We start from the raw sequence: 72,089 nt of genomic DNA, 5'->3' as shown, positions 1-72,089 counted from the left end.
CAGTCATTTGATGGATCTTCCGCACAAAAAGGAGCGATCATCGTCTTTCTGCTTCCGTCAGACTGTTTAAATGAGAAGTGATGATGAATATATTTAAAGTTTTTACGGTACATACCAACACTGCTGCTGCAAATACGGCAAGAGAAGAATGTGCAGTATGCAGGGCTTCGTTCTGTGGCTTTACATGTGTTCCACGTACATGTAACCTCAGCTGAGGATCTACATAACCGACGGAGAACATCGACAGGAAACGATTAATGTTAGGACGGTTGAAAGGACTCTACAGCAGATTGAACCTGTGTTTAAAGAGAAAAAAACGTTTTGACTAAAAGTAATTCTGAAAATGTAAAGCCTTGTTTTTCCACTAAAACTGGACTAAAATGTTTTTGTCGACCAAACTAGACTAAAACTTAAAAGACTAAAATGTGACTAAAACTAATAAGCAAAGCTGCCAAAATTAACACTGCATGGGGATCAACATTTCTTCTTCTAAGTAACTTTTATCTTATGCCGTGCTTCTTATGTTATCAGGAGTAGGATTGTGATATACATTTTGACATGAGCAGTCACCAGGGATAATTCAACTATTGATGTCAGTAAATACCTCTGAAACAAACGCCGACTGCTCATTTAATCAGAAAATCCCCTTCTCTATTTTCTCTTGGGTTAAATACAAAGGCTGCTGCATGTGGAGATGCTGAAAAGCACCTTTGACAAAGCTGTGCTGAGTATCAAAAATAATGTTAATGAAAACTGAAACTAATTACCCTTCCTGTTGAGTGCACTGTAATGTAATCAGTTTTTAATGGTTAATATACAATGAGTAATTGTTTAAATATGTATACAAACAGACACTTTTACTGAATATGCTGATGCAGTTTGTGCTGCTGCAGCACATCTTGTATTAAAAAAAATAACAAGCATTAATTTTACAACATGGATGCCTGTGCAAGTGTTTGAATGTGCAGGCCTGCGTGTACACAACCCTGTCTGTGCAAATTAATGTCTCAGTGTGTATACATGTGTGTGTTTGTGGGTACGCTGCTACTTTGCATGGTGACTCAATTCCAAGGCTGTGGCTGAGCGCAAAGCTGTCCTTGGCTGTCACTTCTCATCATTTGGTGGTCAGTGAGACAGCTGAGCAGAGGGCAGCGTATGAGCAGTGAGGAGACGGAGGGACTCCTGGTGCTCAGTGACAGACTCTGTCACTGAGTGACTGCGCCCTGTTAGGACCCCTGTTGTCTTCATGGGGAGCCTGGCCCTCAAGTGGTATAATGGGATGAAAAATAATGCTGCACATGTTCGGCACACACTCACACTTCCCTACATACATGCAGACAGCAGAAGCAGAGGTATTAGAATACATACATATAAATGGGTTTGTATGGATGCAGAGACTTACATGGCCACGCATGTAGAGCCAAATACAGAAATGAATGCATTCTCTATGCAACCTACACGGAGAGATACCTACACCTACTCACACTGCAACAAACAATCACAGTGTTGTCTCGTAGCAAAGCTACTGATATTCCTCACAGCTGTGGCCTTCATGCACTTACAAGTCATCATAGGCTGCCTTCAGCCACCACGTATAATAGAACCCTGTAGCACTTTATATCTGTCTCATTTTCCTCTGAGGAATTCATGTGAATGCATGCAAACATGTGTATATATATGCACAAGCCTGCTGTTGATGCAGTGATACAGCAAAAAGCAGCTACTTTTGAATATGCAGACCAACTGAGAAATACAAACATGAATACCCACCCAGAAACTTGTGCATTTAGAGGCTCAGCAACCAATCTTTAAACTGAGAGGACCTTCAGCCAGAGAGGTCCGTGATTAATGCAGGGCATATATAAAATTCACAGAGCACTATAATAAATGGTTCCTCCTCGGGATTATTAGACGGAAGAAAAACTGGTTTCACCCTGTGTATCAGTGAGATTCCCTTATAGCGCAATCTCTCTCCACAGAAACACCATCAGCATCATCAGTGAGCGAGCTGAAATACACAGAGGACTGAGAGGAGGGAACGCAGCCGTGCTTGTCAGAGATTCAGCCGTAGTTTAGAAGACTGACAACAAAGTGAAAGCAAGAACATTCGGGCTCTTACATTCACCGCATGATCCAGTTTTTGGATAACCCTGTAGCGCCGCTTTTAAAACTTTAATGATCTCTGATTGGAAGGCGGTTATATGTAGGAGAATGAGGATGAGACAACATGATGGATATTTCAGATTAGAAAAAAGGAGTGAAAATAGTTACACAAAAATGATATCCTCTTCTATGTTTTCCTCAGTGAAAAGTTCAGTACATCCCTGAGAAAATGAACACATCCTTTGCGATGACAGCGGTAGGTGAAATACAGATGTTTGCCATGCACAGTGTTGCAAGATGAATCTGTTTTCTCTCCTTTAATTAAATAGAAAAACACACCTCGATCCCATACCCCAATTGGAAGCTCTGACAGTGTTTTGTGAGCTCTGCAAAAACATCTTAATAAGTAATTTGATTTTATATTCTGCCTTGAGAATGATTTATGAGTAAGTACACAGCCAGCAGGATGAGGTAATGTCACCTTTTCCAATGCTATCTCAGTTGCCTCGAGACTTTCAAAGAAAATATGCCTGCAAAAATAAATCAAGGCCACAAGATTAATTTTAAGCAGAACGGTGATAAGGGTTTAGTGAGTGTTTTATACTGCTGTCATCGTGCGAGCAGTGTTAATATTTTTCTGGTTGAAAAAACAAAATATCCTTTCTTCATTTCTCTAACCCCCCCATCCTTATGTCATCACTGATGATATCTGCTGTAGGCACAGATGAATCAAATTGTTAGATATTTCAAACTAGAAAAACAACTTAAGTTACTACCTTTGAAGAAAGACAAGGCCTTGGAAATGGTATGATTACAGGGTAACTAACTTTTACCACCTTAAAGCAAAACCAATTTGTAAATGAATCTAGTCTACATCCAGAGATTCGCTGCTTTGGCATGGTAACTGCAAATGCTCTTATAACAGACAAGAGTTTGGTGATGGTTAAACATCATCAACGAAGTTACACTTTTGGATAAGTTTTGGGAGCTGAAGCCTAGATTGGCTGCTTTTCAGATTCAAAAGCCAGCCAAACTCATTACCTACTGTATGTGTATTAAATAAAAAAAGGTTAATCCAAGCTTCTTTAAAGGTGGGGTGTTATCCTAGTTTCAAGCTTCATTTCTCACTCTGTGATACCTGTGGAGCATCATTTACATTTTAAAAAACTCCCAATTTTTCTCACAGGCCCTCATTCAGCCTCTGCCTGAAACGACTCAGTCAGCTCTGTCCCTTTAAGAAACCCCGCCCCTACAAGCCTGCTTTCTTCTGATTGGCCAGCTATCGGAAGTCTGCCGAGGGGCAAACCTTGAGGGGCAGTACTCGAGGCTCGCCTCCTATCCTGTGGCTGTGTTAGAGTTGAACTTCACTTTTTCAATCTGAAATGAATGTCTGCTCTCGTCCTTTGGAAAAGGAAACACTGATGTCTTTCCTTCACAGCCAAAGAAACACTTTCTCCGAGACATTCTTAACCAACTTGACGAGCAGAGCCGTTGAGTGAAAAAAAATTCCAAGGCAGACGGAGCTGCTGGGTGGCCATGTCCCTGAACTGTGCCAGGGGCAGGAAGTTCTGCTGTGTCTTGGGCAGATGCCCAAATATAGAGTTCCTCCACTTTGTGACATCACAAAGTAAATCATCTGGAGAAGTCTGTCTGAAAGCAAGCGTTCACAGCAGCCTGCAAATGTTTTTAGGGGATTACTCCAACATACTTTTACCTACAGATTTGAAACTTCACCCAAGTTTAGTATGGACATCCAACATTGCAACATTATATGTCTTAAAATGAGAAACACCATTAGACTCCCTCTTTAAAAAATGATGTACCTATACTACAGCCACATGCTGCCATGTCCTTTGCTCCTTATCATTGCCCATGTTATTCACGCTCTCATTAGCAGCGTGGATTGAAGCATAAATGTCCGCTCAATGCATTCAGATATTTTACATCCGAAATCCCAAAAGACAGCACACAGTGGGTACTAATCTTTTCGTTGTTTTTTTTCGCTCTTGTTACCTGCAGAGATGCTTCGTGTGAGCTTTGTGTGTGTGTGACAGCATGAGAGACGATCAGAGGTAGTTTGTAGCGCATGGCGTGAGAGCTGTTTGTTTCCAAAGCTGCAAGCTGTGAGCGGTTGTTTTAAGACTTGAAGAAAGGTACTTCTAAGTACAATTTTGCTAATGCTGAGTTACTTGAATTTCCAAATGTGGCTTTTGCCTTAAATAACCTTATTAAAAAACTACTTAACACACTTGCTAGACATACAAGTGTCGCTAGAGTGGATACAAACACAGATGCTACACATATAGAAGCACACTGTATTTTTTTATCTGTGTGGGCATGTGTTCTTCTTGAAGCTTGTGTGCATTTGTTTTTCTATATTAAAGAAGCCCAACATCATGTCAGCACATGGCTCAGGATGACAAATCTCCTCTCACTATCTACAGCAAAGCAGCCCTCCACTGTGTAGTCGGGGCCATGTTTTCCAGCCTCTGTGACACACAGGCAAGCGGCCTGCCTGCTAAACTATCCCTGCTCCCCAAATGGAGTTCTCATTTTCAAGGGGAACGGCTGCATGGCATAACGCACTTTGTCTTGGGAATTACTTTTTCTCTGCCTGTGTGGCTCTCTGGAATGGACATGGCTGGCTGGCTCCAGGGGAGACAGATGGAGGCCGCTGGCTGGCCTGACACATGTTGAGAGGCTGTGATGAGTCAGTGACGAGGGGTGGGCGGGATGTGGGGCCACGGCACTCTGTCTATGTGATGTGTTGATGAGAGCCGGGAAGATCGGAGGGCGGAGGCCTTGCACAGCCTGATATCTGCTGAACAGAGACTCTCCAGTGCAGCTGCACTAACCTAAATAGTGAACAGGATTTGGAAAGGAATAAGGACACATTTCATCACGTTTGGGAAATCAACTGGCACCTGAAAAATAACATAAACTCTTTTAATGAAGTGCTGAACATTGTTATAAAACAGCAGTCTTTTTGATTTGTATTTCTTTTCTGTCCAAAGCTGCCTTTCATCATACACACCACAATGTGTTTGTCTTTTTATAGGAGAATAATCTTGACTAATAGTCTACAGACATGCAAGTGGCTCTTTGAGGCTCTAGTTAAGCATAGTGATGGTTTGGGCTACATGCTAACAGGAAGTGACAGCCTAGCATGATTAAAACATGTGCTCTGACTCCACAGTAGGTAATATATTTGGTACAAAATAAATATACATTTCTTTATTAAATCAACATTAGCCATATATATTGTGGTGTGTTCTCATTGGAGCTACATTAATAGATATTACATCCATCCGTTATTTATACTGTTTATCCTTCAGGGTTGCGGGGCTGGAGCTTATCCCGGCCGTCATTGGGCGAGGGGCGGGGTTACACCCTGGACTGATCACCAGTCAATCACAGGGCTGACACATAGAAACAGACAACCATTCAAACACCTAAAGGGAATTTAGAGTCACCAATGACTCTAACCAGCATGTCTTTGGACTGTGGGAGGAAGCCAGAGTACCTTGACATACATGCAAACTCCACACAGAAAGGCGCACTTCGTTCAAACCAGGATTCGAACTAGGAACCTTCTGGCTGTGAGGCGACTGCGCTAACCAGTGCACAGCCATGCAGCCATAGAATATTACATACTACTTGTAAATCAATCAAACTGATTCTGTTGTATTGGAGTGTTAACTAGGAGGTCACATGGGCTACAACAGAAGATGGCAGAATTCTCTTGAAAAGAAAAGCTTACATATGAGGGTGAACTGCAATGCTAATAGCTCATTGAATGACCAAACAGTAGTCATCGCAACATTAAAGCTTTGACAGCACAGAATGTCACCTTTTCCTTTATAATTTTACCTACACCCCGTTCATACTTACATCTCTGTCATTTCTGATGAGTCATTCGTTTCTTTTAGGGCTGTTGTTGTTGTTGTCTTAATTCTGATTCTGATTAAACCAAATCATTCGCCATATTTGAGCTGAAATGAATGTGAAGACATGCAAGACTTCATTTGCAAAAATAAATAAATTTACACGGCATTGGACTGGGTTATGTTTGTATTGCAGACCAAATATTAATTAATCAGAAGTGGTTGCTTTGCAGCTAAATCAAATACAACCCCTCAATTTGAATATTATTCAACTTTGATCACAAATGAGATCTTTCCATCTGAAACCAGTGAGGCAGAGCGTTTACTTTGATGAAGTGAGTTTGAGACCATAATAAATTGATTCATTGATTCATGTCAGTTGTAGTTCCTCACAACCGATCTTGACTGCTACTCTACAAATGCTAACCAGAGTTTAGCAGCCTTCCTCTGGTGTGTTCTGGTAGATTCCGGACCGTGGCATTGAGAGAGGAGCTCGGGCTGCCTTCGGCGATGAAACAAGAGTGGCAGTAGGCATCAGGGTCGAGCTGAATTATTCAGCCCCTGGATCACAGTACATTTTCATATTCATATTTTCACTGGCACATTTATGTGAGCGATCCTCCCCTTCGCTGCCTGAATGCATCTTCCTCTTCAAACCCCATAAATATCTGAATCAACTAATGACTCCTCTTGAGGAATTAAAAAGGCATCATTAGCCGGCACCTGAAGGCTGGGTCTGATGTTCTGTGAGGACTTTGTCAATGCTGATTAAGAAAACAGTCTCAAGGGTTGATCTGTTTCATGGCAGACTCATATGTAATGAGTAAACCAGGCGTACATTTAATGTACAGCAATTCCCATTACGGTTCTGACAATGCAAGGATTAAAGATGAGTTATGGTTCTTCTTGCTGAATTCGAAGCGTTGGCATTCTCTTTCAAACTCTTCACATCGCACATTGGTGTCCAAATCAACCAATAGATGGCAGAGCACACAGTAAACAGTATATATATTTTAATTATTTTAAAGGGTCTGTCAGCTGTCCTGTGATAGATTACAAATTCACATTACGGACAATGCATGGTGACTTCATAAACATATACACAGTTAGTCCATTTAGTCAAACACATGAAATATAGAAGAGGTACATGTCATCATGTCACTCAGCCTGATGCTGTCACCATGGAAATAACAGGTTTGTCACAACAGCCCCGTGTTGCGATTCCAGAGGTTATTTCCAATCCTCAGAGGGCACACAACATCTAGTATGTTGCACAACAAATCAAACAAGGTTGACAACAGAAAAATGGCAGCAATTCTCTGAAGATTTCTTTTCAATATTTTCCCAAATTTCCCAAAACAAGACGCTATCTAAATAAGCTCTTCCTTGTATATGTCACAAACATGTCTCAGGAGACTAGCAGGAGAATGAATTTCATTTCCTCACGTCTCTAGCATAGCTCGGACAGAATAATGTGTGTCAAATAGGCAACAGGTGTGCAACAAAATGTGTAGGGTAAAAGGAGGGGAAATGAGGAACAAGTAGCGGGAGCAGAGATGACCCACATTGGTGCGACTGGATATGAATTTGCAATGATGCTCTCGGGCTTGTTAGCACACGGCCCGGGAGCCAGTGGTGATGGGAGATGCACAGTCGGCTATCTCGACTAACCCCTCTGCAATTCTATTACACTTGTTTATAGCTCTTGGCAAGCAGCACACCAAAGATACTGTAGCTTCTGAGAGAAGGGCAGGGTTAAAGGGGGACGACTACTTAGCATTTCACAAGGAGACAGAGAGGGCACCCTGAGCAAAGTGAGCACACAGGGGAAGTGAGGAAAGAACAGATAAGATACAGATAAAACTGGGGCTGACTGTTAAAAGTACTGATGCATGGTAATGGGAGCGAACATCACAAAAACACTGAGGGATTAAATGTTATTATGGATTATGTTTTTCCTTCTAATCTTTCTGTGAATGTGAACCTTTATGTCCTTCCCCGCGCACAATTTGAGAGGATTTGTAAAAATCTCCCTGGTCTGCTTTAATACTGAAGCTATTTTTGAGTGACATCCCATCATCCACTTTCAAGTGCTGTGCTAGTTTGAGACATGCGAGCGGTCCCAGCAAATGTAAATGCAGAGTGGGCAACACTATGCTTTTTGTTCAGAGGAGTGGGGATGATAGTTGCACCTGCAAATTAACAACTCTTGTCACACACACACACAGAAGCGTGTTTATCCATGTGTGTGTGTGTGTGTGTGTGTGTGTGTGTGTGTGTGTGAGCGAGAAAAATGATGTAACCTGAGCCGCTCACAGCCGTTTAACACGATTGGATTTGGTGTCCTTAAATGACAAGAGCTATTCAAATGTGTTATCACATAACACTGACCTACAGGTGTTAACAGGTTTCCTTAAAATGCAAATGAAGTCATTTTTGTTAATTTTTCAAAGGTAAATGGAAGATAATGAAAAAAAAATGAATCGAGCGATCATTTAACCAAAGTACTCAAAATGTGCTTAGCATGAACAAACAATGAAACCTGCACAATGTGATTTCAAAATCAACTGCTGAATAATTTATACGCATAAAGGTTGCATAACCTCATATTGAAGATTTTTTTTTCATATGACCTGCAGCTTTGAATTTCTCTGCGATCCCTTCTCCTTTATCTTCCTGATCAAAGGCTGGATTTTGCTTTGACATGACGTACATCTGATGAAGTACATTTTCCTACCACCTTCCACAGCGCAAGATAAAGGCATTTTCTGCTGTTTCTAAGAATCCAACATTTGCCATGCGGCATCATAATCAGGGCAATTTAGTCCATGAATGCAGCACAAATGGTCTATTATTTCAGATTTATTAAAACCAGTCTGAAAGCATCCAAGCATGATCGAGTCCAACAGACCTGAGGTTTCCTGCACATTTGTTAAAGGAGCAATTCACCCCTGGAAAAAGCCGCTGTCAGTCAAAGCTGGTGTTCTCTGTAATCGATAGAAACAATTATATTTGAAATTGGCGCCCTAGCTGTGGAGAAAGTTGTACAAACAGCTTGTGGTTTCACCCATTCTAGATTCCTACAACACCCAGCGTGCATTGCGCCGCTCCCTCTGAAAGGAACGGCCCAGTGAGAGACGCTGGAGTGAAATACAACTGGTTTCGCTGCAGGCAATGGCTCAGAGCGGTTCAGAATCCGAGTTACGATGGTAATATACCGGTGGATCGTCTAGAAAATCGTCGGGTCTGCAGAGTACATTTCAAACTTGACGATTTTGAATGAGAGATGACATCGGAGGCGGGGATCCTAGATTGAGGAAGTGTAGTTCAGCAAGCTCTCCAGACTACGTAAAACGCATCATCTGGCGGAGGTATTCCAGGGCCCATTGGAGAAGCGGACAGCATCCTCCAAAGGCACAGAGCGAACTTGCATTTTTTTCCTACCATAATAGGATTAGCTCCCCATAATAGCATGATAGGACTGAGGTTGAAAATCGGCGAACTGGCCCTTCAATAACAGTTAAAGATTTAACTTAATGCTCTGCTGTGTAAGAAGCTACTCCCGACCCATGTCGTTTTTACTTCATTAACAGAATCCAGCAAGGAATAACAGAGCACAGATAAACATCATGGATTGAGTAAATGTAACAGCAACATAGATTACATGAAATATATAAATAAATTATAAAGTGAAACATCAACCAGTGGCAGATATTGATGGAAGGATGTGGATGCATTCAGGATTCTCCCTGCATACGGCTTTCTGTCCGTAGGGCAGTGGAAGCATATATAACGGCAGCATGTCTTTGGCATGCTGGGCTCATTTCTATTTCCACTGCATCCTCGCAGCAGAAGATAACCACACTGGCCCACAATGAGAAGGGACGAACCGTGACAGCGGCCAACCTCGGTCGTGGGGTGTTGATGTCACAGCAAACTGGCTGTCTCACCATGTTTGTGTTTATGGTGTTAATGGGTGCTGAGAACTTCTTCCTGCAGTTTCAGAAGGGTGTAAAGCAGCTACAGGAAGTGTCAACTTAGTATGTTATCTCTCAGCTACACTTAGTTTGGGATATTGTGACTCAGCAATGTTACAATAATGAATGAAGAAATGGTAAAGATGCAGACAAAATAGGAAGATGTAGATAGATGGAAGTCAAAGGAACTGGAATCAAAGCCTTTTTTAGCTCCAGAGGAAGCAGCACCAAGCTTAACAAGCTGCTGTCACTTGAGTGTGCATCGTTAGGAGCTAAAGACTAGACATTTGAGAATGAAAAAAAGTTAAGTTTAAAAGAAGTTAGCTTACCAGACCTCTGTAGCCCATTCCTCCTCTCGGCATACTACAACCAAATCGCCAACAGTAACAGGAGGGGAAATGAGGCAGAAGTAGCAGGAGTATTCAGTATTCAAGTTTGCTTGTGGGTATAGATAGGAAATAAAAGGAGAAATAGTTCTGGCTCTGCTGCATCGCTTGTGATACTTTTTTAAACTGCAGTGACGCAGTGAAAACGTTTTAGGAGAGAGTTGCTAAATTGATGGAGCACTCTCTTTTTTTTGTGCCACCCCTATTTTCTAGGAAAAACAACAAGACAGAGGGCTAGCCAGAGCTGTAACCTTGGTGGTGCATATCCTAAACAGAAATGGAAATTTTATCAAGTAAGAGTGGCTTCTCTGTACGATTTCTCTGTAAATCTGTCCACACCTGAAATGAATATTACAATTTACGACCTTCTTATGCTGCTAAAGTTTTTGGATTAGCTTAAATCTGAAAGGATCACTGCTGTTGTAGCTGTTTGACAACTTGCTTCAGACTAAAGTCCGGATCTTTCTGCATTAGATTAGATTAGATTAGATATGCTTTATAGTCCCAGAGGGGAAATTTGCCTTGCAAAAGTGCAAAAAATACAGCTCAGTGCAACTTGTACGAACATAAAACAAATACAACAACCTAAGACTAGCATCCACACAAACAAAATTACATTTACAGATACAAAGACGTTTTGCAAGGCTAACTACACTCACGCATGTCTAAAGCCCCGTTTACATCTGGTACTAACATCCGTCCAAGTGAAAAGCTCGAAGTACAGTTAATCACCCAAGACCCGTTAAGATCTGATTGCTCGGACCACAGTCAGAGCTGGTCTGGGCCGAATATGGCCACATTATTTAGGCAGTTTGCACATAAATGTGTCCTGATCCACATAAAAATGGTCACAAAGTCTGTGATACCAGGAAAACGATCACGGTGACTGACAGACCATTCATGTGTAATTTAACACTCCACTGCTGTGTCTCATAAAACTCTTTTATTATTTCGTATGCCATTCCGAGCATGTGAAAGGTGGTTTATGCATTTTGTCGCTGTTGGGCAGAAACCTCATATCTCCATTTTTCATCTTTTATTTTTTTTATCATAAATCAGTTCTATTGGTCACCCTTTATGTCTGTACATATAATGACACCTACAGGTAACTGACTATATAGACAGGCATAGTGCCAACTGTTACAATGCAGTGTTCAATCATTTAAAAAACAGGGTTTTTTTTACTTGTCTGTGAAGGCTCTCAGCCATCCAGGTCATGGTCATTTGAAGCTTTAGCCAAAAGGCAACTGGACTTGTTGAAGACGTTTCACCTCTCATCCGAAAGGTGACTGAGAGTTATTTTCCCTTCCTGAAAAGTAGTAGTTTTGGAGATATGAGGTTTCTACCCGACAGTAACGATTTGAGGGACACATTATACTCTATTGATTCAGTAAGGAACAGTACATCTGGTTTTGTCCCAACAGGACACATGGGGATACCTGGTGTGAACAGAGCTTGACTGAGTCCGTACTTTCTCCCTCCCTCAAATGTCTTTAGCTTCTTTTACTTAATGTGGAAAAATGGGCTCAGATACTTTTGCTGGCTGCAGCTCATATTCTAATCTGTTTTGATTTTCCTTTTATGTGAACAAAAAAGAAGCAGACACAAGCTGTTTTCACACAGCATAAAAAGATGCAGGAGACCCCTTCATGTCAAACACGGAATTTAAGATGCCCACATTGATGAAAAATAAGGACACCGAGGACTGTTAAGTAATTTCAGCTCAAAGGCTTGACTATGACATAGGACCACTCTTACCCCAGGGCCCCCCAGTGTACTGACTATATTTCCACCAATGGTGAGGAAAGTAAATGAGAAATCAATCCAACACTTAAGTTTCATTTCATTGTGTAAGAGCGCTGATCCATCACAGGGTGTTATGGTCTGAGACAGCCTCCGCTCCTTTGCATGCTGCTTAAAAAACACACACACACACGAGCAGGACGCAGACTGAAATATCAAAAGGTCAGTAGACAGGCAAGAGGGGAGACTGGTGTTGTTGTAAGACAGGCTGGCCCTCTGAGATCTCTGTCCCTTAGTGTTTGTCTGTGGAATATCAAGGACATAGCTGGAAATCGTAAACAGGGCCTGATGTCTGTGTTTGGTCATGCATATTGTAGATGCCAGATGTGCCTACCGATTCCTTTGGTCCATAAATCATCATTCAGTCTCAGTCGTCATAAAGCCAAAAATTCTACCGCGGATTTATGATGGCAGAGATTATATGGAAAAATACTTAATCCTCTTAGTGAGAGAGCATTTTTATCAGTAGGAATCATTTGACTATACATACTTTTAAATAAATGATGCCAGACATGAACTCACTGCCAATGATCTGTTAATTTATTCATGAATATGTAGTGAATGTGCATTAAAAACTGCAATTAAGCCCCCTTTGATTCTGCACCATATAATCCTGTGATTTCTTCTCACACTAGTCATGTCATGTCGTAATTAATATTTCAGCAGTCATATACCGAGGACACGCAACTTTTCTCTGTCTGTCCACCATTTTAGTCCCCAGTCAGAGAAGAGCAAAAAAGCAACACGTCACAACTACACCACAGTGCCACACGATGGCCAGGAGAGGGAAGACATAATGGGTGCAGATTAATTAAAGGGATCTGTCCAACATTAGGAGCTTATCTAAATACTACAAACACATTTGGCTCTAATCACTGGAAAGTCAATCCTGGGGCCAAAATCTGCTTTGATTTTGATGATGATCATGATGCAGGATTTACACCAGTGCATCATACAAGTGCCACATTTGGGTGCTAACAATACAGCAATATGTTTGTTTGAGAATCCCAACAAAAAAAGTAACAATAAACAAACATTAAATGTTATGGAGGCTGCATATTTGACCTTTGTGCCCAAGTGACTCCTGGTTGCTAAACCTGCATCTTCTGCATTATATCATTGTCTGTAATGTGTCCCTCTAAGTCACCATCTAATCCAGAATGCTGGGACAGTTATGCGTCTGTAAACATTATAAAGATACCGCATATAAACTACACACATGGTGAACATGTGATTCACACATTTCTGCACATGACTTCTACCTTTGAGTACAAAACACATGTGGAAGAGAATGACTAAAAATAAGGATGAACTTATGGACACGGTTTTGTTTAGAGCAACTAAGAGCAACATCCCTTCTGTTAGACAAGAGAAAGTGTGTGTTTGCAGCTTTTTGAGTGATGAAGGGAATCAGGAGTATTGAGGACTGAATGAGAGCTAATTAGTGAAGAGGAAAGAGTGATGTATTGCTGGAGGAGGGGTGGTTTGTACTGTTGGGGCGGAGGGAATAGTCCTACACAGATCCTGAAATGAAATGAAATACAAACTCATTTTTCTTACATATCAGTGTCTCTCAGCTCGTGTGTTTACTGTACAGGTCTTGTGTTTACTGTACAGTCATGAGAGTGGTATCAATCTTCTGGGTAAGAAATCATACTCCCCTAAATGTCAGCTGTTAGCATAATATTCCACTTTAAACATTAACCTTCAAAATGCAAATGAAATGCGATTAAGATGATTTACTTATTTTTACCTTCTTTAACCAATTCTCTCAGATCATAACTTCCAGTCAAAGGCTGAGGCCTCTTGCTTGATATCAGTGTCAAGTTTTGAAAAACCAATTCATTTAAGTGATTTGAAGGTTATTAAAAAAAAGGGGTGGCACAGTATCAAATGTCCTTTCAAGTTTACATGGTATCGTCGCTACAGCAGTTGTAATGTTTTCCTGTTCTTTATACGAAACTGTATATTGTACACTGGGAGCTTCTTCACCTACCTCTTGTCAGTGTTCACAGTCCTTTTGGGTGGGGTCTGTTGACATTATTCACTCTCTGCTGGAAGGCCAATGGAAGAAGCGTGTGCATTCACTTCTTCCTCATTGTCTCTTGGGTAAGACATAATGTATTTTATTAACTTTCCTACAGCAGAGTCTTCTATAACATATCAATGCGACTCGAGTTGCCCATTTATGAAGAACTGAAAATGCTCCAGAGTTTATCTTACCTGTCTGTGTGATCATACATGTGGCTGCTGTGTGGACACAGGGAGGATACGGAGTATCAATATTGATCGCCGGTATCTGCCTCGCTCCACTTCACAATAAAAATAAATCCTGTGCACATCTTGTATCGGTGGCTGTGAACCCAGACGCTGAGGAAGGTAGCCAAAAAAAGAACAATAATAAAAAGGACTGTTGATCCCCGCTGTATCAAATAAGTAGGAGTATGATAGCTTATTGGAAGGTAAACAATGCAAGCCGTATAAAATCTCTCCAGGGCTTTACCAAATTACCAATATAGTTTCCTCTGGATAGGAATGCCCAGCCTGGTTTATGTGAGTGTATTTGATGTGTGTGTTTGCGTGTGCCTGTGTGTACTAGAGTGTTTATGCATCTTTGTGCTTGTTCGTGAGCCTGTGCCCGACTAGAAAAAAAATTACGTTCTATAAAACGTCTCCATAAACAGCATGGCACAATAAATCCAAGGCAGAAATATTAAGTGGAACCAATATTTTGCTGGACCCACTCCAGATTCCTAGTAAAAACCCAGCAGTCAGAATGACCTTAGCATTAAAAAAATATATTTTACAGGGGGAAATAATCCAATTCCCTTCCAATGAAGGCATCATTGACATGGAGCTATCTTTGCTGAGCACCTGGGCCTTTCCACTGAGAGGTCATTTAGTATACAACACATTCTCTCTTTTAGGGAGAGCTCTTGTAAATACGCCATAAAAAAATCCAAGGAAAAAAAAAGGTATTTTGCAATGTCAAGAAAAAAGGAAACGATAGAAATAATAAAATGATAGCAAGAAAAAAGTACCTCAAACTGTTGCTTTGTTCTAAAGAAGGAGCCTCCCATATGTGCAGAGAGACTAAGCAGAGCGGCTACAAAGGAAACATGCTCAAGGACACCTGTTTCTTGGAGGAAGCAGTTCGTGAGAAGCATCTTGTCTGTGAAGAGCTGCAGCAGCCATGTGTGAATGCAAGGAGAGGCCTAAGATCCCTTTGCAACTCCGCATCGAGCCACTACGGGCTTCAGAATTTGACAACATATTCAAAGTTTGATGAAGCTGACACAATGTGACTGTGTACTTAGACAAGGGTAACACTGAATATGTAGCATTTCTTTTATTATATTTTTTTAAAGGCGCACTCGTTCCTTTATTAATCAAAGAAAACATTCAAAAGAGAATTTATTACACTGCAGAATATTCCCCCCAATTAGCTTTACAGCATCAGCATAACGTCTGTGATCCAAGCAGAAGAAACCACAGAGGACTCCAGAACAAATTCATCTGCATGGACGATCCAGCGAACCTGAATCCACTCTGCATTTCTCTATTTCTCTTTACAATTATGCAAACCAATGCACAGAGCCTATGGCTGTTCAGCACAGTTATCTGCCAAAGGCCTCTGGAAACTCCAGTGCATAGCTCAAGAAGTTACCATTATGCATTTGCTTTACTGTTACATTATCTCCTTTGGAAAACTAATTTCATACTGGTGTTATTGCCTCTGGCGGGGTTTGCAGGGCTGTTGTGTTTAAAGAAATGCTGATAAAGAGGACAGGGGGAAAAGTCATGCTGGCCCTCCCTTCCTATTTCTGTCTCTCACTCAGATGAGGTCATCAAACGCCAACCTTCTTTTGTCTATTAATGATGTCACAGCCAAGGATTTTTTTTTTTTTTGGACACCCCATCCCGAGAGACCGTTTGGCTTGAGGCAAAGGAAGACTTCATCTTGATTTAAGAGAGCGATAACACCCTCGATAGCACTGTGACAAAGGCTAGATAGGCAGTGTGAGAGGAGATAGTGAGGGGAGTGTATATGCCAGCAGAGAGGAGAAGACAGGAGAGGAGCAAGTCAGAGGAGGGACCGTGAGATGCACTGTGCCTTTAAAGCACCAAGCCCCGCCTCCACAGAGCCGAGCAGCACAGCCGAGTGGTGCTGGCAGGAGCCTGAGCCCCCACGATAAACTCTGGCATCAGCTTCCCTTCATCCGACAGTCAGCGAGGACACAGCGAGGGCGCAGGGGCAGAGAGACGGGGACGGAGAAAGGGAGAGAGTCAGAGTGACAGAAAGAGGGGAGGGAGAGAGACGATAAACAGGCAGATAGACAGAGAGGGAGAGGCTGTCATAGGAATCACACAGCTCCCTTTTTCACAGCAGCAGCAGCCCAGCAGTTGTGTCTGCTGCCTCCCGATGTGGGCGAAGGCTGACGTGGATGACGGGTGGCATGTATTCGGCAGAACAGTTTTCTGAGTGATGGTAGCAGCGGCCGCGGCGGCGTCACAATCCGAAGCAGGAGCTCTCCTGGCTGTTAGTCATCCTCAGCCTCCTCTCTCCCCTCTCAGAGTGCTATCAGGGCCATTCATCGTTCCCATCTCATGCCTCCTGCCTCCTCCTCCTCCTCTTCCTCCTCCTCCACGGCTTCATCCTCCACTTCTACTCCTCCTCTGATGAGCCACAGCCTCAGAGTGAAATAACCCTGCTGATAGAAGCTTCTCTCTCTGTCAAGACAGTAAGTAGGGGAGGGAGGGAGAGAAACTGTGAGTGTGTGTGTTTGTGTGTGAGTGCGAGTGTGTGTGAGGGTGACAGAGAGATAGTGACAGAGTGAAAGAGAGAGTGTATGTGTGTGAGACAGAGAGAGGAAGAGAGTACAGCAAGGCGGCGAGTAGAGAAGATGTTAGTGCGTGCGACAGAGGGACTGATAAAGAACCAGCAGGTTGTGTGTAGCTTGAATGATCCTGCTGTGCGTGGACAGTGAGCTCTGGGCATAGCAACAGCAAAGTGATGCACAGGAAAGGTGAGTAGGTGTGTGTTCCTGCGTGTGTGTGTGTGTGTGTGTGTGTGTGTGTGGAGGTGAAGTGCTGCAAGCAAGAGATTTGCCTTTCAAGAGGAGCTAAAATATTGTCAACGCAGTTAATTTGTGTCCGCTTTTGTGACTCTTTCACCCCATTTGTGTTCCTTTTTGTGTCGCTGTGACTTAGAGAAAGAAGGAGGAATGTAACGGAAGGGAGGATGAGACATGAGAGAATAAGTGATTGCTTTCCTTCTCTGTCTGTCCAGGTGCCATGTGTGATTGGCCAGCGCATCCTGTGGCAGTGGCATCGCCCTGGATTTGGCGAGAAGCTCTCCCCCCTGCTTGTTCTCTGGGGCTCCTCTGGGAAGCTTTCATAGGATTTATCAGGTCCTGCTGGATGGCACGGAGCTCTGTGCCTCTCTGAAAAGAGTCCACAGAGAAAACCATACACTACACGGATAAGAAGTAAAATAATTATCCAATCACAGCACAAGGAGGCAGACCGGGTTCCCTTAGCAACAACTGAAGGAGAGGAGAGAATCCTTTTCTCTTTCTGCTCTCTTGGTTTTTGGGCACACCCCTGTGGACTGCTGTGGGTCAGTGTTTTTCTGAGAGGACTTGGAGAACACCGTTGCATGAGGACAAGCTGCCACCCAAATTCCAGGGGAAGGTGCTCATTCGCCTCCCAGCACCCTTGTAACTGTGTCTCTTCGACACCATGATTTTTTGTTATCCCTCCACAAAATTCTCATCACAAGTCACGTTCCGCTGGCTTGGAAATCAATTCATTCTGATCCCACGCCACCTGGAATAAGCCCTGCTCCGGGGAAGATTGGACGCTCTGTGAAAGGACCCACACCTACCTTTCCTTGCCTTTCATGGACGACAAGTGAAGGACAACATGAGTAAGTCATCATCTGCAAAGAAAATGGATGTCAAGCAAAGTTTATTTTGATGCGAGTTTCTACTGACAGTCTTTTTATTTTTCCTGGGGGAGGAAACGCCACGCTGAACAGAGGAATATCCCCTTTTTCCAAACAGGATCTGTTCTTTCTCTCTGGAAAGACAGTAGCCCTCACTGAGATACTATATATAGAAGGCAAATCTTGTCCCCGTTGGCCAATAATGTAGAACACGATCGTTTTGAAAATTGAGCCACTGCTGGGAGTTCTATTTTTCTATCTATGCTGGATAGCTTTCTCTATTAAGGGGTTAATATGAACCCGTTTTCTGCTTTCACTTTTGTATGTTAGCCTGCCATCATGTCTCTATGTTTCTCAAGTAAAAAAGATTGTACAGGACAAGTGGGGTAGTGCAAAAGTCTCTCCCCTGTATAGTCAGGCATTTTAAATAGCACCTCCTGGGGAACAATATCAAACGTACACACTGACACATGAGATGAGTTGGCTCAACACGATTATGTAAGAGTTTCCTACCAGCTTTAGCCCATGTATTTTGCCTCTTCCTTTTCCATGGATTTACAGCGTTTGACATTTCCCATGCTCATTTTCTCTTCATTTCTGGACGCGTCTACCAGAGGGCATGGATGTCAGAGTGTGACCCTGTGCCGAGTGTGCGGGCCAGGCAAGGCGTTTTGGCTGCCCAGGTGCTTTTAAGATGTTGAGGTCTCCCTGCGTGGCCGGGGCCCCTGTTCGGATCAGTAGCACTGAGGCTCCTTGTAGCCAAAGACATGGACCCCGACTCGGCTCCCCCACGCCCTCAGCCTGTTGGCCACTGGCCCCACGTCGCCCTGTAAAGGATGTCCCTCAGCAGAGCTCCGGCCCGGGACACCTCTGAGACCCCCAGCCCGAGAGAACGCATCCGCAGCCACATGAAGATGGTGATCAACCAGCTGGAAGGTATCCTCATAGAGCTCAAGGATGTGGCCAAGGAACTCCGGGAGGTGAGGTCTAAAATCAGTTTATACATTTCAGGCTTTTACGGGGGATTAAAGAAGACACAGGGGGAGGCAGGAAGAGAATGTCGGAGCCATGTGGGTGTGCTTCTCAAGTCGACTGCTTTTAATTAAGTGTAAAATTCTTCCCGCAGCGTGGAGATTCTGATTAAGATTCGAAAGTGATGAGATCTCACTTTTTGTTGTTTTTGTAGCAGGGTGATGTTGTTGATTACAACCCGCAGAAAGGGTGTCATCTTTCCCAGTCAAACAATTGCTAAACGACAATTACAAATGTCTTTCCTGTGTTCAGCGGGGTCTCGTGGGGGGGGGGGACGGGAGACGTGAAGAGCTGTTGAACAGCAGCAAAAGCCAGGGTGAAAGGAAACACAGAGGCAGGCTTAGATAAGATACAAGACTTAGCGCCGCAATAGTTATATAACCATTTTGTTAAGGATCAGCTGGATTCCTACTGTATTTTTGCAACTGCCATGGTAACGCTAGAAGATGTGTGTGTGTGTGTTTGTATTAAAGGTGTGTGTAGTGCGTATGTACAGTACGCAGTTTGAACAACAGAAAGAGACACTCTGTGTGCATGCGTGCTTTCGTGCATCTACAAGTACAGGGGGAAAAAATTGTGTGTGTGACGGCTGATAATGCGGAGTACATCTGTTCATGGGTGTGAGAGTACAAAATGGCCCTCATCATCTCTTTGGGATCTTCCCCCTGCAGCTTCCTCAAAGCTGTGAGCTCTCCTTGCAAAGCTCCTCCAAAGAGAGAGATAAAGGCAGATAGAGAGACAGAGACAAATGAAACCTGAGCTAACAGTTGTGTCTGACCCATCCCACATCCTCCAAGAGCATCACATGATTAACCTCCCACCTGCTTCTGCTCAGGGATTTCATGTGTGTGTGTTTGTGTGTGTACGTGTGTTTCCAAATGTGTTGAAGAAGCGAAATGGTGGATGTTAGCGCATGTAATGACCTGAAGGAGGAGGATTCTGAAGCTGCCATAACTCACTCCATCTCGGCGCAGGAACCCATCCCTCCCCCCTCCCCCCTCCTCCTCCTCCTCCTCCTCCTCCTCCCTGACTCCCAGCCCTGTCCCACTCACCGCGCTCTACTTTATGTACTCGCACAGTTGGAGGTGCAAGGGCACAGCTCACGGGGCACCTTCTCTCTGGTGAGCAGGAGAAGCCGGCCTGCGCGCGGGAGTGATTGATGATTATGGGACAACTGCAAGTGGAATAATGCTGGCTGGAGCTATTTATAAACAAAAACACGGCCGGTGCCTCTGCCAGCTCCGACGCATATTACCATTCTTATCCCAGACCCCATTAGAGAGGGCTCTGCACAGTGGCTCAAATGTCATTTTTTATTGGAAGAGCAAAATCCCACATATTGAAATGGCTGTGGGAATCATATTAGCGGCAGTGGCTTCCATAACGCTGGTATCAATATGCTGCAATTAACTGACCTGTGAGATTGTGGACTGTATCAAACGGAGATGAAACACCAGAATCAGTGTAGCGCCATCAGATGCATGGGAGCCTAATGTTCCATAAAATCTCTCATTCTTGGCCACATGAAAGGAACAACGTAATAGATAACAACTGCCGCATAAATAAATGATGAATTGCCGTGTGAATGTAGTGAAATAAATAACTCAACGAAGGAGCTGTAATGACTGATTATCACCCACAAGGCCTTTGGGGAACTGGAGATGCTGCAGTGTTCTGAAGAGTTAAAGCTGACTCCAAAACACGTAGATACCCAGAAAGTTGAGAAGCTACAAGTCTGTTAATATACTTCATTCTCGGTGCTGTTTTTATACCTCAGGATCACATACATTGTCATTGTGCCAATTGGAAACAAGCGGAACCAAAAGGTGAGCAATCCACCAAATTTCAACCCTTATATAAGTCACCTTCCAACAGAATGCAGCAATAATTGTCTCACCTGTGTGTTCATTGGAGATAGCAGTCTTTATTTAAACCATTTACTACATACCTCTACATAAGCTTAAAGATATAATCTGGAAGATTTTCATTTAAATTAATGTCTGTTAAGTCTCTATCTATCGCTGAATGAGGTAACACAATGGTGATTGAGCCTATGGCCCACTGATGAAAGCCTTTGCATTTGCAGTATATAGTATTATTACACACTGGGTGTCTGTGGCGACATTCACGGAAAAAATCACAAGCGGCGCCCAGTTAGTGACGCGTTTTCCATCAGCCAGCAGTGGTTGGTCTGCCAGAGAGGGTAGGGCGGTTGCTTTTCTGGTCTACAGTAATCTACTATGGCTGAACGAACAAAGAAAAGATCGATGACTACAGATACAACTTCAAAAATAAGTAAAAAAATCCAAAGAAAAATAACCAAATTTGACGCTCAGATGAAGGCAAACAGTCTAAAAAGGACAGCGACCATCAGCGAGGAAAATCAAGAGTTACAACCGTAACAAAGGGAGCCAACCACAGACACGTGGTTATCTGGGACGTATGCAAATTGAACGAAACTGAGGACTTGGAGATTATCACTTTAATGATCCTGTGAGGAACTTTTGGTTTGTGTTGATTTTGGCGCCCCCTGTGGACAACTCTTATCTCTTTGCTGATTTTGTCCTGTACATGCTTAAGTAGTGTTTTTTGACAAAAAATGTCATCCTGCTTTCTTGTATGTATCACTCACACTAAATATTTGCCCTCTAAAATGTAAACAAAGGCAGCGTGTGGTTAATCGTTTCATCTGACACCTACCCCCCGCCAGCAGTTTCAGGCATTAAAAATAACTATACAGAAATAATCAATCTTGTCGCTGATGGTCTGGTTTGCTTTTGTAGCTCATATAGAGTAATCAGAATTATTTTCAGTCTGATTCATAACCAGCAAAAGACTCCTCACAGGAGCTTTAAGTACTTTCTAGTCATCTAAACCAACCATTCAAAATATGTTCTTGGGCCATTAGAGTGAAGGCAATAATACTTTTAAATTAGGGTGTACACAGCTTACTAGTTTTTAATTTGATAAATATTCAGGCCCTAAGGAAAAATAAAAGATAACAAGACCCCAGGGGAATCTCACATCTTCAAAAGTAGGTGACAGAGAAAACTGTCTAAATAAGTTTTAACGATGCGTTTGCCAACACTTGGCCTGCTTATAAGGGGAGGACAACAAGAGCTGCAGTACTTATGACAAATACTCTCACAGATTTAGGACTCTTTAAACATCCGTGATGTCTTGTTTTTTTCAACACAATGTGGTGTTAGATAACTGATATTACTGAAATTATTATTGAAATAAATGTGATGTTATATAATGAAGGGAAAAGAGAAATGTTGAAAATAACTGAAACTGGCCTTTAAGAAAGACCTTCACCTCCACCGATTCTACCCTTAAAGCAGCTGGCTTTGCTCATACAGGCACAGGAGCCTGAATAAAGGGTCACCTCTGGGTCTTACTTTCTTGCCTGCCAAGAATCATCACCCTCATTCTCCCTTCCCTGGAGAACTACCGCCGACCTCACAGCTTAAGCACTGGCAAAAATAGGTTCATCATTTTTACCAGAATGGTTGGATCTGCAAACAACACCCAGGCGGTCTAATTGAGCCCTGCGGTGAACCTACCATAAAACTTTAATCACTGCCACGTCAATGGGAATTTGTGGCAAGTGCGTGGCATTTAAAAATTTGGAATAAAACATTGAGGACAGCACCAAAGCTAGAAAAATAGCCTTAAATAATCTCATGTGCTGCGTGTTTATTTCCGTTGAGATTTCTAACAGACAATCAGGCCAGCCAATTTGAGCGGGAAATGAGCCATAATTATTGTTAAATCAGAAAGCAAAACTAAGGACATTTCCATTCAAGTAAGCGAGGCCTGTGCTGTGAAATCTGTTTTTATCCCCTGTAGTACTGTGTTACCAGGTACAGAAGTAACTGCAATCATCTTTATTACACTGACTTTGACATTGCAAACAACAACATAACGTAGTAGTCCATGATTGGCTCTAAAAAGACCCGTAAAGCCACTCAATCGCAATAGGACATACAGTAAATACTTCAGCTTCCTAAAGATGTGGTACAGCTGGTCCACTGTGGATTAAAATCTACAGATGTTTACTACCACATGTCACCTGGTTACCTGTACTAGATAAAAGCATATTAAATTATAGGCTTTATCTTTAACTACGCATGCAAAATATTCTACTGAAAGGAAAAATGTGTCCCTGGAAAAAGCCACCGTCAGTCAAAGCTGGTGTTCTCTGTAATCGATAGAAGCAATAATATTTTAAATTGGCGCCATAGTTGTGGAGAAAGTTGTACAAACAGCTCGTGGTTTCGCCTATTCTACATTCCTACAACACCCAGCATGCATTGTGCCCCTCCAGCTGAAAGGAACGGCCCAGCGGGAGATGCTGGAGTGAAATACTACTGTTTCGCTGCAGGCAACGGCTCAGAGCGGTCGGAAATATGACGAGAATATCCCGGTGGATCATCTAAAAAATCTTCAGGTCTGCAGTCTGCATTTCAAACCTGACGTTGTTTTGCGAGACATGACATCGGAGGCGGGCGTCCCAGATTGAGGAAGTGTAGTTTAGCCAGCTCCCTGGCCTTGGCCAGATGATGCATTTTACGTAGTCTGGCTGAGGTTTTCCAGGGCCCTTTGGAGAAGCGGATAGCGTCCTCCAAAGGCACAGAGCCAAACTGCATTTTTTTCCCCACCATAACGGCATTAGCTCCCCATAATAGCATGATAGCACTGAGGTTGAAGATCAGCGAACTGGCCCTTTAATAAATACAAAAGTACACCATTTGTATACAAAAGCTGTTTTCTAAGAGAGATCATATTAATTTCAGTATCACAGTTTCTTGTCCATGCAGCTGTGCAATCTCTGGCAGTAAATCTATTTACATGTTAACATGAATGCAAAACAAAGCATGAACAGTTTAAGATTGCTGCCTTCAAAAGCCTCTAGTCGATTCAGCCTGTCTTCCTTGTGAATCCCATTACAGGCTTCATGACAGGTAAAATGAGAAAGATCTAAAGGAAGGACATTGGAAGGTAACATACTGATAAACTACTCCATTTGTTATAATAATGCTGGCAGGAGTGGCAACTCTGGAGGAAATAATTCATTTAGGTATCATGTCAACCTTGGACTCAGAAGTCTGAGGATAAACAAGGTGGAAAAAATGGCACCAAAGAGAATGCAAAGCAACCTCTGAAAACCTGATGTTGACTTGTTCTTTGTGCTCAAACTGAATTCTGCTGAAAAAGGGCATCCAAAGAAATGTAAATGTAGTAGTTGCACTCATGTTGTTTATTATAGAGGGTAGTAAATTGAAAGAATTTAATGAAGCGCTAGGAAAAAATGAGACAGGGGATAAGAGGCAGTGGTATAGACGAGGAGAAAGGGGTTGCTGGTGAGCTTTACATCTTTATGTGGAACCAAAGAGGAATGATGGACTGTTATTATGTGGATGTAGTTATTATGCAGAATCGAACCATGAGCAGACGATGCTGCACGTCCGTGCTCGGGCTCAAGACAAATGAACACAGGAAGGCAATCAGGACTCGTAGAATTACAGCTCCAAATGAGAGCAGTGAATATAAGCTGGACAAAGAGCAATTATCAGTAGCAGAGTACAGCACGTCCAGGACACCGGCCTCTATCAGTCAGCCTTGTGGTAGTTGTCTGCACATGCTCATCATAAAGCAAGAGAATGGTTCAGTGTTTCCACTCAGCGACAGGCCTGAAGACAGAGGAGAGAGGCAGCAGGAAAACACTGGTGTCAGGTGAAAACTGCGTCCTCTTAAAAGTCAGCTTTTTAGGAGGAAGTCCTGAGTAACAGCTTTATTAATGAGACTAGCAACCATGCAGTTTTAGAACTACATAATGGATTTTTGAAAGTGTTTCATGAATGCTTTTGATCTACTAAAAATCACCCTTGAGAAGCAGCTTTTCAGGGCAGCTTGTTCCTAGAACTTTGTGATCGACAGGCATAGTCCTCCACTTCATATGCAGGAATACAGCTCATGTAATCTCTATAAACTCTGCACATGAATACAGAACCTGCAGGCAGGGGACAAGTTTTTTGCTGTCACTAGTGTTCTGGTTTCCATTTGCAGCCCGAGTAGTATTGTCTGCTCGTGTTTCAACAGGCAACGGTTGCACCCTGGAAACAAGTCTGAGGAGAGCAAAAGAGGTGGGACGCATTGGCCATAACGATATTTCTATTTACAGGGACGTGGATTTTAGGGATGGTGTGTCTGTTCAAAAATTTAACTTGAGATAAATTCCCTGACGCAGTGTTACAAAAGCCGTTTAGCATTTAGATTTCCCGATTTCCTCAAATGCATCAGAAATTATTGATCCGACCACCGTTCAACAAACAAGCTTTTTAAAAGTAGTTTTCTTCTCCTCTTGAGGACAGACCTGACAAAGTTTCATTTTTACTTTTTACTAATCTGCATCATGATGTAGAAATTTCAGCAATTAAAGTAAATCACAAGAAAAACTGGTTCTTTTTCTGTAAACAATGCAGCACGCTTGACTGGAGGTCATTTATCGCTAACCACTGGCTGAACCGGACTGGCCTGCATGTTCACCGTTGTCCCCAGAGGCTATATCGTCGCCAGATGGGATCCAAGATTGCTCATAACATAATGACGTAACCAACCACCATTTATCTTTTTATTAATCTCTATTACCAGAAATCTGCACATAACTGCATCAAACAGTTTAGTCAACTCAACTCAACTATCTGTCAACTCCAAGTCCATTCTCACGCTTCATGTTGCTGCGAACAATGACCCACTGATGAAACAGGAAGCCCTGGCTAGGAAGTTCTTCATCAGTTGTCTGAATAACTACTTGCTAGTCCCGAAGGTCCAATTTTTTTATTTCTATTCATCACCAAATACCAGAGGCATGATCCCTTTGGCCTGTCTGTCAAATCAAGGCATTTGTACGACAATGGAGTCAATGCAAATGATTTGATCAGAAAGGCTGTCATGTGGTGTTCTTTCATGTCCGAGGCACACTTAAATACTGCCTTTTTAAAGCTCGCTGTGGAGGGTGAGTTATCCAAACAGCTGGCCCCAGATCAGCCAGCCAGTGTCTCCTTATCAAGACCGAAACCAGTTATGACACGTCGAGGGGGGAACCACGGTCCCTCTCTTCTGAAGCTGCAGCGCTCAGCATTAAACCAAATCTGTTCCAAAGCCAGAGGCAACCCAAGGGAGACCAAAACCAAAATCAAAGGGCCATTTTTTTCTGCAGGGGCCATATCCTCTCTTCACTGTGTGTTTCCCCCTGCTGATGCTGCTGCTGAGCAGGGCAGGGAGCAGAAAACTGCCGAGCTCGAATCCTTTAACATTTAACCACGAGGGCCGTCCAGTAATCACTGGCACTTTCACTCAGGAAGTAGAACAATATAAAGAACGGGGATAAACACATCCTCATTCTATGAAACCGTTGATCCAATTACATGGGAGTATTTTTGGGAACATTTAAGGGCATGGAAAAATAATAGGAAATTTGATGATTTCGGCGGGGAAAATGGGTCACTGCAGAGAAATGTGATAAAATAGAATTTAATGTTCTAAAATTATTATAGTAAGGGAGTAAGAAGTTTGCAATCATTTACAAATGCCTGATTAATGTGTTACCGAGTTTAATTTTTACCCCAAATTAATTTGATCCATATTTGGGTCACTGAGTTGGAAAAACATGTGGAAAACAAGCAGCTAAATTACACAAACAAAAAACTGCTTCTACTTTGCATCTGCCAACTAGCTAAGTAATTACACTGTAAATAAAAAACAAGTTAAATCCAACGATTACTGAATACTTGATTTGGCTGCGACTCACCTCACATTGTCAGGGGATTGTGGTTCTTTCCATTTGCCCGAATGGACGCCTACAATCAAAATTAAAATCAGTCACAAAGCTGTGTCCTGGCGGATCATTTCCCACAAAGCAACCATTTTCACTTGGCCGCCAGTGTTGTGGGTTTGCTGCCCAGTTGACCACAGCCCAATGTTCTCCATTGAGAATGGCCCAGCCTGTTCTCCACCAGAGAGTCCATTTGCTTCAGATTAAGGAAAGGCTTGGCCCAATCTCCAACCTGTGAACAAGCAGACCAGCTGTCCTTGTAGGCCAACAACACTCAGTGGGCAACACAGAAAGTTTATCCACTCACAGAGGAAAAGTACCCTTCAACCTGACATACCTGGGCCAAAGGCTCTCTTCTCATTAAAAGCCATTTGGAAGAAATGACAAGTACCCGCCTGCTGTGTCTGTCAATTTGTTCCTCCTTGCCTGACCTCTTTTGTGTGTGGAAATTAAATTCTAAATTAAACTTGGTGACGTGCCTCCAGCAGAGTTCTCTTTGCTGAGGAAAACAACAAGAACAAGGTACCTCAAGCCTTATCTATTCTTTGCTCAACACAAAACACCCTGCCATCTCCACACCTGTGTGGCTGCCTTGAGCTCAGCTCCACATACATTTCTCTGTTAATCAAAGGCTCAATTGTTCTCTGGACTAATGAAATACTGCTTCCCGATTTGAAGTAAAATGTCACATCATATCTCGGTCGAATTGAGTTTAAACACATTCTGACCTGGCCACAGTCGGGCTCAAGTTTGTTGGTACAAAACCATCATGGTGACCCTACTGACTAAAGAAAATCTGAAATACGTATGTATATATGTACATTGCTACTTTAAAGCCCCGGGAAACTTAATTGCCCATTAGCCTTTCCATTATGCAAACTAGGGTTTGTGTGCAAAGCTGAAATATTGTCGTGAGTTTCTGTAAACTTTACTGATACTGTGTTTAACTTGGTTGAGGTTATGGGTATACGTTATGTTTAATTAATTCAGCAAACCAATAACAGGAAAAAGACACATACCTCTGATTGTCACATGGTTTATTGTTGTTTGGAGATGTCAATCAAAATGTTTTCGGCCTGCCCCCACACTGTCTTGAACAATGATCTAAATTAGCTATTGTTTAAACTAGATTTCCTATGAACGTTGAAATCTTGTGGATGCTTAATGAAACTCTCAACTCGCAACATTTCCAGAGCCTTAAACAAAATAAGTGGATATTAAAGACATTGTGCTTTTAGCTGATGCATCAACCAAAACTAGCAAGCGATGGTAGCAGCATCAGAATATAATCTTACACCTAAATCCTCTTATTAAAAAGTAGGCAGTATTAAGGACTGAGAGGAGCGCAGGATAAAAGACGGGAGGGAGTAGCAGAAAACAACGGGTTAAGACTTTAGCGGCGTCTAACCTTGACAGCTGTGGAGAGAATAAAACTGCACCACGGAAAGCATTCCCCTGAGCCTCTTTTACCTAGCTCTGCTGTGGAGCCCCAGCTTCTTTAGGATGCAGGCCCAGCATATTGACTAGCCCATCATGCCTGTAAGACCCACTGGATTAGCCGGCCCTTTGAGCTCTGCCTCCCTGCGCGAACCCTGCACTCAGCACGGACTGTAATGAGGGCTTTAGGTTAGACCTCTGCTGAGGTAAACACACTCCAAAAATTGCGCTCGTCTTGCTCATTGATTTTTATCAACTAACACGCCTACTGTGGGCAAGTAACAGATAAAGCAGTGGAAAATTTTACCATGCAACTTTTTACTTTGTGATTCAGCCACGGAGCCTTTTGCTCGTCCCTAGGCAAGGATAGAGCTGAATAGGATGAAAAGGGGAATGAAAGGCAGAGCAAAGACTGAGAATGTGTGAAAGAGAGAAAGGGACAGAGAGAGAGAGAGACACATGAAGGGTGGATGGAGATAATGGTTTCTCCTGCTGCACAGAATTGCGACAGACTGGGTGGAACAGCTTAGATCAATTGTTGCAATTGTGCTCGTTCGTGGGCGTGTTTAGGATTGTTTTGGCCTATCTCTGTGCTGTGAATAAAACCAGTAGGCTGTAGTTAATGGTGTGAAAAATGGCATCCATCGAAGTGCACAAGCAGCCTCCAAGAATAGCTACATCATTTCATTGTGTCAAAGCATACTGTACACAAGAGGGACAGCTTGCTCTCCATTAGGCCGTCAGACTGTGTCTTTAACCAGGTGTGGATACTAGCTTTTACCAAGAGTGGAGACGCACGCAAGCGAGATATACAAATTAATAATGCCATCGGATCGTTGGCGAGATGCTGTATTATTCTCCTTTTCCGTAGCCTGTGAATGTACTCAGGGCATCGCGGGACAACCCACTCAAAAGCGAAGCAGCTTAATCCAGCTACAATCTTTGGAACTGTGTTATACTGAGGGCTGATCAAGAGGATTTTTTTTTTGTCCTTCCTTTTATTTTTAGCCGTAGTCTGCGATGCATCATAAATCAAGCCAGTTTCAAAAGGGATTGTTCAGTTTAAACCAGCAGAAATAGTTGGACTGAGATCTCACACAACAAAGCTTCTGTATCCTCTGGCCTTAAAAACATTTCTAAGGTCTCATACATGGAGTTAAGATGCACTTAGAATGCCTATCCTGACATATCATGTCAAGCAGGCACTAGCAGATATCTTTCAAGTGGTTTCTAAATGCTATCAATATTCAACATGTATGATAATTTGCACCATGGATACATTAAATTGTATCTGGTTTGTTCTGCCAGACGAGGAGAGTTGCTGAATAACAGAACAATGTTTGGCTTCTTGGTTTTTTAGTAAATGTTAGCGAGTCAAAGGGTAGCATAAAACAGTTTGTAGCATTTTGTATAGTGCAAAGGTTATTTAAAAATGCCAGATCAGCTGTCATTGAACACTTTCGTTCAATAGCAAAATGCATTGTAAAATGTGTCAGTATATTAACATGATTAAATAGGCCTGTGCAAAAGGAAGCTATCATGGGAGGAATGGGCTTATGTAGATTAACATTTAACCTGACCACTTGTAGAATCAAGTGTTTGACACAAAAAGGTTTTAGCATTCATTATATGACTTCTTTGTGTTGAATTACCAGAGAGGAAAAATCATTGTTGATGTACTCTGATGCAGCTTTTAATGAACAGTCCAAACAACAAATGATCCAATGATTGTTAAAGTCAGAGTTAAACATTAGCTCTGGTCATGCAGTGTATTATAAAGCACATTTTTCCAGGCCTAGTTTCTTTGTGTGGCTGAAAAACAACACAAACACACAGAGGACAAAATAAGGACACTGCCATGGAAAACTGTATTTTTTTAGGTGTTTTCAATTTTGGCACAACACCTGCTCGGTTGTCCTGTCTGCACTTAGACCTGTTTTATTGATTGTGTTGGAGCGTAGACAGCAAAACCACAAATTAAAATTCCTCTTCAAGTTGCTTTTTCTTTTAATGAACTCAGCAGCGTTGTTTTTACAGTAATGCTACTTTCAGACACGTCAACACAATGAGAGGAGATTCAGGGAAAGTTGACAGTTTGAAGAATTTGGATAGTTATATTTTCATATCTGTTTTTTTACTATAGCTGAGATCACCAAAGAGCGCAGACTCTTACATAATTCAACTAAAATGTCACTTTAATATAGACAATGATTTTTTAGAAAACATGTTTAAACAAATGGTCCTGAAGTTGCTATTTTGAATTACAAATTGTTTATTTAACTGGCAAAAATCAGAGCAGCTGTGTTGTTCCGTACACAGTCATGCAGCAATAATTGCAACAGGTGCTCAGAAAAGAATTACAGTAAATAAAACAGGTTTAAAGCCTGAAGTCGATTCAGATACAAAATTTAATAGAATCTTCAAAAGCGCTCACAGACGAACGAACATATTCTTTCAGATGTTCCAAAAACGCTGTTATATATTCTCCATACCAGCAGTATGAACGGGCTTCTAACAACATTTGTAAATGTGACTTTGGCAGGCATTGGTAGAGTTTACATTGACAACTCAGACTTCAGGAGGGACGAACAGGTTAATACAGAGGTAATGCACCTTGCGATGTAAGCAACATAGTGCCAGAAAAAAAGTGATTCTTTTTCTGGGGTTTGTTTCTAATCCACCTAATTAATGCCAACTAGACAGAGATCCATTTAACATTTAAATGTCATTAATTTCTTCACTTTGTGAGGAGCCTGTCTGTCTGAATATCAAAGCAGGGCGCCAGAGCTCGGCCCCCGGGTGTCGTAATTAATCTGCGTAGAAGACCTGAGCAGGGCCCGTCTTCTTATTTCTTTGTTTTCACTTATTTTGTAGCTGAACATTGGAATTTCCCAATGGATAAGACAGCTTCATTCTACCAATCTTAAGTCCCGTACAGAAGGTATGGATATCATTACACTGCAGTAACCGGGTAACACAGGAGTACCAATGTGTGAATCAGCAAAGACGGCTGTACTCATCCCAGAAATCACAAAATTTAGACATCAACATGGAAAACGAGCCAAGTACAACAAAGTGACACACAGAGCTGCATCAAGGCGAACACCTGTTCACTCAGGAAGCCTCTTCTCTGCTTTGTTTTCTTTTACCTGCACTTTTTCTTGACATTGTTTGCCTAGGTGGTTATTGGATTGCAAATGGACTGGTGGTGTTGAATTTCGTTGGGGATTACTTACAAGAGGAAGCTTTCTTTCCAACACGGAGTGAGGTCTGTGCCAGAGCAGGTGGAGCAGGTGTTGAGGCTGCAGGTGAATAAGTTGGCCGTGATAATGAGTTAAGCTTCAAGTATGAATTCAGCTGTGGTTGTGTTTCCAAATGAAGAGCACTTTAGCTCAGCTTAAAGGTGACCTTTGTCATAATGTTTGTACATGGATCACCACAGTGACTGCGGTTGTCGTAAAGGGCAGCACCTTTACGATCTCTGAGTCGAAGATGTAAAAACACCAAGTATCCCTGTTGAGCCCTTCAAAGACAGCTCTCCATGTGTCTGCAGAGGCAGCTCACACTCTGCCAGTGGCACAGCATGGATATCTGCCACCACTGTCACTGTCAATAGCATGACAACGCACCTTCTAAAGCAGGGCAGGGCAAGATGAAAGAGGCACAGCAGAGAGGACAGGCTAATTATTCAGACACACGGCTAAGAGCAAACAGGACAGACGATGTCAACAAACTGTTGGGATGATTAATATTTTTTGTCAGCTGTGCAGTCACCTGTGCAGTTGGCAGTTTATGGCCAAGATGATGAAGACTAAGATTTCTGACTTTTATGCAAAGTAGGCGATGCAGCAAGGTCTACGAGGGTGAAAAATATAATTAGACTTTTTGCTCTGCTGTTATTCTCAAGGATATTAACTGATGATGGGACTGCAGGTCGGTGAGGGCCGCACGGACCGTGTGCTGCGGGTTCTGATTAGAGAGAAAAATCCTAATTATGATTATGCAGAAAGCAGATTGGGAAAAATGAATTTACTGATGATTTTACTGATGAACATGCATTAGCAAATTCTCAAGGTTAATAGCCTTATGGAGTGTCGTCTTTGTGTCCAACATTGTGACAAAGGTTTCCATTTATTCTGAGGTCATTTCATGGTTTGATCCTTTGCTATAAACACTGCTCAGTGGTTTATCAATTACTCTTCATGGATTCCTATTTTCTTTTCAGGTCCTCGTGATGGTCATTCTTTATTTCTGTTGTTTGTAGTGCATCATTGTCGCTGTTCTCACATTGCAAACGGGCCAAGCATTACCTCAAGCTGCTTTAGTTTTATGACCATGCAGCTATCAACGGAGACAGAAATATGTCAAAGGTATGCCAAACAATACTGGTGTTATTGTTATTGTATACTGTATGTCAGTACAGAATCTCCCTGACATGACGAAAAGCTGTGGCAGAAACAGATCTGTAAATATCTGACGTGATCTTCAGCATTCAGAATCTTAATTTGAAAAATGGATGGCTTATAACGGTATGTAAATTGACTACCTGAAAAAATGTGAAGATTAGTCAACAGATCAATTTGTTGACATACAGAAATTGACTAAGCAACTACTTGTTTCAGTTTCATTCTATCTGGCGGCACCTTATGGCAAGAAAAGGCACTTGTGGGAGCATACGTTCCAGATAACCAGACGTCTCTGATTGGCTCCCGTTGTTACGGCTGTAACTCTTGATTTTCCTCGCTGACGGACGCTTTCCTTTTTAGACTGTTTGCCTTCATCTGAGCGTCGAATTTGTTTCTTTTTCTTTGGATTTTCACTTATTTTTGAAGTTGTATCTGTAGTCATCGATCTTTTCTTTGATTGTTCAGCCATAGTAGATTACTGTTTACTCAAAACACTTGCAGAGACCAGAAAAGCACCCGCTTAGCTCCGCCTACCCACATTACTAACTTGGCGCTGCTTGTGATTTTTTCCACGAAAGTCGCACCAGACACCCAGTCCATAATACTGGAAATGCAAAGGCTTTCATCAGTGGGCCATAGGCCGAATCACCATTGTGTTACCTCATTCGGCGATAGATAGTGACTTAACAGACACTTACTTAAATGAAAATCTTCGAAATTATGTCTTTAAGTAATTTTACAAGTTATTTTGACAATACAAATCTCTTGTGTGAAAATGTCTAGATCTACCCTGTGATTGAACATTGTAGTTAATGTATAGCATTGTGTTTGGCCAAAAACTAGATGGTCACTTGATGATCATTTTGTGCTGACGAATATTTTGGTGGGGATTGGTTTAGCCTATTGAAGCTCCATAAACCAAAGTAAAAAAATGTCTTTATAAAAAATAAGGTAGACGTAGAGCCAACAGAGCAAACTGTGAATATACCAGCAATAATTTAATTCATAATTGAAACATTACTGTGAGTATGCACAAATTGACTGCATGATTTATTGCATCAATTTATAGATAAACATCAATACACAGTACCTATTTTTATGACCAATCCCTTTGATGTTTTTGGTGGTAAGCGTCACTCTGGCAGTTGAAGCCTGCAACGACTCAAATGTATTTTTGCTAGAAGATTGACTGACTGTAAGTACTGCTTTCATTCCTCTCCTCAGCCGACATACCCGCTATACAATATATTCAATACAGCCTCCATTAGTTACGTAGTTGATCTTTAACCGTGGTTAATCTTCCCTTCATCATCACTGACTCACGTGTGCAGCCGCAAATAGCGCACATGCATAAAGTACATTCACTTCAACACAGCAAAATTCACATTTGCATGCTGCGTGTGGTAAAGTATGAAATATCTGAAGAGTCTGACAAGTAAAGCCGCTTCACTGTCCTCGTTTCAACTATGACTCACGGTTTTGTGGCTCCCAGTGAGTGAGCGCAGATTATTCTCTGGAATTGAGATGCTTGAAAGAGATACTAGGAACAATTTTTTTTTTTTTACAGTAATACGTTTATATGACTAACTTTGTGTCGTTACAAAAGCTACATTGTATTATCAATCAACTCTGCTGGTCGTGTATTTTTGGATTGTTTTTAATCCAAGGGAGTGCATTTATGGTTTTAATGGATGAATGCAGTGTCATGATCAATACCGTGTGCGGTTCAGTGTGAAGAACAAACTGTTGCAATTTGTGTGTAACCAATGACTTAAGGTTAATCATGTCAGGGCTAGGAGCTCAATTTAGTGGCACTACCACATGAATCATCGTGTCCAGTCTGCAGCTCAGTTCTTGCCAAATCCAAACTACTGTATGTGACAAGCGACCCGATGTGCAGATCTGTCCTTGTTTGGCTTTAGTGCCTCTGACATGGATTAGAAGAAGGAGAGATGAATCAGAGGTGAAGCTGCGACGATGACCTCCATGTTGGCTATCAAGGTCAGAGCTGGAACTATAACTCCGAGAATCAGCTGTTCGTGTTGGCACAGAGGGCAGCTTGATGGAGTGCTTTGCCCACAGTCAGGACTTTCAGAGTCAGGTGAGGGTGAAGACGCAAAGGTCATCGGTTGTTGCGTTTGGGTGTGGAGGCTTTTGTCAGCACAACACAAATAGGACAAGGGTATAGAATAGCAGGGCAGTATCAGGTGGAGTCTTTTTAGGTGTTTGTGCGTGCAGGGAAAATATTTAGGGACTGAAAATCGAGAGATGATGTGTAGAAGGTGGAAGAGATGAAGGCAGGGTGAGAAGTGAGAAAGGAGGAGAGGAGGAGGAGGCGGGAAGAGACAGAGAGAAAGAAAAAAGAGAAGACAGACAGAGAAGGCTTATCTCTTGGCCTGCAGACAACAGTTCTTTTTCAGAGCTGGAGTCGTGTGCACAGGGCCCCCTTGGGTGAGTGTGTTCCTCTTCGGGGTTGCGTGAGCCATAAGGTCAGCAGTTCATCGCATAATTCTATGGCTGCATGTCAGTCGCGGATGCACGACAATAAAAACTGGGTCTAGCTATTTAACACCTGTCATTCCTGTGCGAGCCGACTACAGCGGCTGTTAGCCGAAGCGTATTTGCAGGAGAAGCATTGAATTTGTCTTTTTATCCATCTGTGTGCTTTTATGATGATACTTCTTTTGTTAGTACTGGCGTATATTTAACTGGTGATGGAATTTGATGAGTCCTTTGCCCCCAAGAAGATTCAGATCCATCTGTCTTGCGTCACTATTGCTTTGCAGAGTCATTTGTAACGACCAAAAATAGCTTTGGTCTACATTTAGTCAGTGACATCTGCGATGACCTAAATGGAAGCAATATTAAATGGGCTGCGAGTTGCTAAATTTGTGGCGGCACACAGTCTTTAAAGGGATCTGTGTTTTCAGAACATCTTTATGCCCACATTATGAAAAAAGGAAAATCAAGGGCACTGCATACATTAAACACTGTGAGCCGATTGCTTCCTTAAGTTGCTGTTCTGTATTTTCAGTCAATACAAGATATCAGGGTATACAGTAATCTAGTGCAGCATCATTCAAAACTATCATCTAATGTAATATAGGGTAGGGAAAGATAATTGTTTCATGTTCAAAGGAGATACAGAATTAGATTAGTATTCAAATTGGATTTTGATTTCAAACCACGGGATGCTTTTGGGTGGGCTTTATGGAGTATGAGCACGTTTGGGGGCATTTATTGCATGTAAATGTGTTAACATGTGAAATTAGCATACAACATGAAAAATACTTCATCCCACTGCGACTTTAAAGCATTTCTCAGGGAACTGCAAGAAGTGATATTCTAAGTGCACCCCCGTCGATACTGGTTACAAATCAGCCCATAAAAGAGGGGAAAATGAAAAACAACCAAATAAAAGATGGCATATCAATTTGGCCCCAAACATGGCCTCTTAGTGCTTACCCTTTAGCAAGGGAACATATGTCCCTTTTGTTTTCTTAACTGTAAATTGGGTGTTTGTATTAGTTAATATTAACATGTAAGAACAACAATAATATTTTCAACTGTGTTTAAAATAAGCAGCAGAATTAGAAACATGTCTAGGTTTGTGCCACATTCAGAAACCACAACAATGGCCTCAAGCTATTAGCATTCTGATATCATTTTATGTATCCTTTTTTTAATGCCTTTGTATATAGAGATAGGAAAGTGGATATTGTCAGGAATAGGGGAAGAGAGAGAGTGGGCATGACACGCGGCAGGGGGCCGGGGGTGGGAGTCGAACCCTGGGCCGCTTCACCGAGGACTGTAGGCTCTGTATATGGGACGCATGATTTAGCCACTGAGCGTCTTGAAAGTGTCTCTTAAAGCAAGGATTAGTGTAAAGCCAAACAACTTATTTGAAAGTGCTAATTATACCTAGCCTGTATTTTTAAGTATTACTAAGTAAATAAATATAATAATATAAATTATATCTCAAGTTTTTTCAAAGCTCCATCTTTAATTATGAATGCAAATGAGCCTCACTCACATGGTACAAAGACATGGATTAGTGCTTTAAACATGACAACTCACATGAACACACAGCAATCTGGCGAGGCAACATGTTCACTCTTTATGTAGAGTTATGTGTTGTGAGACAATAAAATTCCCAAATCAATTAAGGGAAGTCTTGGCAAGCCCGTGAGCTCGAGCCATATTTCCCCACATTTCTATGTAAATGAAAACCTAATTTCCCTGCTTATCATACCAATTTGCTCAGATCAATGCTCTGCCTCTCTCTGCTTGGGAGCAAGTCCCACAGTGTTTTGTATCCACGGCTAAGTTGCCATTCTGATGCCCCACTTTGATTTGTCCCTAAAAAGGATCTCATCCTCACAGAGCTTCATTTCCTTTTAGTTAAAGCTGTTCCTACTGATTGTTTCAGAACTTCAGACAAAGTGGTGAACAGAAACTTAATAGCTAAAGATAAACTATTTTTGACATTTTGTGCTTCTCCTTTGTCTTTGAAGAGAAAGAAATTGATCATCAGCAGAGTCGAGTGTCTCTCTGGAGGGATAAAGTAGAAAGTGAAAGTCATGCACGAGGCTCTAGTTCCCAAACTTTTTCTTTTTAGTCGACTTGGACAGAGGCAGGAGACAGTGTGACCTTTGCACACAACATAGCTGTGAATGTAAATCTCACACAAAGCTCTGCAGCTCCACTAATTGATGCCTGCAGCAAAACAGACAAAAAAAATCTGCTGCTCTGACATGTGATGATTTTGTGACACTCCTGGACGAGCGCACCTCTGGGAAAACACACTCTCCTCTGCTTGACCAGATGCAGCCCCCTCCTGGCACCCGCAGGAAAGTGACACCATTACCTCTCCCTCGGTCTAATTGCATGGACACAACATTGGCAGTTGGGGGAAACTGTTCTGAAGCCAAATTCTGCAGGAGAGGTAGCAGGGGCTTGATGCTCTGAAATTCGTTCCGACAGTCCCTGCCTGATTGACAGATTGATAAAGGTTGACTGTGGCCTCTGCTCGCAGCAGGTAGACGGGCTGTTTGCCCCGCCTCCACAGGAGCTCCAAGGGAGGTTTGCTTTAGGAGAAGAAGTGGAAAACATTTAGTGTTGGATTTGAATCTGGCTTCAGCTGCTGGTGGTCAGGCAATTAGATATACACAGTGCAAAACACAGTCTCATGCTGTTCTCAACCTACTCCTGCCTGCCTGCATGCCCAGCTCTATACATATGTATGAATGTGAGCTCAGGAAGAGAGCGGAAAACAACCCATAACTATAACTATATTTGACTAGAGGTTGTCATAAAGGGTTATAAGGTAGGAGTTGGTGTTTGTTTTGTAAACCAGTACATGTCATATGAATTGTTCTTAACTGTATTAGCTTCATTTTTTGCATCTGTCTGTTTATGATACAACTTGTAGCGCCAAAGTCACCTGCCCTGCCATGCTGTGTGCCGCCAAGGTTGTAGTCTGAGTATTGAATTTAAGCCTGCTTATGCACTTGAACATAGAAAAAAGGGGTAACAAGGATCAATAAATGCACCTTTCACTTGACAAATATGTTTGTTTTTTATCAGTGAAGCCAGTGGAGGCAGAAGATACACTATTGATCCTACAACACGGCGAATATCCTTCAGGAATAACAAACTTTCTTGCTAAAACTTCGGTGAACATCTAGCGTATCAAAACACAGCCGTATCAGGGGTTTAGCACAAGAACATCTGGTGCAACCAAGCCTTACATCCTTGAACAAACAAATAATGAATAGAAATTCTTCCAGCACTGCAATGTCAACAGTTTTGCATTGTAATGAAGTGTGCAGAGGTAAATCTTGTAGAGCAGCGTATTATCTTAGAATGACTGGCTTCAAATGCTCTGGATACTAAAACCTCTGATCCATGAAGATTCATAAATTGGATTTTATTTTCCACTCATGTACATCTCTCAATATGCACATCCTTTGTCTCGGCCCGACGAATAAAAAAGCGGCAGATGATTTCAGCCTGATCATCTTTGGGTTTTTTTTAAAAGGAAAGGGAAGAAAGAGAAAACAAACAATTGAAGGTTGCCTCGGGTATCGTCTCTTTGAGGGGCATTGAGCCATTAAAGGCGAAAACAAGCATCAAGGAAGGAAGGAAAAAGGAGCCCTGGCACCGCTAACAACATCATCACTCAGCCCACCCACCCACTTCTTACCCGCCTTTCACAGCACATTGTCAAAATAACTGTCAGAAGTGTTTCATGCCTCCGAACTGCTGGAGAAAATGTTGGACTTTGTGGGAGGTGCTGTGTGTGAGGACAATAAAGACAGAAACAATCTGGCATAACAGTTCAATTTGGAAAATATCATTTATTTGATGAACGGTGCACAACAGCAAGCTTTAGCGACTCCTTTCAGCGAGACTCCATTTTGAAGGAGCGGAGAATTTCTCTGACGACAATCCCGCCGTAGACTCTTGTGACAGCCAGTGGCTGCGTTTTCCATCCATTTTATACTATATTGGATTTCCTTCCTTTATCTGCTATTGCTGTATTTAGTGTTGATGATTTCCAATGAGAGAAGGGGAAAAAAATAGGCCATCGAATTCTCTTAATTCACCGCACACACTCTGCCTGTCATTTAATTGATAGATGCACACTCTCCCTTTTTTTCTCCACCCTCACCCGCTCTCCACAAAGCTATCCATTTATTGCCACTTTCATTACTCGGAGCAGAACGGTGAGTTTTTGAGATCAGTGCTGGGTATGTGGCGGCTAATGAATTGGGTGGACTGCAGTGATTGCAGGAGCATCTGCCTTCGCTAACTGAGGACGCGTAGTGATATGTTCAGAGCGACAATGGAAGAGATGAGGAACTAAAAGCTGCTGCTGCCTGACATTTTAATGCATTTATTCCTTTATTGGTGGCCCAATGCTAACGGCACAGCCACAGACTTAGGCATCTTAATATTAGCTCTGCATATGACGGCTCTTAGGATGCATGTTTGTTCCCATTCAGGCCACTAATTAAAGTGCCTCCTTAATGCAATGCAACTTGAGGAAGTATTATCGATGTGCATACTTGTAGCCGGATTCCAGCATTACAGCAGCAGAGCCGTGCTGGTGCAAGTGTGGCCCAAAGCACCCTGCTAGCAGCATTGAGGCATGTCATTAGAAGCACCCAATCAAGCCCAGACACAGGACTCTTGCTCAAGTCCCACACTTGTGGCCAGAGGCAAAGAAAAAACACAAACACTGGTCCTCCAGCAGGTATAGGAGCAGCTCTGGCTGTGTTCTCTCAGAGTTGGAAGGGTGAGTCCAGTTTCTTATTTTTTTATTGGTTAAATTTAGACCAGTGTCCTACGCTGCAGATAGAATACTAATCAGGCCAGTGGCAAGCCAAAGAGAGAGCTGCAAGAGACTCCACTCCTGTATTCCTCCCTCCATTTCTACTGCATTAAAGCTTTGAGGCTTTCAGGACACTGTACTGCTGATGTAACCCCAGCCATACGTCAAACTGCAGCCCAGAGATATATTGACTACATCGCACATCATTATGAGCAGCATTTGAAACACCCAAGGCGTTTTAGTGACACTTTAAAGTCACTTAACGGGACGCTGATTTTCACAACCGGACTATCCAAATAAAGTGTGACCCATTAAATGAATATTTCATACGCATCTTGATGGGATCTATCAGAGGCTCTGCAAACATTACCTATTATTTATTGCCCTGCTCACATGCTCCGATTTGCTCCCATTTTGCATTAGAGAGAGACGCTTTTGTGCCCAATCACTCATTTGTTTGACTATATAAATTATTGAGTAGCTACTGTACATTCACATACATAATGCAAGAGTTGGAGATGTAGATGGAAAATCAGCATTTTGTGTGTTTCTCAATCGATCACATTTCAGAATAAAAGCCTTTTTATTCTAACGTTCACCAAGATCGCTGATGTAGACAAACTTTCTACCACATTCAAAGTATCTGTGAGCCGCTAGGTTTTACATTTTTAAAGATGTGTCAATCACATACAGCATCTTTTATTCTAATAACATGTACTCACACATGGATAATTCATGCTGCCTTAAGTGCCTGCATGGGAAGCTTTCCTGGCTACTTAAGAGGGAGCATGTCCGTGAGACTTTTACTGCCCATTTCTGACCAGCGTTTCTGTTCAACATCCATAACGCAGCTCTGCTCCAAAGATTACAAGCAAAGCCAGAGCAACATTAGTGGCTGATCGAGCCTCCTTTTTTTTTTTTTTTTTTTCTCTCTGGAAATTAGAGCAGATGCCGAATGAAACCACTAAGCAGAGCAGAGCTGAAATAAGAAAGAGCTGTAACCGGGACACACTGGGTGAATATTTAGAGCGATGTACATATTTTAGCATGCCATTCCAGGTCAAAGCAGATCTTGCCGATGCTTGCGCTGATTTAACTCCAGGTTTGAGGGCATGTCTGTTTGAAAGTACAGTAGGGTAGAGCAATGTAAGCTCTGATGACAGAAGTGTTGGTCTTCTGAGAGATGGGGTATGGGTTATCGATGGCTCCTGCTGTGTCTTTGTCTTTCTTTCGATCATGCTCTCTTAGTCCTTGAACTTTCTGAGCCCATACAGACAGTCCAAGTCTGGTGTCAGCGCTTCATAAGCTTTAGCCTTGAGAAGGGTTGGAAAGATATAATAAAGGCTAGACGGGGGTGCACAAGACATCGAAAGGAGGGAGATTCAGGGTACTTCATCATCTCCAGTGACAAATGCATACAAAAGGGAAGCAAAGTCCATGTCCACTTACAATCTGCAACCTTATCCAGCCGGCTGCCAGCTAGCGGTCACCTCGCAGACGTCTGGCCAAGCCCATCTATTAACCCAGAACAGCTGGCCACTTTCCAGCTTGAACGACTGCGCTTTTAATTGCGCTTGTGCTGTGATGGGGGGGCGGGGGGGGATCGGAAGGGGGGTATGCGACGATTACATTTACATTTTGATCATTACCAAAGAGTCCCGCTTCGCAGGATCACAGCTCAAGAGGCACACCGTGACAGCAATGCGTAGACAACAGAACACCTGCCGTGGTTAAAATGTTATAATTTCTGTGGAAACAAACAAACATAAAATCATCTTTCGTTCTGATGTTTCTATTTAGTTTAATAACCTTGACCCCCCCATCCCCAACAAACACATACCTCCATTGCTGAATCCTGTCGATGCGGCAGAATGCGGCCGCATCTACATAATACAACAAAACTAATTTCCCTATCTCCTGCTGTTCTTGAGTCCTGAGAAGATGAAAATATTCATTGCTGTTGTCCTGAACACGGCATAATCATCTAGGATTTACGCTTCTTGCTTGTATCAAATTAATTGTGTACGGAGCGAGCGGGGGTCGAGAGAATATCTCATAGCAATGGATTTCACCATGTCATCACACAATTGCATAAAGTAAAACTATATTCCTTGTTTTCTTCTTTTTCATCTCGGCAAAGTCCACACAGCTGCTGCCTCCACTGGAATACAGAATGAGGGCGCAGATACAGTTCGGAAGTACATAGTTGTTAATTTCCAGGCTTGTCAGCGTGGCGTGGAGAGGGTATGCATTTACATTGGAATGGCTATACGATGAGAGCACCGCCTTAGGATTATCCTATTGCTTTGAAGTCTGCCTAAACACTTAAGTCACAGGATGAAAATTGTCAGGAATTATTAATAAATCCACTTGTCATAATGGAAAAGTAAAAACTCTATCCCCTGATATCACAGTAAAAGACTGATGTTACTTAGAAGTTTCAGTCGGGATGTTATGAATCGTGCTGTTCATGTTGCCACTGTTGTTGCGGCCAAAATACTCACATTTGGGTTACGTCACAGAGCCTAAGTGCTTCTTCTGTGGGTTGAGGTTGTTTGGGTTTGCTTCTCGTGTTTGATACCTGCTCAATTGTTTTAGAGCCAGCATGTACCGAATAAAACACAATGATAGTGCACTTTAACAGTGGAATCGAAATTCAGGTATAGGGGTTTGGAATCCCGGGGCAACTCACGATAAGATACGTGGCTCACGATAACATTAATATCACGATACAGCGATTCCAGGATAATTGATATATTGTAAGACAATCATATAATGATACATCACGATATCTGATTACCTTTTTCGGCCAATCAATTTCCCTTCACGTTCCCATCTTTCATGTCATAAGAGCCGCTGCGAGGAGTCATGAAGTAGTGACGCGGTGAGTCAAAGGTCCGAGCGCCGTTTATTTGTTCATCTAATTATCAACATTTGGCGCCAGCGCATCGATATGAATTGAATTGCATGAGTCAGGACGACGATCTATGATGCTGACTGCTTGAGCAAATATTTTGAAATACGCTGTCACCAGCTTAACCAAGTTTAAATATGTGATACAAATACCTCATTTCCCTGGCATAACAACATCTTTTTGTCACCTTTTTGAAAGCAGAGAGAAGGTTTTGTGAGCATCAATTGGAGCTGTTCCGTAAGGTATACTTTTCTATTGTCGGCCAAGGGTACAGCTGCAGATTCACTAAGTTTCCCAAAGGTGTTAGATAAGGAAAGCCATATTAAAGTTTAATTTGTCATTGCTTCCCTCACAAAAAAGTGGAATCAGCAAGTTTCAATTCCACCTCCAGTTTTCAACACTGACAACTGAAAATGTCCATTTTAGCACTTTAGATTAGAAGCTTTGTTTAGTATTCGGACCCTGAAGGAGTAAAGGCTAAAGATTGGTGCCAAGCATTCACGTCCTCCAAACTGAATGACAAAATCGCTGCTCTCCAGAATGACACATGAGCACTTTCTAATCTGACAAGGCTTTTGACAGGATAATTTTCTAATTCAGTGCCTTCCAAAGCTGTTAGAAATAATCTTTTTAATGATCTGTCATTAATATAGTTGTGGTTTAGTTAGGAGGAGGCACAACAACAAACTGGTCAGGGAAAGTCCACAGTAGAGATAAGGTTAGAAGCAAATTACAAATCGTTAGGGAATGTTTGTCCATTTGGTTACAATAACGACCACATGGTTAAGGTTAGGGAATGGTGTGAACCGCGCCATTGCCGGTTGAAGTCCAAAATGTTGTTGTCCTATTTACAAGCACAAGCGCGTCATTCTGTGGATGGATTGTAACGTCAGACTTCCTACTTTGCTCCTGAGGGACAAGAGTCATAATTAGATTTAAGTGACAAAGCCTGGAGAGCTTTGCGACTTGAATCTGACCATATGTTGCTTGGGGGAATTTATTTTCTCTCAGGCTGGCTGGAAACAACACCGGAAAGTAATGTTAAAGGTGTTCAAGGTTTCAAAAATATTGTCTCACGACTGCCAACATATATTATTTAGTAACAAGTGGAAGTCATGCTAAGAAAAACTAAAACAAGTGCCACAACAGCAGCGCCTCCATGATGAGCAGAATGACCAAGTCATGATAAAGGATTGGACAGCGTAGAGATAAAAGATTGGAAATAGAGGAACGTGCCACAATCATAAGCCCAGAAAAAAGGAGGGGTTGACAGTAAACCCTGTAAATCCATTTGGTTTTTTAGACATGGAAGGAGAACGGAACTGACAATAGCTTGAGGGGGCCAGTGCTCCATGGAGTGAATACCAGAGCGGAGGAGCGGAAAAATAAATAAAGAATGTGTCACCTAGTGGGAGGAGGCACCGAGGCAGGATCTGTCAGAACTCTGCTGCTGTCTGCAGATTAGATCTGGGGCTATTTAAAGAGGGAGAGCACGCCAAAGCCCCCCGACGCCAGTGTCCACACTGCACCCGCCATACTCTGACATCATTGGCAGCCATCACCTTGTGACAAAAAAACATGAAGCATAAATGATGGCTACAAAGGGGGTTGGGGAGGGGGCATTTCCCTCTGCCGTGACTGACCTGGTCACGTTGCACGTTCTCGGCATCTGTGTAGATTCACCGCATAAAAGCCAAGGTCACAAGAGAGAGAATTTGCCTGATGATGTCAGAGATGCAGCCAGAGCTGCAGTGCACATTTTAAAGGGTTATTGTTGGCCTATAAATAAAACTCAATAACCCCGAGGTTAGACATATAAGCTGCCATCACAATAATCACTGTTTCCCATCAGGATCAGAGTCGCAAGAGGCAGCCTGGCAGTCAGATGGATTTGCCGTGTGCTGTATACGTATCTGTTGTGCGTGTATGACAGCGTGTTTTGATTTGAGAAGCAAAAAAAAGAGCTTGTGACTGATGCGTGTGTTTGCGTGGGTGTGTGAGTATCTGCCAGGAGATATGAGATCGGGAGTGTGTGTACACATATACTGTATTTTTGTGGGTGCCCATTGTGGGTGTGCGTCCTAGAGCAAGTGCATGTTGTTTGCGCGCGTCTTGTGCCCTCTCGCACTAGATTGATTAGCTAGAACACTGTTGGCAAGGCCCCACTGTGTGTTTGGTCACATCACTCTGTCTGTGATGTTGCTTTTCTGTGATGAAGCAACATCAGCCCAGTCATGTTTGCCTCCCCAACATGAGCAAAGGATGATGAAGCTATGTGCACGGCCGCACTGTAAGGCCTCATTTACCCCGTGATACCTCCTCTCTCTTCCCTGCTCCCTCTCGCTCTTGCACTCCTGTCTCGCTCTCTTCCTCCAGGCTGCAGCAGACTGACTCTGTGCTACACACTGAGTCATTCTAAGCCAGTCAGTTATCTCTCCATCCAGCCCCTCAGATTTCACCACTCCTTTTGTTGTCATCAATCAAAGCCGGGCTCCTGGAGAGAGAGGGAGAAACCCTGAAAGGTGTCAAAACAGCGGCCAACTAAGAAGTTGCACTTGTAGGTTAGTGCCGCATTTACGCATGGACACAGAATCCATGGATTATTAATGCAGCCCCCTTTTCGAATGTTTCCAAGAACCTTGTAGAAAAGTGAGTGAAAAGAGAAGAGCTTGCATCAGGAGATGCATTGATGAACACAGGTTGTTGCATCATGCAGACTTGCAAGCAGGCACTACAGTAGGTTTCGGCGAGGCGATTCGCTGGCAGGCTGAGCATATAGGGGAGAGGGTCCTGGAGGCAGGCAGGCAGGTGAAGAAGAAGAAGACGCGAGGGAAGCTCAGTCCCAAAGATCCTCACAAATGTTCCCCACAGATGGCTCGACGAAGCATCCGTACTCTACCTCTACCTGCTAATTACATGCTGTGCCTGACTTCACACTTCCTCCTCGCCTTCCAATGCCAACTTTATTGAAAAGATGAATATGTTTTACATGGAACAATACATCTCCATTCTTCACTCCTTCCAATTTGTGTCAACAGCACAGTACAATGGGCTCACTGTTTATGTACTGGCAATTTAAAGCGTGAAAGCAAGAGATGAAGTGAGAAGAGAAAAGGAGGGAAAATTGCCTCTGCTGTCCTTCACCTTCACTGTACATTGCTTATTTGTTTGTGGTAATTGGGCCTTCTAATGTAGCTGGAGAATGCAGGTAGAGAACCCCACTGTGTTATGTGTTTTTCTAACAAGACAGCAGAGCAGAGAGTAGCTGACAGCAGGAAATCTGATGGATGATGCATGTAACAATGGACTATGTTCCTGGTTGGCCGCGATGGACTTCCCACTTACATCTACTCTATGCGAGTTTGACAGGTCAGAATCATATATTCTGAAGCAGCACTTATTTCCCCGTCACTGGGCAGAGGTTTGACGAATGGCTTGACTTAAATAGAAGGGAATTTAATAACAACATTTACATCGTTTTTCTAATTATGCGAACTGAAGGAGGAGGCAGTAATCTGTTACAATGCCTTCATCTTGTAAACTCAAAAGCCTTCTCCCACAGAAGGGAAAAGAACTGTCAAAAATTAGTCCAAAAAGTAGTAGAATAATATTCATGGTGCACTAAAACACTGCCCTAGTTAAACAGTTTTTCTCTCAGTTTGGTGAGATTTGTTTACCAGGCTCCTCTTGCCGGAAGGGCTTCTGTGAGTGAGGTAGCGCTCTTCCACACACCACCATGTTTCCCTGCCAACTCTGCAACCTATAATTATCAAGAGACATACACACACACACACATACACACACAGAGAACGCAAATCAAGAGTAGTGTTGGGAGGAGAATAAATTGTGGTATTGCTCTGAGGGGAACATATGTGTACTTTCGACAGATTTCAGGCAAGTGATCAATATGTTTTTGCGCTTATGGGTAATATTTCAATATGCAATTAAGGGAGCTGATCCATGCACATTGACTAATTGTCCTCTATACGAGGGGGCTGATGAAATCCACCCAAAAGAGAAAGTGAGAGAAAAAGAGAGGCTTTGCTGTGGCAGCGTCTTAATGGGGAGCAGTGCCAGCACATCTGGATTTTGATGACTAATTTCAAATTCAAAGGACGGATTTTAACATTGGAAGTTCATTCTTGCTCTGAGAGGATAAAACTTGGGATTGAGCGTAAATGGAAGGAGGATATGTTGAATGCACAAATAAACGTGGGAGAAATTGTGTTTGGATGCAGCGAGAACATCAATTAGTGAGGCGTTTTTTGTAGACCGGCTTGCATGAGTTTAATTATATGTGAGATTAAATGACTGTATATACAGATAGACGACCTGTCTCCATCTGCTCTCATTGTACGGAATTGATGCCAAAATAGCCCCTGTGATAGGCGCTGCCATGGTGACGTCATTTGGAGCCAGAGTCTGCACAGTAGCCACTTCCGCTAACCCAAAAACACAGTTAACTTACCAAAAATACAGCAAGGATCTCGCTCGCTAGCGTGTTTAACAGCAGAACTGCTTCTTTGTGTTGGTCTGAAGCAGACGTTCACAGATATGTAAACTTCAATGACTGTAGTGATTGTTTTAGTTACGTCTTCTCTCGCTGTTCTACTCTGCTAATCCAGAACAGATCAGCTGCAGGAGCCGTATTTGTCAACAGAACTGTCAATCATCCTTTTGACATCATCAAATAAGTAATTAAAACTAAACTTGTCAGAAAAATGAACACTTGGACGTAAATCAGCATGATCATAACTAGCTATAATGACAGAAACCATGTTTGAGAAACATTTATTTGGTGTGTATTTTGGTTTTAGAGTTTGACTCATGTCCCATCTGTTGACATGGAGGAGGCGGGCTTTATGATCCATACTGCAGCCGGTCAGCAGGGGGCGATAGAGAGGTTTTTGCCTTCACTTTAAGGGAGCTGTCATGTCGTCCATCTTTTTATACAGTCTGTGCTGAGATTTTAGCATCCCAATCAAAAAAAGTACATGTCTGTGAGGATTCCTCTAGCATTCAAATACAGTCACTGTGGAGCTTATCAAAATGCAGGAAATGCCTGAGTAGGTTGCGAGAGCACGTTCTGTGTCAGGGCTCTCAATATCATTCCCTGGCTGGGGAATACTTGTTCAATAACATAATACCGATGATCAGAATTCAGCCTACTCCCCCCCTCAGAGATAAGAGTCTAATTGCTTTATTGATAACACAGATAGCCCACTGGTGGTCCGTGCCCGACATTCCACATCATAACCCGTTCTGCGCGTTATCAACCTGGAATACACAAAGATTAGATCCCGCCCAACGCCTCCACCATCTGTCACCGCCAGTTCGCTGCGGCAAGTTCTTACCTCACACTAAGGTGCTTCATTTATTTCACAGCTCATCTCACTACAAACTCTTAAACAGCCCAGCTAAAAATAGGCTAAGGGTTCAGATAATGACAAAGAAGGTCGTTGCCGGCCTCGCTATCTCAGCGAGGTCTGGCGAGGAGCCGGCTGATTGTTCACTTCTATAGTTAGCGACAGCAGACTGTTAGGAAGACGTAACCAACACATTACAGCGGGATGTGTTGTCATGTGTCACCATGATGATTGATTGCCTGTAGGAGATTCTTCAGTTTACTACATTTTGGGTGCTGTTTTTACACGATGCAATGTGTGTGGGTGGGTGGACAGGAGAGTGTCTATAAATAGAGAAAGCGGTGATAGTGAGGGACTGATGGAGGCAGGTATGTGTGGCAGCCAGATGGTGCCTTGTGGGGAATGTCTCCCAGTGATTTTGTTTGCAAATAGGTCTCTGTGAAGTCGCCGGCTCCTCTCCTCCAAATGCCTGCTGTTATAGGCAGAGCTTTAGGAACTGCCGTATCTGATAAAGGTGCTGCAGACTCAAAGATGTCCTGCCGCTTGCCAGAGAGAGAGTGGAAGTGACGCACTGTGACAGGTTTTGTCACTCTCTGAGGCGACCGCCCTATAGATTGTCACAGATAGAAATGGCAGAACCCTGGAAGCAATGACAAATTGTTTTTTTTTAGAAAAAGAAGTAGGAGAGTGAGCGTGCCAATATCTGCGGCCTACTTCAGCACGGTGGCGAGGAAGGAGGGGAGAGCGGCATCACTCAAGATCTTTGTTGTCACTTCCCATAAATGCTTGTGTAGGTGTCATGACCCTTAGCGGATGGTGTTCTCTCTGTGGATAGAACACCTGAACAACACTCCAACCTAAATGTGCCAACCTGTTGGAACAGGAATCAACATTATTGGTTGGCATTAAATGCTCATCTAATTTGAATGTGAGTATGTAAGCCTTTATTCCACTTACTTTGTCTAATAATCCTTAAAGTTTGCAGAGAAATCAATGTTTAAATTGTTAGATTTCTTCTAAGGGACGAGCTGAAATTTAATACGACCAAATTCCTTCATGAAATAAATAATTTTCCCTTCCTGTATTGATTCAACGCACTTACATTTTTCCACACTGACCTGGTACAGCAAGATTACAGTTCACATGTATGTGCTCTAGGGCTTCCGAGTCTGCAACTCGTCAGTCGTGAAGACTCAGGGTTGACCCACATTTTGTCAAATCATGGCACGTTTCGGCTGCATGACTGCATACAGGAAGCATCGAAAGCAACGGCATAGCAGGCTGTAAACTTTTAAAACGGAGTCTCAAATTTACCTCCCCACAAAACCGTCTGTAATGGAGCTCGAGCAGGGTAATGGAAAGCAGTGACAGCACGACTGGTGTCTGCTGGATGCTCCGACGCTCTCCCTGCTACGGTGCTGGCTGTCAATGCAATAGGCTAAGCTACTCTGGAGCAAAGTGTTGGTACAACCACCTTTAATGACATCCAGTGTGACTGGGTCTCGGACTGACAGCGCTGTCAGACTCATGTAGGCTGATGTAGGAGTTCAGTGTCTCTGCAGGTGAGCTGAGCAGACACGAAGTGTGCAGAGGTGAGGTCGAGTCGATGTATCGGCGCGAGGTGCCGACTGTGAACATCATGATTCAGGACAGCTCGAACGTGCGCATGATGATTCTATTATAATAAAAAATATACAAGCAGTGAATATCCTCTTTATGTCATCAAGAGAGCAATCCTTGATCTGCTCCAATGAGTGAGCGCGAGTACGACATTGTGAACACAGTGACAGCAGCCAGGGTGATTTCACGGAGATATGGGCACATTTTCTGGTTCGTAACTGCTAGCACCACACCAGATAAAGCTCATTTGGGTGTAACAGCTCAAACAAACATTTTACAAGTACACAAATCCAATCTCCAATTATTCTTTAATAGAGCAGTTAGGAGGTTTTTATCTGTGGAAGTCTTCACTACTTAGCGCTCTCTTGCTCTCCCATCTGTAGCTCGGGATAAAAATGCTCAGGATTATATATACGTCTAAGATCATAGGATTAATGACGTCTTCAAGGATTCATTCAGGACCTTTACTGTTGAAGTTTTAGCTCCGAGAGGTGCGTCTTTATGAGGCAATATCAGTTTTGGTTTATTTTTGGAATAGTTTTAAAGTTGAGTGCCTCTTAAAAAGTCAACTGTGCCTCTGGATAATGCATCACTCTAAATGGGACCTTATTATAGCCTATCAGTTACTGTGGTAAGGTAGAATAGACGGCTTATTTTAAACAGCTCCCTCCTCCAGACAGTGAGTCACAATCACAGGCCTGAGGCTAAAAATGCTTTGTTGATGAGGGGTCAGAGTAGACCTGTAAAGCTAACAGAGTTGCCACAAGTAAGTGCTTAGTGTAACAGCAGCGTGAAGAGAGGAATCTGAGAACAAACACTCACCAGCAAACCTTGGAAGTGTGGATAGACGACATTGGGTACCAATGCCAGGTTTCAACTACCTGACTGCAAAATACGGCCTTGCAAGGCTCGTGATCACCACATCATTAGATAGGGGAATTTCAGAATCTCAGGGTTTGTTTGGACGTGGAAACAAAAGGTCAGAGTCCCCATCAGTAGAAGCATGAAATGTTTTTCTTGGTACAAACTGTAGTGGTTGCCTTACAAACTGCCGAGAATATTCTGAATGTCACATTGTATTATGCAACCTCGCTGCTGACCAGATGCATCTCTTCATGGCCACAGTCTTCCAGCAGAATAATTCACTGTGTGACTAAGCATTTATCATTTCAACATTATTCCAGAGTCAAGTACAAATCAAAGACACAGAAGATGCAGCAGAAATCAAACAGCATATAGACAAATTCCCAAGGTCTACACCCACTGACATATGCAACAAATAGAAGGTCAAAATAAAAACACATTTCATGGCTGTTTTCTTTTTCCTGAGCCTCAATGTTTTCCCTTCAGCATGGCAGATCCAGCTATATTTGGAGGGTAATGATATATGGGTTCAGACAATATAAGAAAATGGGAGCATACTCCCATTAAGATAAGAGCTGCAGGCTAAGGAAACCTAGAAATGCCAGTGGCATATTGATTGCATGCCCTGTATTAACAGAAGGGTTAGCTTCTGCTTTCTCAGCCTTGACATTTCATCCAAAGACGTGGACAATGAACAAAAATAAAAACTAACCTCAAGTTTAACCAGTTGATAAATGGTCCAAACGCTGAAAAGCTTTAAAGCTGAAAAGGCAGTGAAATGCACAGCAGGGTAAAGTCGATGGTGGGAAGGTTTGTTGTTGTTGTTAAGGCTTTTGGTGTCACTTTTTTGGCTCAATGTAATATTTGGATATGACCCTGTAACAGCACAGTGTTGGTGCCAGCTAGTTAGCGTCATCAACTGTAAGCGTGCTAATCCAAAGAACAATAACAAAAACAGCCCGGAGCCAAGAACACACTGGTTACCTTTCTGCCTGCTCTAGGCAGGAACTGTTTTTCTTCACAAGGGCAGTTTTTTCTTCCTGTTGTTGCCGTGTTGATGAGGTCTTAATCCACCAGGGTGTAGGAGTTCTATACGTATAGATTTTACATAGTAAACCAGTGCAGCTGTCTTATAGATAAAGCACAGCAAATTCACGGCTGATGTTGGAATCAAAGGATGGACATGTTCACATCATTGATAAGAACTGAAATCGTCATGGCATACGGAGCAGAGCTGCATATGTGAGATGTATGTTGAGGAGACATGTACAGTGTGAGTAGTAGCTTTTCTGCCACTATGCACTGCCAACAGCTGTCTTTGCTTTGCATGCGTTTATATTTAACTGCAGGGACTCCTCCTCACCGGGAAAGCAACAGTGTTAGAGGTTGTTTTAAGCATTTTAATATCAGTCTATGTTTTCTTGACAAGTGACCTTTAGAGGTGAGGGGAGTAATGAGGGTCCTCTCTGTAGCAAAGGTAAAAGTAGTGTGAAGTTTTAATTACAGCAACGGAAAAAGCGTAGGGAGAAGTTAGTGGGAGATAGTTGACAAAGAACTTTTACATCCAATCTCTTACCAACAATCATTGTTGCATTCTTAATCATAATTATTCCTCTATTTTTGAAAGCCATTCACTTATTGATGGTATTTTCTGTGCAATATAGTCATTTAATGTATTTACATCCCCGAGTAACCTGTGTTTATATTTAGATTGCCTTTACATGCACTGGGAATTAAAAGGAAATGATGCAGGCTCTTTTCCCGACTTAATTCATCTTATTGATTAAAGTCTTGCTGTTAAGCTTCTTATCGAGTATTTTTTACTGCTAATGCAAAGGGCACATCCTACTGCTGTTCCATGATTGCAATTGTTATTGACTAACGTCTTTACTCAAACATGACTGTTTGGCTGCACAGCAAACAGATGCACCCATTGTTCTGTTGTGTATTTGACAAAGTAGCTTCTTACGGAGTGTTTGCAGGAGGATAAAGGAGCACTTGCAGTTACAAAGGAAACCATGAGTCGAGAAATTAACCAGAGGGGATACAGAAGGGTTACTGATTACAACTGTAATGACGTGAGTCTGATTCTAATCGATTCTCATTTGAATGAGGCAATATCAATAAATAAATCCCGAGATCGATCTTTAAAAATATGTGTAAAAACATGTCTGATCACTCACGTTTCTGAGCGCTCCTGAACACAGAACGACTCAGCGCATCCCCCCAAAACACGGCAGTGAGAGAGACATGCCCGGACTTGTTAACTACACCTACTACGGAGACATCAGTGATCGCTGACGGACTCTTTTTATCGCGTGTGCGTCCATAAATATGTAAGTTAGTTTTGCACTGATGTTTATGTTACACTCCGTTAGCGTCGGCATTGGCCACGAGTGTATTTTCAGCATGTTGTTATACAGTATGCCTTAACCCCTTACCTTTATTAGACTTACATTAGTCTGGCTTTGTTCTTCGCACTGTGAGATCTCGTGGCCAAATCTCGTGCAAGCTGAACTCCAGTTCATTTAATCAAAACCATGAGCCAGATGTTCAGACTGAAAATCTGAAACTGGAAAAAAAGTTCATAAACTGTCATAAAATTGTTAATATTGTGTTGACTGCTGAGTGTATGTCATGTTAATTAAAAAGTACATGATGTAACTTCTTTAGGGTCAATTCTTAATGTAAACATTAAACACTTTGTTAATGCAGCAGGTGACAGGTGTATTATTGTAACTGAAATACCCCTAAACAAATCAATATCGAATCAAATCGGGACCTTGTGAATCGGAATAGAATCGAATTCTATCAATACCCAGCCCTATTTGTAGCAGCCGGGGGGAATTGCAGCTCATGTTACTTCTGCACTACTGTCCATAGCAGTGGTGGATGCTGCTTTCTCACAGCAGTGACAGCGTGGACAGCTAAATGTGTGAAGCTGACACTGAACTAGACGCATATTCTCTCAATAAAGACGCCATCTGTTATGCTGTAAATAAACAGAGCAACAGAACTATCCTTCCGCTTTTATCTAGAAGTTGTGTGTCTAAGCGTTTGCAGCAACTGTGACTTGTTAACATAAGTGACGCTGATGTCAACAACAAAAAACGGTGTGTGATTAACACTAAACATCCACAGATCCTCCACAAAAAGGCTGTAAATGCACATCTCCTTTTTCTTCACCACAACCAGAGCTGATACATCAAACTGCAGAGTCTTGTAGGTAAAACAGTAAAAACATGTTCTACTCTGGTTAAAGTCTAAGCCTTCGGGGTTGTTCTTTTGCACCTTGGTGTATTATTTCAGATTTCTGGGGATGTGTAAATCCATTTACACCCCTGGAATTGTGAAGTAACACTCTGTGCTGCTGCATGGAAACTGTCATTAGGCAATATTATCAGCCTAAAACCCAAGAAGACAGACAGTGAAAGGAGCTTTAACAGGAATGTGGAAAGAGGGATTTTTTAATTACAAAAAGAGAGCAGGTGATAGCTTTTGCATGGTAACCATGCCTCACACGACCATAAATAGAGCTCACTCTTGTTGGCTGAAGGGAGTAAATACGGCAAAATATTTTGCTGAGTGGAGGGTTTGCGGTTTCATCCTCACTTAATGATAAAGGCATCGATGGCTGCGTGTGACTGCATATGAGTGATAATGTGACTGAATGAGAGTGAGGTGCAAATCAAGCCCTGACGCTGTAAAGCACTTTTATGTGAGGCTATATTTCTCAAAGATATGAATACGGTCTTTATAGATACAAAAGTGGAACAAAGCTGACAATGAGATCCTAAAAAGCTGCGTAAGTTAAATGTGAAAATAAGTTTGGACGAAGAAGATTACGTTCCTGCCAATCAGTCTTTCGCCTGCCGCCTGGCTTCATCCGTCCGTCCCTCCAGCCACTCTTCATCTCTCTTATGTTTCTTCTTTGACTCACTTTGGAATGGAGCAGTGTTACACATGATTGTTTGACGAAGTGACCAGAGTTGTTTGCTTTAATCAGACATACAAAGACTTACAAGAATGCCCTTTTGTTGGAGTGGCTTTCTGCATTTACATTCCCCTAGACTCAAATCTTTGGCAGTATTTGCGCCATTACACATCTTAATGAAGCCTTAAATGTGAACTTTTAGTTGGCATTTGCCAGACAAAAAAAAAACGCTGAGCTTCCTTTGACAAAAAGTGACTATTAGGACAGAAAACAGGTTTCAAAGTGCAGCTTAGTTTCTTTTTACTTTAAATCTTTTTCTGTCAGTAAAAGTCTTAGTGAGCTACAACTCCTGCCACCATTGATATCCTTTAGCTGCTTTTATCAAGAACTGTTCACAACAATACAGGGCCAATTAAACACCCAAATTCCAGCAAGCAATCAAAGCTATTATTCTGAACATAACTGTAATGAAACACTATATAATTCATTTTCAGTCAATCTTAACCTTTCGCTTGACTACACACACACACACACACACACATATATAAACAGGCTTTGACAGCTTAGAAAAACAGTTTACGTTGTGATTTTATAAACCATGTTTACAGCAGTTTTAAGTGCCCATTTACTGCTATAGTAAGAATTATGTGAGGCACTGTTATTATAACAAATTAACTTTTACGACTATAAAATCTTTCATTTCCCACTAAGCACAATGTACTATTAATCGTCAGCACAAAATGGGATCGCATGTAGCCGTGGGACTGTACTCTGTATCTTGTTTTTTCACTCAGGGTAGACTTGCTGCTTATCTGCTTACTGGTTTGGCCTGTAGACAAACTGGCAGTGTGAAGTGTCAGGGTGAGGGATTTACTGCTGGATTGGGCTGAGCTGCTTCCTGTAGTGTTGTAGTCTCCCCTTCCAGAGAGATTCTCCTGGTTTTTTTCCCAGTACAGGTCAGCTACATTCACTCACCACACACACAAACACATGTCTGCACTCTGACCACCTGCAAGAACTTTCGACCTTCTACACAGAGACGCCATGTTGTTAATGAAAACTCTACGGAATCATTAAGGAGAGTCTGCGTGGCCCGGCTGCACTCACATGCACACCTTTTTTTGCTTGACCCAACAATAGTCAGGCCTAATCCGTGTGCTATCTCGGGGAAGCAGCCAGACTGAGGAGCCTCGTAGCATGGCGCTAGTCGCATCTTTTTCTGGTCATTACGTGCACTGGGCCTCCCAACACGGACAGAAGCAATGAAGGAGAACCTCAATAAATGATCAGCGTGCTCTGCCAGAACCAACGCATGCTGCATCTGCTGCCTCCCTGCTGCAGGAGTTCACATCTTGCTCCCTCACTGATTGTACAACCAATAACCTCTACAGCATAATATTATAAACCTTCCAAACATATCCACCTGCTGCCATACAGCAGGTGAATACGTCTGACTAATGACCTAAATTTGGCTAAGGAAGTGGTTGATTTTCCAGGCCTAAAGGACAGCAGAAGCCCACCTCTTCTGAAGCCCCAAAGGGATAAAAATGAGGCCCATTATACGGTGAAGTTTGTAATGATGCTTTTGATTAGTGGGTTGTCAGGAGGTATTGGCCCTACGCTCATCACAGCGTTGTTTAGCACTTTGAGGGCTCCATAAAGATGAGTGTTTTTTTCAGAAAAGATGAAAAAGCACGGGGCATGTGCCTAATGAAGTCTCAGGCTTATAGCCCCTCTCATGACAGGATAATTACACCAAATGCTTCCAGCCAACACTTCAAAGGACACTTCATCCCTGTGCCAACACCATGCAACACATCTCACCAATCAAGATGGCCTGACCTAAATCAGGTCCCCTTGGCTTGTCTGTAATGTCTCCCGCCCACAGACCCACTGGACCTCTGCAGAGCCAAGTGCATTACAATCACAGCCACACTCCATGTAATTGAGGAATGCCAACAGAATACAGGAATTAGTCCTTTCTGACACTGCTGGAGAAACATATTGAGGAGTGAGTCCCATAGTATGTAACAGGAAGTCACATGTAGTTCAGTTCAGATGTAAATGTGCAGCCATATTAATAACAGTCCACACAACAACTAGATTTTTTCATGGAGATAGCATGAAAAACTCACTTCCCATAAGCTTATAATATGTCTAATATATATGATTGGTTATAATCACAGATGTTACGTTAAAGGGCCAGTTCGCCGATTTTCAACCTCAGTCCTATCATGCTATTATGGGGAGCTAATGCCGTTATGGTGGAGAAAAAATGAAATTTGGCTCTGTGCCTTTGGAGGACGCTATCCGCTTCTCCAATGGGGCGTGAAAAAACCTCGGCCAGACTACGTAAAACACGTCATCTGGCAGAGGCCAGGGAGCTTGCTAAACTACACTTCCTCAATCTAGGACCCGCCCACCTCCGATGTCATGTCTCGTCCAAAATCAAATAATCAGGTTTGAAATGTAGACTGCAGACCTGAAGATTTTTAGACGATCCACCGGTATATTCTCGTCGTATCTCAGATTCTGTACCGATCTGAGCCGTTGCAGCGAAACGGTAGTATTTCACTCCAGCGTCTCTCGCTGGGCCGTTCCTTTCAGAGGGAGGGGCGCAATGCATGCTGGGTGTTGAATAGGCGAAACATCGAGCTGTTTGTACAACTTTCTCCACAGCTATGGCGCCAATTTCAAATATTATTGATTCTATCGATTACAGAGAACACCAGCTTTGACTGACAGTGGCTTTTTCCAGGGGCGAACTGCTCCTGTAAGGGCTGTATTGAGGAAGCAGTATAATGAATTACTCTACTGTCCATCCAAGCACTCAGTATGTTCTTAACACTGGTATTTTTTAGCAAACTAGGTCTGAATACTCAACAAGTAGGAGTATGAAGATTGACACAGAAGCTGAGATAACAAGCAGAAAGTGTTCTCGTCTGTAAGCGTCAGTCAGAGCACCTGCCTTCTGCTTAACAAACCTGCCCTGAGCTTTTAGTTAATGTGGCCCAAGCTTGCAAGCCAACAGTACTGAGCACTTGTTACAACGCCCCGCATGTTGTTCACATTAAGCGTGGTAATATTAAGTACATGACGAGAAATTCAAAATACCCTTAAATGCCGTTTCTTGAAGAGATTTCACACGTTTATGAGTCACTGGGGAATTTTCTAGTGAATCCAGTAAATATATTCTCCCAGAGTAAGTCAGGGATGATAAATTAGCTTCTGGGGGATAAGATAAACCCACATCCACCCATATCACCACATTGTGAGAGGCTTGGTTGCTTACGCTCTTCACGTCTTGAGGAGAATTAAATTGAGCATGGGGTAAAGAGTTAGGAGGAAGTGCGAAACTGCAGGAGCAAACAGCATTAAAACAATATTTACCAACGCTGTACTTAAGAAGCCAGCATGCCAGCCTATTGTGGTAATTGCTGAGACTTCCTAACTGGCATAAACCGCTTCTAGCGATGCAAGTGCTGCACAGGGGCAGGCTGGAAATCTACTGTGACATGTTGCGAAGGAAATAACACTTAGATGTGTTTGAATGGCTCCGATGAGCACATTTGAGTTTTTCCCATGAAAAAAGCAAAGGCATGTTAGACACCGGGTGCTACATAATTAACAAACAAGTACAGCAAAGTTCTCTCAGTCTACTACCAAAATGACTCCTGGAAGATTGGGTGGCACAAGAACAGATGGAGAGAGGCCACTTGAACACAGCGTAATGAAGCGACGCACAGAAAAATTCACTCATACAGCGTGCATTTCAGATGAACCCGGTGCCTCAGCGTTCATGTTATGTCTCATTTATTTTGGTAACTCACACCTGATGGATTTTTTTTTACATATGTTCTGCATTGCTACAGATGCCCTTTAAAGAGCTGTTTTTATTTGATGATAAATACTAGAAAATATAAGGCTGATATTAGCATGTTAAAGATGCATCATTTACATATGTACGACTTACAAAGCATGACCATCTATCGGTTTAAAGCAGCTTATAAAACTCTTTTAACACGAAAGGCATCAAAGCACATCAAAACAAGCCTTTCCCATTAAACACCTGTTTAAAGGGAACAGTGAAAGGAACATGTGGTAAATATTCTCCTTCATCGCAGGCACCCAAACTTTCACTTCAAACATCAGGCGCAGAATAACTACTACGACTTCTACTACTACTTTTATGTTCCCGTACATTTTCAATTAGCATTAGCAGAGGACAGGCTCTCCCTCGAGGGAGAAGAAACCCACTCACGATAAATAAATCATCATATCTGGTGCAGCTGAATATAAGAGGGAAGGACTCTTGTAATGATGGTGGACTGTACGGAATCTATTTCCCAAATCACCACTCCAACAGAGAAGAGGCTCCTCTGAGAGTTTTTACATTACTGACCATCACTCTGTGTTAGATTACCCTTGCCTGTCTTTTCCATCACTGTACCTTTCTGTCACAGACAAGGCTCCAAGTGCCCTCTTTCACTCTGACCCTCAATTACCCGGCCCAATCATCTCAGACAGGTGTTGAGGTACAGTAATAAACCCTCGCCTGATGCTGCCGAGGCGGCCTCTCCTTTAAAGCACCTCTGAGAGCTCTGAAATGACTCAACTCGGTGTTGATCAGGTGCTGTGACCACAGTTGACTCGCAGCTGCCGGCTGATAGTGTGCAGTGAAAAAGAAAAAAACATTTTTACAATACCACTGTTAGCACAGTATGGGCTGTGTAAAGATCAGAGTTGCTTAGTGATAGCTGAGAAATCCTGCTTTAAAAAAAGGATACAATGTGATTATTGGTATAATTTGTGTGCTAATCGCTCACACACGGATCATAGAGATCGCTATATGCATCCTCACGGTGTTCAGCAGACACATTTACTGTAAAGAAAGTAAGTTATGTTGTCAGCGGAGGCATTGAGAGAAAAATAAAGACTTAAGATAATCTCAAATCCTCAGCACTTATTTCACGCTCGTTTTATACATTTCTGCTTAACTGTGTTGCAAATGGAGTCTTCTCAGGCACAAGGATACGCCATCGCCGCATCATAAACTTTGTAGAGTGGGAGCATCATAAAGTCCATGGGGGATACAGAAGACACTAGAGGTGGATCACAGTTTCATTTTTACATTTTAAGGAAACAAAACAAAGGAGAAGACAAAAATAGTTTGCTCTACTTTATATATACTAGTATTTAACCAATGACTGTATATAGACGGATGACGCTGCCATCTTCCGCTGGTGACGCAATTTGGAGCCAGAGCTGCGCAGTAGAGATCCACAGGTGTAGCAACCGTAGCCACTTCCGCCAACCAAAACACAAAAGGTCCCGCACGTCGGCATATTCAACAGCAGAACAACTTCTTCTGTTGGTCTGAGGTTAACGTTCACAGATATGTAAACTTCAATGACTGTAGTGATTGTTTTAGTTACGTCTCCTCTCGCCGTTCCTCCTCTACTCTGCTAATCCCGAACAGATCGGCTGCAGGAGCCGTATTTGTCAACAGAGCTGTCAATCATCCGTTTTACAGCAACAAATAACTAATTAAAAATAAACTTGTCAGAAAAACACTTGGACGTAAATCAGCATGATAAGAACTAACTATAATGACAGAAACCATGTTTGAGAAAAATGTATTTTTGTGTATTTAATAGTTTGACTCATGTCCCATCTGTTAACATGGAGGAGGCGGGCTTTATGACCCACACTGCGGCCAGTCAGCAGGGGGCGCTCGAAATGTTTTGGCTTCACTTTTAGGGAGCTGTCATGTCGTCCATCTTTTCATACAGTCTATATATTTAACAAATAGACTATTGGTGTCAATTATTGTCACTCATATGGCTGATTAGACTCTTATGCATGGGATCATTACGTGTCCAGTCAACTTGAGGTGGTTATTGTATAGGTTTTAAGCATTGGATTTATTCTCTTCACTTATACAATGTTGTTAATTTTCTCCTCTTAAATGACCTGCTCCGTCATAGTCTCATTATGGGTCTGTAGTATAATCTCAAAAAGACATTTTGTATCTTTTTCACTGATATAAAAATGTTATGGTGTTCCCCTGTAAAATGTCTCCTTGTAAATTTGCATAATTACTTTCTCGTTCTTTGATTTTCATAAGGCGTATTCAATTTTAAACACAGTGTGTGCATTGTTAATGACCGATTCCTGATGGGTTCATTCATCCTTTGTGCTAAAGCAATCTGCTCCTCCAATTCACTCCATAGCTTCTTCATCACACATCCTCTGACTGGAAGGAAAAGCAGGAGCTCGTGTTCATTGTTGCTGCATAGAGCATGTGCTGCATTGTGACCTAGAAAGATTCAGCAGAACCCTTCGAGCTGAGACACTTATCAAGCTAAATTAGCCTGAATACCGCAGGCAGGGGTCAGGCTAACCAACGGTGGAGGCTGGCACAGCTTAACGTTAACACATGGGAATGAATTTTAAAAAGGGAAATAAGCAGGGTCAAGAGAAACAACGGCATTTAAATGATGTCCCCCAACCAGAAACTTAAGTCTTAGAGAGCCTGATAGCTTTCCCTCGAAGTTTGGTGTTTGGGTTTTGGATACAAAAATGTTTTGTATGTATTTAAGATGACTATCTGCTCATTGAAATAACAGCTAATCAACTGATCTTTAAATGTACTTCACATATTTGCCACAACACCGATACTGAGATGGTTTCCTAACTCATTGATTAAATAAATTACCTTGCTTAGATTGTGCAATCAGATGAACAAATCTATTCAGCCTCCTCCAGGCCTGAGAAATATCTTACATTAACAACTCCATGAGTAAAAAGTCTGCAAATCACACAGCAAACAGGTTGAGTAATTCAAGGATTAGAGGATTCATACAGCCCAATTCCCTCCGGGCAGTCTGCCAACAGAGAAGCACGGTCCAGGTAGCTCACGTAGTGTACGACGCCACAACTGGCAGATCTGCAGAGACGCTCATTGACAGATGAGCTGACACCATGCATGCAGACATATACAGTCAGATTCAAATGCAGTTAGGGAGTTAGGGTGACTTAACAAAATAAAAGATCTCAGAGTAAAAGATTCAGGGGATATGGATAATGCAATAGTGAGTAGAACAGCAGAGTCATCCTTTAGATTCTTTCTCTTCGTTTTTGTTGCCGGTTTATATTAAGTTAGTCTTCATATTCTTAATTCTTAGGATTTAGAGAAATTGGATATTGCATTTAAAGAGCAGCTCCAGTCCTGTTTTAAGACACATAAAATACTCTGCTTGAAATAACAAATTGTGTCTGATGTGTTTTTATGCAAAATATGTTTAATTACCTTAAAAATCCTCCCAAAGCATCTCCTCCTTCTCCCTCATTAAAAATTCCAGAATCTGCATAGGCCCCGCCCACTATGTACGACGTTTCTGCTTTCGTAACATTGCAGCTGAAAACAAAACACGTCTCTGCCATCATTCAGTAGCAAGTTGTCGAAAATCAGCTAGCTTGAAATGTAGTAATTAGTAGTAGTAACGTTAATGTTAGTAGTCAGTAGTGAGTTTGCAAAAATGATGATGACGGTTACAGCTGGCTGGCGCATCGCCAAAGTGGTTGCCATAGGTTGCACATAATGATATGCATAGCGTCACCCCGTCCATTAACGGGATTGGCTCTTTAGATTTGTGACATCTCAAACCGGGCAATGTAAAAACGTGTTGTTCAGCCTGTCCTTGGTACACTGCAGTTTAAAAGCAGACAGGCCCAGCCATGGAGATGATGCTTATGTTGTCCCTGATATGTCTTGTAGCACATGAAGAACACCACATGGAGATGTTTACAAGGTTAAACACTTGATTTTCGCTGGAGAGGGTCTTTAAAATATCATCTTGAGATATTTGCACAAGAGCATACAGGTAATAGATTTCAGTTGCTGTATTTGCAATGCAGATCACCTGAGCTTTTGGTGAGCGCAAGCAGCACAGTACACTACCAGCACGATGCCAGTTTGTTTGCAGAAAGTCACTATTTCTTTTTGAAAGTTTCACACAGAATGATTAGGGATTTCTGTTCTACAAGCAGGGATAACACTTTGTGTTGTTGATACAACCGTAACAGTTTGCAGGCATAAAAGGCAGAAAGTAATAAATGCGGCAAATAATTATAGAGGCAGAAACAGGGATCATGTTCCACAATTCCAGGGTAAAAGTACAATTCGTTCGGCTGCTATTGTGTTGCAAACTCACATGCGCATGTTATTAAAAAAAAGAAACTTTTCAGGTTCAAACCACTAGGCTTAATTGCTGTATGGCTTTGGGGGGAAAGTATCATTTACAAGCAGCAGAATGCTGAGTGTTTTCATTGTACAATAGACTGTTGTTGTGCGCTGAACATGCTGATTGAAGGTGCAAAAATGTCAAGTACAGAGGGCTCGGATTCTAGGTGTTGTCAGCAAACCAGTGTGATTTCGGCTGAAGTGCTTTCTATTCATCAAACACTCAACGCCGTGGCTGCTGATGAGGGAGGGATTGAGGTTAATTTTGAAGTAACAATAAATAAAATGCTTTTATGCGATACATTTCCATGCAGTAGGTGAGTTTATTTTGTTTGACACGGACGGCACAACAGCATTTGAATTTAAATACACTCCTTTGTACAAGCATCAAAACAGTGAGTGAAGTGCTTGTTCCGTAAAGCTATACGTCTTTGTAGGCTCGTCTCATTCATCTTAGCAGCTAGAGTACATCATCAAGGCAGACTGAATCAGCCACCGGACTGAGGATGTATCGCTTTCACCGCTCATCTGAGAGTCTTCTTCAGTTCCTCTCTGTCAGAGATGAAGGGGGGCTCTTTGATGAGTCGTGACACGTCCTCAACGCTACAACCTCGTTCCAGTGGGTATTTAAGTTTGTCTCGATGTAGCATAAAACTTATATACAACACCTGTGCACAGGAGGCCTCGGCAGGAATAAAAACTATTTTTAAAGCCATGAACAAACTATTTAGGATTTATGGACGGAAAGAAAGGCATTGGAGGGCTGTAAAGGCAAATACAGATCTATTAGCAGCTGTGAGTAAATCTGAGCTTTTGTTTAACCTGCCTGTGGGGGTTAGATCAGTGGGATGTAAAGCATCTGGGAAATTAGTCTAATTTAGTGTCAGGTAAGCTGTCAGAGGGATTTATATAAAAGTGAGTTCCACAATTAGCACTTTTGGTTAAGTTGTGTTCACACTTTTGTCTTTAATGTTCTTTATTAGTGATGAGGTAGATCAGTATTCATTTTGGCATTTGTATTGCTTCTTAAAGTACCCTCGATACTAAAGCAATAATAACAAAAGTAATGTTGGTGTTACTCACCAATATGCGTGTGAATAAGGTGTCGAGTATTTTTTCTTCCTTAGAAAACAGGTGATCATTTTAAAACCTCCATTGTTTCCCTCCAATGCACCAGGCATTGCAGAATATCTTCACGTTATCGGCACCTGTTCATCCGAGGGCAGAGGGGTAGTATGACACCACCGATAGGACTGTGTATAGCATCACCTATGTCTACATGTATGACATTAACTTAACGTTCCCATCATCGTAAAACAGCTCCATCGCACTGCAGGGAACATTTAAGTATGCAGTGATTGTGCAACAAGTTTTACCCTTTGTTGTGCTGATAAGGATGTTGTCATTTTAAAATCAAATAGCATAGCATATGCTGTGTTGTAAGAGTGGGAATCGCAGGATAACTCACGAAACGATACGCGATGCCTGGTTCATGATAATATCACGATACAGCGATTAGCGAATAATTGATATCAAGACAATCATATAATGATACATCACGATATCTGATTAACTGAAGAATACTAAATGCCCCTAAAAAGGTGAAGTGCAGAATTAAATTTCTTTTTCATTGAATCAATATTTGGTGGCAGCGATACGATAACTATATCTTCGATGGGCTCAGAATTAGCTGCTGAGTCTTTGCCTCATATAAAATACTCTCACATTTCTAAATGCTGATATGAATTGCACAAAATTAAAAACGCTCCCTACAGTTTTCAGCAGTCACACTGTCATTGTCAAATTTGGACACAAAAAACTGACTTAATCCTGGATTTTGGTAGAAAAATGAGTGTACATTCGTGCTGGCAGCTGTGTCAGACTGTACTTAGGCACAGCCACGCTTTGAGCTAAATGCTAACGTCTGCATGCTGATATGTTTACAACGATAATGCTTCCATGCTGATCTTTTATAGGTATAATGTTCTTAATTATGTTGGCATGGCAACCTCTGCTAATTAGCACTGAATACCAAACAGAGCTGAAAAGGGCATGTCCTAAGTGGGCGGGTATTTCATCATAAGGAAAAGAATATTGGACAAAATTGGACCTGATGAGAACGTATAATGCAAAGTGAAGGTTTTTTTTTACAAGTCATCCTGTGTGGGACATGAATGTATGTTCCAAACTCTACAGCCATTCTTTCCTATAGCTGTGTACACCTTACTCTGTGATCACTACAGGGAGTAGGATTCATTCTACACAGATCATTAATTTCTGTACAACATTTCATGGATATCCATTTAATAGTTATAAATCGAAAGAGATATTTCAGCCTGGACCAACATGGGGGAGCGCCTGACCAACAAACCAACCTCTATATAGCTGTGCACGATCAGGGCTAAAAATAGATACATATATAAAATATATCAGAATCTGAATGAAATCTTTCTATTCCATTTTTGGTCTAAAAATTACTTTTCCACAATATCTCATCATCTCTCTCTCTCTCCCTTTGCAGGTGGTGGGTCAGATTGATAAACTAACGTCCGACTTTGACTTTGACCTGGAGCCGGATGACTGGACGGTGGCCACAGCCAGCAGCACGTCCAGCAGCGAGCGGGGTTTGGGAGAGGCCTTCCGACTGGACTTCCTCAATGCAGATGTGCTTTCGGACAGCTGGGAGTTCTGCAGCTACCTGGAAGCTGCCGGCGCCACAGCCCGCAGACATGGTGAGCAACCAGGAGATCTACGACCGGACCTGGGCCGCGGGACCATCCCCACCCAGACGCAGACCCCCACCCCGCCCCCCACCACTGCCTCGGTCTACTCCCAGATGAACGGCGGGCTGCCCATCCCCAATGGGCCCCGCATTATTACTCCAGACTCATCCAGCGAGGAGGCCAGCAGCTCCACGCACAGCCACAAGACTTCCAGAACCTCTGGCACAAGAGAAAGAGTCCGCTTCAGTGACAAAATTCTGTACCACGCGTTGTGCTGTGATGATGACGAGGAGGAGGAGGAGCAAGAGGACTTACAGGAGGACAAGAGTGGCTGTGCGACGCCAGAAAGCGATAGTGAACCCAGTCTCCTGTCGAGCTCAGTCGCCCCCAAACGTTCTTCCTCTGAGCACTCGCTCCTCCATAACTGTCTGGACCCTTCCTATGTTTCCTTGCCAGCAAAGGGGACGACGGGAGCGCACACACTTCCAAGGAAAGGTCTCTTAAACCCCAGCTGCCGCAAAAAACTGTTACGAAACAGCAGCACGCAAACTGTCTCTGACAAGAGCACCCAAACTGTACTGCCCTATATTCCAACCAAACAGAAAACAAAGGACCACTGAGAAAGCCCTAAGTTTATCATAAATCTCATGAAGAGGACTGTGCATTATTTAATATTAAATACATAGCTCATAGATTAATACACAAATAAATTAATTACTAAATAAATAAATGATATATGGGAAATCACTCGACTACCTAAAGTTTTTCTGAGGCTCAGGGAAAACACGATGACATGAAGCAGATCGTTAAGATGAAAGTTACTGGTGGACCAAAAGGTTTGTGCCTGTTCTAATGTTACAGAATACACTGAATGGCTTCCCGATGTGTGTTAACTTGAAACAATGACAGAGATTATAAAAGCAATCATTTTTACTACAACACTGGAAGTGAAGTATGAAGAGGTCCTTTCCCCTCCTGATACAGTATAAGTCACACAAAAGAAACCGCTTGTTCTTATAATGTGGATACAAAAACGCTGCACATCTGTACTCTGACTCTGTATAAACATTGTCTTTTTTCATGTTCCAGTTATTTCAAATGTCAGGGGGGTTGTTGCTTTCAGCGGGGTAATGTATCTAGATGCACATGTCAAGCCTCTTCCTCTCTTTGATGTCAACAAAACAACTTTGAGCGAAGACTTAGGGAACAACATTATTTACCTGCCCCGTGATTTTTTATAAATCATCCCAGTGTGATATCTTCTTGGTCTGCTGCAGACGCTGAAAAAAAACAAGAGTGACAGGCAGAAAAACAGAAATATATAAAGTGATGAAGAATTTATGGTCCACAAAAGTGACATTTCCATTTGTTTTTCACTACACCCCTGCCTGGCTGTGACGTCATTAGACACAGGATCGGAGCGAAGCAGCAGTCCATGAAAAAAGCGCTAAAGGTTTTGTCTCTCTATTCAGTTGCCCAGTGGGGAATTGAACTCAGTAGAGCAGCATTTTATTCACAGGCTAACGCCAATAGCCATTCCTGATCGATATGTTAGAGGGAGGTTGCAGTGAGAGGTCTCTCTGCTGAGCGTGCATGCCACTCTCCTGGGATCTGTGAACAAAAACTCACAGTCAGACTATTTACTTACACTGAGTGGAACAAAAATTAGAACTGTGGCCCTAAAGAACTGACATTTCAAAAAAATATGTGTCCAGGAGTGAAAGCTGGTGGTGGAAAGAGAGAGTGTTACTGTTAAAAGATTTTTTTTTTTTTTTAACAGAGCAATAATCCACCCTGGGGAACGGCTTTGTGAGCCCGCACCCCTGGACCCCTCACCCTCCGCTTTTCTAATGTTGTGTTTTTCAGCTTGAAAAGAAAAGAGTTAAATGTCATAGTCTTAAAGAGGAATATCCTCGCAGACTCCTGTGAAGCTGACCTTTGTGCCTCCGATCGCCTAACGTGGACTTTCAAATCTGCAGAAGGCAGGGAAGGTGGCAGAGTCTTATCTGCTCACATAAACAGGAACAGTTTAAAACTATATCTAATGCTTCCATGGAGTGTACAGTATGTGAGCATGTCATACTGTTTTAACCTCCAAATCACAGGAGTTTTGTCGTTGTTATTGTGTGATTGTTCTTCCTTTAAGAGGAACTAACTAGTCAATTTATCCTAGAAATATTTCAATCATTACAATCTTTAACTCAGCAATATTCTCCAAAGTCTACAGCAGGTCAATGCATTTTATTGGGTTCGACAACCATAACATTAGACTGATAAAGTATAAATGAAAATGTCAGATCATTCACATTTCTTTGCAATGCAATAGTTCATTGCATAAAATTTTAGGAATTTACAAAAGCAACAATTATAACTACAATAATTCTGTTGAGAATTGCCAAAGTAAATTTCCGATGCGAATCCTCTAACCCTGATTACAAGCAGTATTTTAGTCATTCTCTGCTTTGATGATGGCTTGGGAGGGGCAGTCTTCTACAACTGGCCACTGCAACACTGTAGATTATTAGAGGCTCTGCAGAAGCCTGTCCATAGCAGCCCACCTCTTTGTTTTTGTTTGTGTGTTCATGTATAACAGTTATTGCATAGTGCACTGCTTCGGGGAATTACAGCCGTGCTGTTCAGGCAGCATCAAGCCTCGAGAGCCCGATATAAGGGAAGCAGCGTGCGCACTTTTACACCAGGCAGCTTGGTAGAAACTGCACAAGCATCAATTAGCCTGAAGCTGATGTGCTTTACATGCAACAACCAGAAGCAATTGGATTTTTTTTTTTTTTGTAACGCTTTCCGTTTTGTCTTGCTCTGGCTCAGTTATTCCCAAGTACCTGTGAAGAAGGAAGCACTGAAGAGAGATCAATGGCTCACTCCCCAAAGCATTGGCTGCCATTTCCCTGCTAGATTGGGGACCAACAGGTCATCACAGCCATTAGCATAAACAAACAAAGCTATGCCGCCACACAGGCGAAGCATCAATTACAGGAAAACAAACTAAGCTCTTATTGTGATGCCTACACACCCGCCAGACATTGCAATGGGAGGGTTTTTTCTTTCCCTCTCGCCAGTCTAAAGATTTTTATAAGTCATATCTACGATGAAATCACCTCTTCAAATATAGAGCTGTTTGGCACAGGTGCTGAATACATTATCATTGGGGACAGATTTGAGATATTTGGACAAAACATTAGCACCGTCTCTTTTGCCAACAGGCTCATTATTCATCTCTAATAGGGCAGAGCTTTGTCCTCGGTTCTCTGTAGGACAAGGATGGGAGGCATCCAAAGGTTATGAAAACCTGAGAGCGCTGACGCCAAATCATCTATATCTACCAGGAAGATCATTTCGGGATGCCAATGCATACAAAACAGACGTTGTGTGTTTGTGTACGTGTGCATACGTCCCTTGTCTTAATGTTCACTGCCTTTTCTACCTGCGCATTGTGTGAGATGTATTTTCTGAATCATGCGTCGCCTCATGCCTCATTTCATATTTCACTGTCACAGCAATTAACGGAGATCAATACAAATAGACACGGCACATCCCCCCGGAAGTCATTTGGCCAGAGTTGTCCGTAAAACGAGATTACACAAAATCTCACGCCATCTGCGTTCTGACATCAGCAGTGGGCATGTATTAGTTCACATTTCTAATCAATGGCCTAATCACTGCCAGAGGGACGCTCTCTGCTGAGTGACTGACAAATAGTGTGGAGCAGAACCACTTTAAAAAGGTGATTGTGACAATAAAACACAGAAACATACGACCCCGGCCCCTTCCGTACCCACCCTTCAGACATAATTACCACACTTCACTCTCACTGGCCCTTACCCCCATCAGTGAGCAGAGGAAAACAGATGACGGATCTCTGTTTTCTCTGCTGATTGGTAAGGGTCCATGAAGCGGAGAGCTCAATGCGGCCTCACTGATTACTATGGATTAGCTAACGGCCGGGGCTACCTAGGGTTGATTTGTTTCATCTTCGTGCCATTTATATCCTGCCGCTATGAGAACAAACTATTTATATTCCGTCTCCCTCCTCCTTACCCGACGTTCAACTTCCTTTCACCAGACAGGCCTTTCCAGCCATAACGTTGCTCGTCACTGGTGTGATAATTTGATGTCTTAGTTTTGGTCAAACACGCAGAAAGTTTTGTGTCATTGAAACAAAAATGTATGGTACGATGATTAGTCCACAGGAGCCCACTGCTCCTGATGAGACAAGGTCAGCAGCAGCAGAACATTGTGTTGAACTTCAGGTGCACCTGACGGTTGGCACACGGCACCCCGTGTACCCAATGTAGATGGCACTGTTGTGGTAACGTACACACACACGTCAGGCACAATCAAACGAAGAATCTATACCGCAATATGCCTCAGCCAACCCAAGACCGACTCCCAGCACCTGAGGGATGGCCTCACAAGGCCACGTCAACCATCAGTCAGCATCGGATTGGTCCAAGGGAGTGATTAATGAAGAGCCGCCCAACAACGGCAGATAAGATTAGACCTTCACAAGCGAGGAAGGACAGGGCCCGGCGCTGCGAGTGGCGGTTCCTGGGACAAAACATCGCCTTCTGATGAATTAGCACACAGTAATTAAAGTTAATGAGAACCCTGTCACTTTCACATACACCCTGGCAATGTGATTGAACAGTGTGTCAAGCAAAACAAAGAAAGGTAATAAGAGGCGATAATTATTCTATGATAGGTCAAAGAGAAGGCGACCATACCGGCTTCATTAAATAAAGTTGCCAAATTATTTTTAGCATTTGTGCTGGATCAAAAAGTGCACAGTCTTGACATTTAACTACTTTCATGTGCCTGTTCAAATTTAGTTGCAGTGACGTTAATTCGGCAAACTTTACTTTTGCCAACTACGGAAGATAGCTAACAGTAAAAATATAGTGGGTATATTTAATGACCCAGACACAGCTGCTGTCCTTCAAATCACGACTCACCGAGATGAGAATAAATACCACAAGTTCTGCATACAATGCAAAGGACGTTACTTAACAAATACATTAAATTCAAGATGCAGTTTACCTGATAAAAATGTATCCGCACACAAAGGCTAAAGAGAGATAGGTACCATTTCCATTACATTACCTGACTGGTAATTGGAATCTGTCCCAACCTGAACCTAAAGTGTGGCACGACTGAGCAAGGCAAAGGAGTGCGTAATCATCGCCGAAGCAATTTCTCGGAGCGAGGGAAAAAGGAGAGACAGAGAAAGAAATGATTGCAGCCGAAATACTACGAGTCCCTAAATTGAACCACCATAGAAATGTAACCTTGTTGCATATCACATTAAATTGCACACAAATGATGTGTGTAATGACATGCTCAGCTGAGCGAGGAATACATCAAGGGGACAATTGAATCGGTCCAGAAAAACACACAATTACAGGAAACATCACTGACAGAGACTGCGGAGAATGGGTGAAGCATGTCACGGAATAATCAGAAAATAAATATCACTAAGTTACAGGTGACTTGTGAAAGGAAAGAGTCAATTGGAGACAGCAGCGGCTAAATGAATTTGTATTTGACAGCTGTGGAATATAAACACAGAGCTAAGTGCAGCTCTGAGTGTGTGTCCATCTAATTCTGACATTTCATGGTAGAAGTCAAAGTAAAGCCGGCAGCCGTCTTTTCCAGAAAGCTCTGCTTTGGCAGCGTGTCAGAATTTCCACGGCATTTCACAGGTAAAGGCCAAGAAGGCAGGGAATTGCTGACAATTCAGAAAGACCAACAAATAAGGGTTCAATGATGATAAGACAGGTGCAATGTGCAAGGCGAGTTCCCAAGTGCCCCTTATTTCACCTTACAAGGGGCTTTCCCAATTGCTCATATTTAGTACTTTCTCCACAGCCTATCCCCCATACTCTCTCTCTCTCTCTATAACATGCACACCCACCTCTACTCACTCTTTTCTATGCACTTGTCTCCTCTGGCTGTAATGAGTCCTACGCCTAAGCCCAGGAGGCTGTGACTGAGGTCTTCATCAAACACACAGCAATTCACAAGGTGCCAAGGACAGGTAAGAGTCATCCTTCTAAGGCTATACCATCAAACAGAGGGAAGGGGAAGATGCTGGATGATGGATCGTGGCGTGTTTTCTCTTCAGTCTCTGGTGATTCTGGGAAGAAATACAGACGCGATGTGAAAAAAAGGCTCTGATTACAAACATTACTACTGTATCTACCTTGCTCCAATTAGACTTTATTTCTGTGGTTAAGCAGCTTCCTCCTCATCCTGAC

At 42.4% G+C, this 72,089-nt stretch overlaps 1 protein-coding gene across 1 annotated transcript; it reads left to right on the top strand.

Moving 5' to 3' along the window:
* The first annotated feature begins 16,361 nt into the window (after positions 1 to 16,361).
* Positions 16,362 to 66,902, top strand: insyn1 (inhibitory synaptic factor 1). The gene is made up of 3 exons (XM_069658603.1): positions 16,362 to 16,895; positions 17,444 to 19,080; positions 65,616 to 66,902. The coding sequence occupies exons 2-3, from the start codon at positions 18,937 to 18,939 to the stop codon at positions 66,435 to 66,437; spliced, it is 966 nt and encodes a 321-aa protein (XP_069514704.1). The 5' UTR covers positions 16,362 to 16,895; positions 17,444 to 18,936; the 3' UTR covers positions 66,438 to 66,902.
* Positions 66,903 to 72,089: the final 5,187 nt, after the last annotated feature.

The sequence above is a fragment of the Semicossyphus pulcher genome, unplaced genomic scaffold (genome assembly GCF_022749685.1).
Source record: "Semicossyphus pulcher isolate SPU_LCO1_2020_fin unplaced genomic scaffold, fSemPul1.0.p SCAF_1, whole genome shotgun sequence".
In the NCBI taxonomy this organism is placed as follows: domain Eukaryota; kingdom Metazoa; phylum Chordata; class Actinopteri; order Labriformes; family Labridae; genus Semicossyphus; species Semicossyphus pulcher.
This window is presented reverse-complemented; position numbering and strand designations above follow the sequence as displayed.

What these genes read in the sequence shown, in the direction of transcription:
- insyn1 (XM_069658603.1), top strand. Translation starts at nt 18,937, where the DNA reads ATGTCCCTCAGCAGAGCTCCGGCCCGGGACACCTCTGAGACCCCCAGC. An exon ending in TGGCCAAGGAACTCCGGGAG is followed by an intron (nt 19,081 to 65,615) that starts GTGAGGTCTAAA and finishes CTCCCTTTGCAG; the next exon opens with GTGGTGGGTCAGATTGATAA.